Source organism: Ipomoea nil, unplaced genomic scaffold (genome assembly GCF_001879475.1).
Source record: "Ipomoea nil cultivar Tokyo-kokei standard unplaced genomic scaffold, Asagao_1.1 scaffold1129, whole genome shotgun sequence".
Classification (NCBI taxonomy): domain Eukaryota; kingdom Viridiplantae; phylum Streptophyta; class Magnoliopsida; order Solanales; family Convolvulaceae; genus Ipomoea; species Ipomoea nil.
This window is the reverse complement of record NW_017617557.1, coordinates 557,177-628,634: the sequence shown is the minus strand read 5'-3', so window position 1 is coordinate 628,634 and position 71,458 is coordinate 557,177. Positions and strand designations below refer to the sequence as shown.

General features: G+C 35.2%; 5 protein-coding genes and 1 long non-coding RNA gene across 10 annotated transcripts; 4 read left to right on the top strand and 2 right to left on the bottom strand.

Moving 5' to 3' along the window:
- Window positions 1–2,492: 2,492 nt before the first annotated feature.
- Window positions 2,493–3,240, bottom strand: LOC109183514. Its single transcript, XR_002054560.1, has 2 exons — window positions 2,970–3,240; window positions 2,493–2,623 (listed from the first exon to the last, which is right to left on the bottom strand). It is a non-coding gene; the product is annotated as an uncharacterized LOC109183514 (long non-coding RNA).
- A 10,737-nt stretch (window positions 3,241–13,977) lies between these two features.
- Window positions 13,978–43,016, top strand: LOC109183536 (protein ACCELERATED CELL DEATH 6-like). Of its 3 annotated transcripts, XM_019333639.1 has the most exons (9): window positions 13,978–14,381; window positions 14,412–14,811; window positions 15,481–15,555; window positions 17,638–17,727; window positions 20,408–20,452; window positions 36,509–36,604; window positions 37,172–37,258; window positions 41,694–42,247; window positions 42,354–43,016. In XM_019333639.1, the coding sequence occupies exons 1-9, from the start codon at window positions 13,995–13,997 to the stop codon at window positions 42,906–42,908; spliced, it is 2,289 nt and encodes a 762-aa protein (XP_019189184.1). In that variant the 5' UTR covers window positions 13,978–13,994; the 3' UTR covers window positions 42,909–43,016. The 3 variants fall into 3 exon arrangements, with proteins under 3 accessions (XP_019189184.1, XP_019189183.1, XP_019189185.1); XM_019333638.1 differs by having other exon boundaries at window positions 13,978–14,811; XM_019333640.1 differs by lacking the exon at window positions 15,481–15,555 and having other exon boundaries at window positions 13,978–14,811.
- Window positions 43,017–51,566: 8,550 nt separating this feature from the next.
- LOC109183538 (GTP-binding nuclear protein Ran-B1-like) lies at window positions 51,567–52,650 on the top strand. Of its 2 annotated transcripts, none has more exons than XR_002054568.1 (3): window positions 51,567–52,156; window positions 52,305–52,374; window positions 52,476–52,650. XR_002054568.1 is itself a non-coding variant. In XM_019333642.1 (3 exons), the coding sequence occupies exons 1-3, from the start codon at window positions 52,042–52,044 to the stop codon at window positions 52,565–52,567; spliced, it is 228 nt and encodes a 75-aa protein (XP_019189187.1). In that variant the 5' UTR covers window positions 51,567–52,041; the 3' UTR covers window positions 52,568–52,650. The 2 variants fall into 2 exon arrangements, 1 of the variants encoding a protein (XP_019189187.1); XM_019333642.1 differs by having other exon boundaries at window positions 51,567–52,107.
- Window positions 52,651–53,318: 668 nt separating this feature from the next.
- Window positions 53,319–57,848, top strand: LOC109183537 (PGR5-like protein 1A, chloroplastic). Its single transcript, XM_019333641.1, has 11 exons — window positions 53,319–53,682; window positions 54,240–54,358; window positions 54,461–54,557; window positions 54,629–54,729; window positions 55,219–55,275; window positions 55,375–55,451; window positions 55,530–55,581; window positions 55,682–55,792; window positions 56,550–56,647; window positions 56,785–56,859; window positions 57,622–57,848. The coding sequence occupies exons 1-10, from the start codon at window positions 53,487–53,489 to the stop codon at window positions 56,852–56,854; spliced, it is 978 nt and encodes a 325-aa protein (XP_019189186.1). The 5' UTR covers window positions 53,319–53,486; the 3' UTR covers window positions 56,855–56,859; window positions 57,622–57,848.
- Window positions 57,849–59,966: 2,118 nt separating this feature from the next.
- On the top strand, window positions 59,967–63,321 carry LOC109183517 (expansin-A18-like). The gene is made up of 3 exons (XM_019333616.1): window positions 59,967–60,150; window positions 61,042–61,357; window positions 62,893–63,321. The coding sequence occupies exons 1-3, from the start codon at window positions 59,967–59,969 to the stop codon at window positions 63,203–63,205; spliced, it is 813 nt and encodes a 270-aa protein (XP_019189161.1). The 3' UTR covers window positions 63,206–63,321.
- A 3,492-nt stretch (window positions 63,322–66,813) lies between these two features.
- Window positions 66,814–69,766, bottom strand: LOC109183467 (protein STAY-GREEN, chloroplastic-like). 2 transcript variants are annotated; one of them, XM_019333565.1, is made up of 4 exons: window positions 69,358–69,765; window positions 69,061–69,234; window positions 68,409–68,576; window positions 66,814–67,313 (listed from the first exon to the last, which is right to left on the bottom strand). In XM_019333565.1, the coding sequence occupies exons 1-4, from the start codon at window positions 69,475–69,477 to the stop codon at window positions 66,930–66,932; spliced, it is 846 nt and encodes a 281-aa protein (XP_019189110.1). In that variant the 5' UTR covers window positions 69,478–69,765; the 3' UTR covers window positions 66,814–66,929. The 2 variants fall into 2 exon arrangements, with proteins under 2 accessions (XP_019189110.1, XP_019189111.1); XM_019333566.1 differs by lacking the exon at window positions 68,409–68,576 and having other exon boundaries at window positions 69,358–69,766.
- Window positions 69,767–71,458: the final 1,692 nt, after the last annotated feature.

Here is a 71,458-nt window from a genome sequence, read left to right as displayed (position 1 = left end):
GCTTACATGGATGATAGATAACAAAGAGAGAGAAAATTGGGAAGCAACTGCAATGGCCGAGAGAATGGCAGCATGGTAGGACCCAGCAGGAAAAGAGCCAAACGTGACAGCCACGAGTGCACCCAGCGGGCGCGTGCAGTGCGGCGCGCCTGACTATGATTATTATATTCTTTTTTTTTCTCTCCCTTCCCACATTCTCTTTCCTAATCACTCTTACATTCTCCCCTTAATATCCCCAACTGATAATGTTGCTCTAATACCACCCCCTAAAGCTTAAGGTTCTTTAGAGAGAACATTGGGCTTGTTCCTTAGAAGATTGATTATAGCAATTGTGAGTGGTTTGGTGCAGATGTCTGCAAGTTTGTCCTTTGTAGAGATGTCATTCACTTGTAGCTCCTTTCATGCACCTTTGTCACGAACAAAGTTATGTTGTAGTTTGTTTCTGCATGCTTAGTTCGAGCACGAAAAATAGGATTTGCACATAGATACGGGCACCAAGATTGTTGCATCAGAGTCGAGGTGGTTTTGCTATGGTGAGTCCAAGTTCACGAATGAGAGTAACTAACCATGTTACTTTTGCTGAGACATCTGCTATGACTTTGTATTATGCTTTTGTTGAAGATCTTGCCACTATCTTTTGCTTACGACAAGCCCAAGAGATCAAATTTTTGTCAATGAAAACAGTAAAACGACTAGTGGATTTTCGATCATCAAAACACCCTGTTCAATAAGAGTTCGAGAAAAACATGGATATCATTAGAGACTGATTTTATAAAATGCAGTCCATAGTCTAAAGTCCTTTTGACATACCTTAGAACTCATTTGAGTGTCACCCAGTGCTCACTGTTTGGAGAGTGCATGAACTGACAAACTTTGTTTATTGCAAAGGAGAGATCGGAACGAGTAATGGTTAAGTACTGAAGCACTCCAACAAGGTTGCGGTACTGTGTAGGATTTTCATATGGTAGAGTTGTGGGATAATAGTGGAGTAGGGGGATGTTATTCAATCCATAATTCACACACATACACTCAACCTTTTAAACTCACAATCTACAAACAATTTTTTTCAAAAAAGGCAAGTAAAAGACTTTTGCTATGCACTAAGTGCGCAAATTTTCAAAACACTAAAAATTAATTAAAGTCTATTCAACACCCCCTCCTTTCTCGACTTTAACTTGGTCGGACCAATAAAGATACATGAGATCAATGCAGAAAAGTCAACATGGACTGCTACACTATTTGGAAAAACTCAACTTGTATTGAAAAGTTAGTAGGAAACCACTTTTATAAGTAAAGCAACACAAAATGGGAATAGCCTTTGGACACAACTATTACCCTAAAAATTTTGGAGGAGTGTCAATGAGTAATTTCAAAAGAATTTGAATTTAAGCAGAGACTATCAATCAAGTATAAATAAATACTCCTTCTAGCTTAGAGGTGTTAATGACAACATTGAGAGCAAACTGAGCAATATTCAAGCATCTCAAACTTTCAAAGCAAAGCTAGATAACCTCTAAACTTATCTTGAATCATCTAGATTAATTCATTGAGTCCAACTTCGTCTAACATCCTTATCTTTGAAGAAAAACACAAAACCACATGCAACTGTAGTTGTTCAATTTGAGGCAAAGTAACTCCTCAATGGAGGTTGGTGATTGATCTTTGCATTGAATTGAAGAGCCAAGTAGTAAAGAGCAAAGGGACTTAGTGGAAAATCTTTGCTGCGAAAGAAAGAGCTAAATAGTGGAGCAGTTCGTGAAAGAGCTACATCACTTGTATAACAAGTGAACATGGACAACAAAGGCTAGACCTTTGCAAGGAGCCCAGGTTGCTCCTGGGACTGCCGCTGATGAGACTCGATCCCTGGTCATTCTTTCCAAGCTTTCACCTCTATAACCAGTTGAGCTGCCCATGCAGGCCAATCATTTAGTTTCTTACTAATCCATACCGTACACACACATATACACTTTTGGGCATCAAACTCTAAAACTTAATATAAGCTGCTATCTTTCACAAAAAGGCAAGCAAAAGACTTTCATTACAAACTAATAATTTATAAAGTATATTATCTTACTCTAAAAGTTTCATTATCCTAAGACATAAAGTACATTATTCTAACTCATAATATACATTATTCTAACTCATAAAATTCAATGACGTTGTTTTGGACTGTAGTCTACACAGTTCTGTGGACTGTATTTGCCCTAGTGGCATCTCTGACATCCTTGGTTAAGGCTATTCTGCTGTTAGTCTACTAATTTGAAGGACTTAATTTGACAATCATTTATTTCTTCTTACAATTATAAGCTGCAATAATTTATAGTACACAATAATAACTTGGGCATCAAGATGTACCGCAATCAATCAAAGTTCTTTTTATTAATAAAAGATGCAGCATAACCATACATACATACATACATAAATATACGCACACATACTCATATGTGTATGTATATATGTATGATATTAAGTGGAAATCAAGATTAAAAAGAAAAAAAAAAGGTGATATGGAAGAAATTTCAACTATTCCAATTCATGATGGACTCCTGCACTTTTCTGCCATTCCTCTCCAGCAGCCAAAAACATAAAAAGCTTTCTGCAACCCTCCTGCACTTCTTTATTCCTAAATGCATAAAAGAAACAAAAAACAAATTAAAAAAGGTTTTTCTGTTAAACCACACAAAGTACACAAAATATTTTTTTTTGGTTAGACCACAAGGTGTCCAAAGTAGGATCTAAGCTGGCCCATATCATACTTAGACTAATCTCCTTATCACCGCGCCGACCCAATTAAAGGACAAAGTGCTGACCATATTAGCTTTTCATACGAAAGAGGGTTTTAAACTCTCGACGACATCTCTAAAGAAATGATAGTGTACGGCCAGGCCACTCATGTCAACCAAGCCGTTTAAAGTACAAATAATATTCATTAATGGCAACACCAAACAGCAAACTGGTGAAAAACTAACCTTTCATTTAACCTTTGGGTTGAGCTGCGGCTAGCTTTTTCTTTCTTCTGCCTGCAAGATTAGGGTTCATCTTCTGTTGCATGCTTCTGGCTAGCTTCAATTAGGGTTTAGGAGGCCAGAAAAAGCCATATAGCTGCCATGAAAGCTTGTGATTTTTCATGGTTGATGGGGAGGAATGGAAGAGAAGTGCAGGACTCCATCCTAAAATGGAAAAGTTGAGGAAATTATTATTGTTTCCATATTATTATTTCCTTTATTTTGGTCTTGTAGTGATGATATGATCTTCGTGTTCTGTATTTATAACACTTAGGAATTGTAGTTGGCAGTCCACGAGAATTCAACCTAACCACGAGATCCTTGACCAGACCACCGTGGGTCCATGTTCGTACACATGTATCATTCATTTTATGATACACGTCGCCATATGTCAACATCATAGCATTTTTAATAGGAAATATCATTTCAACGTTTTTTTCTCTTTATTCATAGGATAATATTAAATTGTTACAATTTTTTTTTTCTTAAAAAAAGTTAATCATTTCACTAATATATAACTACTAATATAAAAGATTGCAAAATCTTATATGATATACAAAAGAATACTAATAGAAAATTCAAAATAACCACCGTTGATTCATTTATTTATCCTGTATGTAAAATATTTATTGTGCATTCATTAAATATATTAGAACTAATACAAATTTACAATTCATTTCATCTTCTAGAATCAACCTGCTTAGGTTACAGGCAAAATCAACATCAACTTTCACAACAAAAATATTTGTATATAAGATGTAGTCACTATTTAAAAAAAAATTATGCACAAAGTGGAAAACAATTTAACTCGAAGGTTAATATCAATTCAATAAAAAAAAAAAAAACACACACACACACGCACACAAAATCAAGTACTACACTCATTCCCACTAATTCTAAAAATATGACCTTGAAAATGAACATGTGCAAAATGGATGTCGAAATTATTGATGAAACTGGACACGTTGCAGCATCAATATTCGGACTACCTATAGAGTTATATATTGTTGTTACTATCAAGTAAACAAGTTATGAAATAGAACAAGAGGTATTAATCATGAACCTTATACAAATATAATAAATATTAATATTTTATTCAATACTTCCACATGAAACATGTAGGGGAACAAACTACCATACCACTGCAAAATATCAACAAGCGCTTGCAAGATCAAGAGTTCATAGTACAACTAAGATCCCAGTCATATACACAAGGAAAATCCATAGCTTCAATTCCTACACCATGATCCCATTGCATGACGTTGTCATCTATGCTACCAACAGTAACCCAATTGCAAATAACACACTGCTAACAAAAAGGAAGAGGACAAATAGTGAAGACTAAGACAATGACAATGTTACTCAAAAGAGAATTAAGAATACTTAGAAAAATTCAAACCAAAAGTAATACTTATTTAGACTATCATTTTTAGACCAAGTATTTAGACTATCGATTTTACAAAATTACAAACATTTATGTTAGTGACAATTATAATGAATTTCCTATATTATATTGCATTCATATAGTTTGAGTTACATATTTAAATAAACAAATTCAATATTCAATTACCTATGTATGAACTTCTCATATATAATATTTGATATACTTTCAAATATTTATTTAAATATAAACATTGGACATTAACTCATTCGCGCAATGTGCATGTAAAACTAGTAATAAAATTATATAAAAGGCAATGATGATAAAATTCTTCTCCCAAAAGGTTGAATACCAAACCCCAAGGGACCTCCACACCCCAGATAGACAGAACATTTGGGAGGATGTAAATCATAGTGACTCAATGGCTCAGCAGACAGGACCAAATGCGGGTGCGTACAAGGGATAAAATTCTAATTGGACTAGAAAGTGTGTTGCACACAAAATGTGAAATTCCATTGCCCCTAGGGCCCTATACCCTAACTTGACAGAGTAGTGGAGAGGTAAATCACGATGACTTAATGTCTCATTAGGTGAGAGGACCAGTGCCAGGTAGAAAATGTCTTAATATAATAAGATGGAGGATTACTTTGTACATTATTATTATTATTATTATTATTTTTGAAAACATTACTTTGTACATTATGATTTCTCTCTTATACACTTACAATTTCTTTTCATTTTTTCTTTGTTTTTTTTCTTTCTCCTCCAAGTTATTAACGTCTTAAATGGTATTGATTTTTGGAAGGTCTTAAATGATATTGTTAAATATATTAATATGTACACTATGCCTCTTTCTTGCACACTTACAAATCCTTTTTCATTTTACATTTTTGATCTCTTTATACATGCATTATATATTGATATTTCTTTTAGCCGTTTTTTTCTTTATATATATATATATATATATATATATATATATATATATATATATATATATATATATTTGATATTTCTTTTAGCCGTTTTTTTCTTTATATATATATATATATATATATATATATATATATATATATATATATATATATATATATATATATTATCTTTTTTCCCATAATAGTTATAAAATCTTGATTATATAATTTACCATCATATTTTTATCATACATTATACGTGTTTGTAACTAGACAAATTAACCAAACTAACTTTGTTTTGCAAATAATATTTTTTCTCTTTTGTAATAATGCACTTCAATTAAGTAGAGATATCAATCTTAGTTCAAAATTAATGGGTTGGCTCGATAAGACAGAAAAATTATATAGAGTTAGGGCCAAGAAATTTTAGCCCGATAAGCCTAATCACCCAAGCAGCGGGCTAGCCCGATAGTTCGAGTCACTTAAGACTATTCTTCTTCCAAAAGGCTGAACCCCAACCCTAAGGGCCCCCCACACCCTGACCCGACAGAACATTTGGGAGGATGTAAATCATGGTAACTCAACTGAACATGAACCACAAAGGCTAGACCGGTGCTCATTGTACACAAGGAACCCTCCTCACTTTGAGAGGTTGTTCCCACACTTAAGACTATTCTTTGTTTCACAAGTGATGTAGAACAAAATATACAATATTTTATATGTAAGCTCATATTTAGTATTTTTTTTAAAATTAAATTTGTAAATAAAATTCTAATAAATATATTATGAAATAAATTAAAATATTTTAATGAAAATAAATAATAATAAATTTATTATAATTATTATATTATATTGTAAATATATCAATTATTTTTATCTAGAATTTGAAAATGGAGGTTTAGATTGATTGCATGATGTTTAAGTTTATATTTATTAATGTAATGTTAGTTTATTAAAATTAAAAATTTATAATGTTAATTTGATAATGTCCAAAGTTTTAATTAAGCCTCCGGATAAGCCCAACAGTGGTTTTGGGGTCAAGACCAAGAATTTTGAAACTCGACTAAAAAAATATCTATAAACTTGAATTGATAAGCCCAACAAGACTAGCTTGAAACATAACGAGTTGACACCAATGGCATCACTACAATTAAGTTGGCAAATTATGCTGTGCATCGGTATGCACCAAGCATGGTGCATACGGATACAAAAACGACGTCGTTTTTATAAAACGCGCGTCTCCCCTTATAAAAAAAAAAATTAGGTTTGAAACTATAATTCCATAATCGATGAACTATAATTCCATAATCGATGAACTATAATTCCATAATTGATAAACTATAATTCCATAATCTAATCTATGAACTAAAATTTTCGGAATGAATGAACTAAAATTCCAGAATCTATGAACTAAAATTTCAGAATCAATGAACTATAATTCCAGAATCGATGAACTATAGTTCCATAATCGATGAACTATAATTCCATAATCCATGAACTAAAATTCCATAATGAATGAACAAAATAATGTTGTTACTAGGAATCGAACCTGAATTTTTTTTTTTAAAGGGGAGACGCGCGTTTTTAATAAAACGACGTCGTTTTTGCATCTGTATGCACCATGCATGGTGCATACAGATGCACAACATAACTATTCAATTAAGTTCCCCAATCGTTTCAATCACAAGAATATTGTGGATGGCTCACATTGATCAAGTTTAGTGTTTTGTTTTAATTTGGTCATTCTATTGTTTTGTTCAGTCTCCTTTTGAATAGGTGTTATTAGTCTCTTTCTTGTTATTAGTTATGATGTATCTTTGGTATTTAGTTGTTATACTCTTGTATAAATAGTGTTCATTATTTTATTAATAAACACAACAAATTACTTCTCTACATGGTATCAAGAGCTTTTTTTTTTTTTTTTTTTTTTTTTTTTTTTTTTTTTTACTCGTTATCTTGATGACCCAAAAGAGTAGCGGCAGGTGTGATGAGTTTGGTGGCAATAGATATTAGGATGGTGGTGATGGTATTTTTTCTTGGCAATTGTGGCATTTGTCTGGGGGTTGGCTCGTGGCGGACAAGCTAAGGGTGGTGGTTGGAGGCATGGAAGATGGGAGATAACATCGAAAGAGGATGGAAAATGGTACTGATGAGGTGTCCACGGAGTTAATTCAATTGGTTTAATAGATCACTCTAAAGTTTTACTCTAACGATAGTGTGGAGATTCAATTTTTAATTGGAATTTGAGAATCATTGGGAGACTTTAACGGATTACAAGCTAGGAGTGAGAATTTGGGACAACAAATGACTCACACTTCTTGGACAAAAGTTTCGGTGACTTAAGATTACTTTGGTATAAGTTAGTAAATGGCATTGAGGCAAATGGGAGTGATTATAATGGAAGATAGCTAGTGGCCTAGTGTTGATAGTGGATGAAGTTGTAGGTGGAAGGTTACAGGTTTGGTTACAAGCATATATAAATATATAATGCATGACATCAAATATATATGGTAGATGGCGTTGGTTGTGAGAAGATCAACGATGGTGGATAGGGGCGACTATAGTTGGATTTGGAACTTGTGATTTTTCTGGATTTAGTCATAAACGACTTTATTAGATCTTCAATTAAGTCATTAGCTGTTAGAATCAAGGTCTAAATAGAGAAAAATCACTATAATCGATGATTAAATTAGACAAAATTAGTATAGTCGAAGATTAATTTGGGTAAAATTACTATAATCGATGATTAAATTGGGAAGAAAAATTACTATAATCGAGGATTAAATTGGGAAAAATTAGTATAGTCGAAGACTAATTTGGGTAAAATTACTATAATCAATGACTAAATTGGGGAGAAAAATCACTATAATTCGAGGATTAAATTGGACAAATTTAGTATAGTTGAAGACTAATTTGAATAAAATTACTGTAATGGATAACTAAATTGGGTATTAATACAAGTGAAATTACCAAGCTATCTCAATAGAAGATTCAATTGAGTAAAATTATCAAAAGCCATCAATTTGTGTCAACTGGTTCAAATCAAAATGTGATCATCACTACGCAAATTATGCCGTGGAATCGTGTTCACCGAGAATGGTGAACACAAGTCAAAACGACGTCGTTTTTAGGCAAAAAAAAAAAAAAAAAATTCACGGATGTGGAGTTAACGGCGCGTTACTGATCAAATTATGAATTTTCTGTTATGAGATTATGAATTTTCATAAAATTCATAATCTCATAACAGAAAATTCATAATCGCATAACAGAAAATTCATAATCTCACAACAGAAAATTCATAATCTCATAACAGAAAATTCATAATCTTATAACAGAAAATTCATAATCTCATGGTTCCAAAGTGAATGTGTAGGCATGGTTCCAAAGTGAATGTGCAGGCATAGATTCATAATTTATGAATGTCCGTGATTTCGGACGGGAATATGTAGGCATGGTTCCAAAGTGAATGTGCATGCATGAATTCATAATTTATGAATGTCCGAAATTATGAATGTAATGAAAATTCATAATCTCATAACAGAAAATTCATAATCGCATAACAGAAAATTCATAATCTCATAACTGAAAATTCATAATCTTATAACAGAAAATTCATAATCCCATGGTTTCAAAGTGAATGTGTAGGCATGGTTCCAAAGTGAATGTGTAGGCAGTCACGTAATTAAAAAAAAAAAAAAAAAAAAAAAAAAAAAAAAAAAAAAAAAGATAACGGTGTACTAACACCGTTGGAACCGTGTTCACCATGAATGGTGAACACGGTTCCATAACGTCTGTCATCACTAATGATGGGCTTGTATGTGATTATATTATTTGTTCAATGTATTTTGGGCTATTTGTACCAATTATCTTGATTTGGCTTTTTATTACATAATAATAATAACTTTCGACAATCTATATGCTAAGGAGAAGGGACATTAAAGACACTTCGTATAAGCAAGTTCAAGAATTCAAAAGCTCAATTGCCATTTATCAAGTTCAAAGAGACTTCAAGAGCATCAAGATTTACTCAGATCATTTCAAGTCTTTTAGTTGAAAATTCAACCTTTGTGTTGAACTTTTGTATCGAGGAAGAGTAATAGTATTTGTCTGAGAAAATATGTTGATCAGTGATGACTTTATGATCAAAACACTTGCTCTTTCATTGTAATTGTACTTAAAGCGATTATAGTAATTCTTTCTAGACATTAACATTTGTATCACTATAAAATATCTTGTGGCATTTACATTTTTAATATTTTATTATATAATGTATATACTCTCTCATATTTATTAATTTTAACAAAATTCCTTTGAAAAACATATTTTCTGCTACACAATCTTTTAATCTTAACTATCAAGTTAAGAAGTCAATATTGCCTTTTGGATGTGTTGAAAACTTAATTAACTTAATTAGTTAGGTACAAATTCTAATTGTTTAATTTCTTTGAGAAGTTTTTAAAACTCTATTCAATAATCCCCCCTCTTCCTGTCCCTCCTCCCTCTTCCCTCCTCTCTCTCTAGATTTTTTACTCAGTTTAAATGGGACCAACAAGTAATGACTTTTATTAAGTAAATTTATTTACCTAAAGTAATGACTTTTAGTGCCTCTCGTTCATTAGCCTTGAAAAAAAAGTAAACTATCGTCAGCAAAAAAGAGGTGAGTGATGGCCGGGGTTCCCCGCGCCACCCTCACACCATGTATGTCACCCCGGGCTTCAGCCTGTTGCAGAAGGATAGATAAACCTTCTGCACAGATAATGAAAAGGTAAGGAGATAACGGGTCTCCTTGTCGTATACCCCTGGTAGGGCGTACACAACCCACGACCTCCCCGTTTACCATAATTGAGTACTTCACAGAAGTGGCACATAACATAATTATCTCCACCCACTGACGTTCCAACCCCAACGCCCGCAACATGCCCTCCAAAAAGGGCCATTCCATTCTATCGTACGCCTTAGCCATATCTAGCTTTAGCGCTGCCCACCCTTGTGTCCCCCCGGTTTTCCTCCGTAGATAGTGACCTATCTCCCCGGCCACAATGATATTATCCGTGAGTAAACGTTCAGGAACAAACGCACTCTGTGATTGGGAAACAACCTGCGCTAGACACCCCTTCAGTCTATTGGCAAGCATTTTGGCTAACACCTTATAAACCACATTGCACAACGCAATTGGCCGTAGGTCCGACACTTTCTCCGGCACAGGCTTTTTAGGAATTAAAACAATATTATAAGCATTCATTCCGGTGGAAAGTGCTCGTGTTCCACACAATGTAACACGAACACGGACAAGTCATGCCCAAGGACCGGCCAAAAATGCTGGAAGAAGGCCGGTGACATACCGTCCGGCCCTGGCGCCTTTTCCGGTTTCATATCAAACAAGGCAGACTTAACATCTGCCATTGTAAACGGTTGTGACAGGGAGACTTTCATCTCGTCTGTCAGCGTTCCCGGACCCGGTCAAACAGATTAGCATTTCGTGGACCAGAACAGAAAATATGTTCAAAATACCTGATTATCTCTGAGTGCATAGCCGTGCCTTCAGCCCAAACGCCATTCTGGTCCTTAACGCGGTTTAATAAATTGCATTTTCGGCGAGCCGTAGCCGATTTGTGGAAATATTTCGTGTTGGCATCTCCATGCTTTAACCAAAGCTACTTTGAACGCTGTTTCCAAAAAATCTCCTCCGCTTTCAACAACGCCTCCAACTCCCTCTCCGCTGCTAAAAAAGTGGTCACCGCTTGAGGCGTACGGTTCTCTTTCAGCTTGGCCAGTGTGTGCCGAAGCTGTCTGCTACGAACACCAAACTGTCGATGATAATCCCCACCCCATTTTGATAGCGGTCTCCACAAATAGCTAGACGGTCTTGGAAATTCATGCCACTCAATAAACGACATGCATCATTCACCACTTTCGCATAGCCGGGCTGTAGGAGCCACGCCGGTTCGAACCTGAACTTTCGCAAAACTGTCCGTACGGGCTCTGTATGGAGGTCAACTAGAATAGCACAATGATCGGATGAATTTGTATATATATTTTTAACCTCCGCCCCATCATGCATCTCTAACCACTCTACCGTTGCTGCTGCTCTGTTCAACCTTTCTTCCACCCACGAATCCGTTCCACGGCCTTTCACCCACGTGAAACGAACCCCCGTCATCCCCATATCAGCCAGACCGCATTCCCCCAACACATCATTGAAACCTTCGATAAGCGCCGATGGATGGCCATGGGCACCTCTCTTTTCCGAAAAACAAGCGATATCGTTGAAGTCTCCCACGACAATCCAAGGGAGAGAAGAATTTCCCTTAAGTTGCCGTAAGAGGTCCCACGTAACCTGCCTCCTACTCCTATCTGATTCCCCGTAGAACCCTGTCAATCTCCATATCGGGCGCCCTGGAATAGATATCTCCATATCTATGTGATTATTGGAGTAACTAATCAGAGACGCCACATTCATCTCTCCAGAAAAACGCCAAGCCCCCTCCGAGGCCTACTCTTTCCACACAAATTTTACCTTTAAAACCTAACTGTACACGCACCTGCTCCATTCGAAATTCAGTCGCCTTTGTCTCCATTAAGAAGACGAATTGGGGCCGTTCCTTGGACACAATGCCCAAGAGTTCTTGAACTGACCGGGTACCCCCCAAACCCCGGCAGTTCCAGCTAAGGAGACTCATTTGGCTCGGCGAGCTTGGTCTGCCAGACTCGCCAATTCCTTAACTTTCAAGCTATCAGCCATCAACACATCATCCCCAGTTGTACCATTTGATTCCCAGTGTCTTCTCGGCGCCGTTTCAGATCCCCATGTACACCCTCTGTTTCTGCCATTAACACTAATGCTGCCGGGGCAGGTTCATCCGAAGAGGTGGCCGTCATTCCTGCCGGGTTCGACGGAGACAATAGCCATTTCGCCCCCATCGGTTTCACCTGTCGTCTGGGACTTGCGCGCAACCAAGCCCCGTATGGGAAGTCCTCGGGAAGAATACCCTTCTCATAAGCAGTCTTACAAAACTTTTCAGAGTGTCCCAATAGACCACAGCAGTAGCAAAACGTACTCAGGCGCTCGTATTTAAAATTAATCCACTGCATCGTGCCATCACGTCTTATCAATTTCATATGTCTCTTGATCGGCGATGACACACACATCCGCACTCGGATCCTATAGAAGCTTTTCCAACCCCGCCGAAATTGAGTGGATCAGCCATTATGAACGACCCGATGTAATCCCCAATTTTGTTGATGAATTCCGGGGAGGCATACATCGCAGGCAGTCCATGGATTTGGACCCAGAAAGGGACCGACTCAAGCACCACGTCCTCCGGTCAATCGCCCGGCGGTACCTGCGCACAGATCAACAGGTGGTTTTCGAATGACCAAGGCCCATCATCCATAACTCACTGAAGATCCTTCGGATGAGGGAATTGGAAGAAGAAGAGGTCCTCTGCTAGCGCCACTGCGTACATGCCCATTACCGGCCTCCACACCGTAGCCAGAGTATGTTGCATATGCTCAAATCGGATCTGACGGTCAGTGAGCAGTCGGCCAACCAGATTGTGATGGATTGTCTCATCAGGGACCGATCGCGTTTCGGGGGCCTCCAGACCACCACCATCCTCCTCGATTAGAGCCAGATCGGCACATCGCTTCTCTAATTGGTGAACGTCCATGCGGAGATGCGATGGATTCCACACCAGGGCACAGTAGATAACAAACAAGAATAGAATCGCCATCGACAAACACAGAATTAAGAAGCCCTAGAGAGCCTTGGGAGATTACTCCCTTCGATCACGATCGAAGGAGATGTCCACTACCGAAAGAATGATCGGAAACACGATCAAAGAAAATGGATTTTACGGAGCACTTTCACCTTCGTTCTATAGAATGTTTGATTTGTGAAAATTTTATAATTATTAGTTTTTCATATAAAATAACCTAAAAAGGCATCAGTATAGTATAATATTGATTTATAACTTAAATTATTTTAAAGTTTTAAATATAAATTTAAAATAATTTAAATTTATAAATTAATTGTTATTATTATTATTATTATTATTATTATTATTATTATTATTATTATTATTATAGCTTTTTTTTTTTTGCATTATATTATTGTGTTACTCCACTCAATTTGATTAAGAGTATCTTTGGAAACCCGAAAAATGATTTCTCGGAATCATTTTTTGGGTTTTCAGTGTTTGGTAAATGACAAAAATTAGAATCAATGAAAATTGATTCCAGTCAAAGGAAAAATACAGATCATTTTTTTTTTTTTTTTGCAAAATGACTACTCATTTTTTTTGGAGGATGCATTTTTCAGAGTTTAACTTGCGCAACCTTATCCATCTCCTCCTGTGACGGTTTCCAAATGAAAATCTACACTGATTTTTGTCGAGAACTAGATTAACAGAAACCAATTTTTCTGGTTTCAAAGGGAGACCAGATATTTCTTGTTTCGGTTGGAAACCAGTAAAACTGATTTCCATTTCTGACAGAAATCAATTTTTTTTTTTATGAAAACATTGTAATAACACTAATTTTTTTTTAATATAATTCTACTCATTTTTTTATATATATAATTGAACCAAATACACCAGAATAGTTTTTGAAATGCAACTAAACACTTAAAAACAATTCAAAAAAAAAATCTTATTTTTCATAATTCATTTTACTAGTTTTTAAATATATCCTAAATTCATGGTGAGCAACTTTCTTTGTAATTGTGGGGTCAACGCACTAAATGAGAATAAAATGGATAAGATTGAAAGCAGTGGCTGGCGCTGGCTGTTCCAAAGTACCAATTTATTCCCATTCTTTGATACAGAACTAGCTAGCAAGCAACAGTACTGGGAGAAGAAATATTTCATTATGCATCCGGTTATGGTCATTCATCATATGAACCCGGTTCTATACAACGCAGTGGTGAAAGGTAATGTTGAAGATTACCATGAGGCCTTACGGCAGATGCCGGAAGAAGTTATCCGATTTCAAGTTACGCCCAAGGGCAATACTGTACTGCACGTTGCGGCGATCCATGGTCACATAGATTTGGTGGAACAGATCCTAGAAGAAGAAGTACAGGATGTTGATGATGCAGCCATGTCATCGTGGTCCCTGTTGTTTGTCAGGAACAACAGATATGAAAGTGCGCTACACTGTGCAGCAGAGAAGGGCTATGACGGCGTAGTCTCTGTGATGTTCAACGCCATTAAGAAGCGTGAAGATGTCGAATCTAAAGGTGGTCGAGTGAGGGAGATGATAGAGATGAGGGATAGTGTGAAAGACACGGCTTTGCACAAGGCCGTGCGAATGGGGTATTTAAAGGTGGTGAAATTATTAGTTGAAGAGGACCCTAAATTTGTGTATCTTGCCAATGATGCTGAGGAAACGCCTATTTATATAGCAGCAGAGTCGCAATTTAACGATTGTTTGAAAGAAATGCTCAACACATGTAAAAAGCCTACTTATAGTGGACCATGGCGGCGAAATGCCCTTCACGGAGCAATATTATCAGGTACGTCATACGTGCTAATTGCTCAGTACTAAACTAAAGGGTATTTGGTTCGCTCTAATTTTTTTTTTCTTTCAAGAAATTAAAATTTCTATGCTTTGATTGGTATATTTATTTTTTTTCAAGTGAGGAAAATATTTTCTTTAATTTAGTCTATCTTCTTTTATAGGCTACTTAAATTGTATTTTTCGTCCATAAGTTATAAGGTAATTGTAAACTTTGTCTATAATTGTTGATCATGCTTAATTTTCATTTCTAAGTTATCATTGTCATTGCAATTTTTGTCATTTTATTAATTTTTTCTACTCCCTTTTCGTCCCTAAGCTGTACTAATGTTGTAAATTTCGTCCCTAACTTTTTGTCAGTAAAATGATGAAAAGTATAACACCAATGATAGCTTAGAGACGAAAAGTGAATGCACCCAACAATTAAAGATAAAATTTTACTATTATCTTATAAGGATGAAAAATGCAATTTTTCCTTTTAAAAATATAAAATGATGCTATTAAGTATTTATTTTGTACATAAATATGCACATATTATTTATATACAATCTATTTGTATACATCTAAAATATTATCTTTCTTTTTTTTTTCAAAAAAAAAATTATCTGAAAAATAATCCCCATTATAGAATTTTAAACAAAAATTAAATTCCGTACACGATGTCCAGGTATATCTGATGGTCCACTATCAAAAGCGGAAAGATCCCGACTAAATTATGATTATACTGACATGGATAAAACAGGTCAGATTTAGGTTGTGTTATAGGTTGTAGATTTCTTATTATGAGATTTAATTTGATACTCCCTGTCTCTCTGTCCCATTTTATCTGTCATATTTACTATTAATTGATCAAACTAATTATTTTTTTTTGTTTATTTTTTATTTATTTTTAAATTTAATTTTTTGTGTTTAATTGTACTTTTTAGTGTAGTTTCTAAATATATAAATTTTGTATACTAATACTAAACTTAAAATTATGAAAAATTTGATTAAAAATAACTTCAGTCAAGCATCGTTAACCGAACCAGACACATAAAATGGGACGGAGGTAGTACTAAATTTTATTATTTGATTCAATATTTTGTCAAAAAATTGTGTGAAATCGTCTCATCATGAAATGGATTGGGTCAAGATGAAAATGTAATACTTCCTCCGTCCTATTTTACATGTCTTACTCTTTTTTTTTTGGGTAACACTTGTGTGACGGGTCTCAATCCGTGAGACGGGCGACTCTTGGATTAATGGGTCGGACCCGTCTAACAGATTGAGACCCGTGAGACGGTGTCACACAAGTTTTTGCCTTCCTTTTTAATTTGTCCCAAAATAGAGTCGATCATCTTTCCAGAATTGAACATAATTATCATTCTACATTTCCTAATTTACTTTTTAATTTTTCAAATTTCTAGACCATTATTGAATAAGTACAATTGTACAAAGTACAATTGACATATACTTTTGAGGAGGGAAATTGAAAAGTTAGTAACATTTGTTTTGTTGCATTAAAAATCGTGCAAAAAGCAAATGCGAGAAGCAATTAAAGATACTAATTAGGAATAAAGTATTTATTACTTATATGAGTAAATGTAATACTTTTTAAGGAAAATATAATAATTTTACATTAAAATGCAAAATGTTACATTTTTCATAAAAAAATTTACAATTTTCCTTATGAATAACAAACACTTTATTCCTAATTAATATTAAATTTGAACACATAAATATGACTTTTACGCATATAAGTATGACATTCGCATGTTGATCCGACCCGCCCAACGCGTATCAGGAATAAGGATCTGTAAGACAGTCTCACACAAATGTGACTCAATCTTTTATTAGTAATTATAAATCACACTACTCTAGCTTTTCATTTCCTATATACTTTTAAACAATGAAATAAAAATGAATTAAAGAAAAACAAGTCATTGTCAATGCATTAAATATGAAACTTTAATATGGAAATATGTATATATACACATACATATATTGTGTATATATATGTTATATATATTTTTATATATTTATTTATTTTAATTAATAATCTAATTAATTAATTATTTATTTATTTATTTATTTAAATCTAATTTCTATTTATTATCAAACGAGACTTCTCATACTTAAACCTATTAGTATTACTAAATATTTGATTCTAATTATTATTTGATTTATTTCTATTCTAATATTTGGATCAAACGCACCTTAGTCGTATTATGCGTACGAAATATTAAACTGGCAACTACCATCTAATCTAAGAAATTATATAAATGTCAATTTTGTTAAATGATGATGGGAAAAAAAAAATGTTAATATAATACATTAAAATAGTTGCCTGTATTTTGTTTTATAAAAAAAATAATAAGTTTTGTGTGGGACTGTTTCATCGTAAGACTTGTAATAATTTTTAATTAAAATGTAATAAATTCAATGAATGTATAGAAAAGTATCACATTTTAATTAAAAAGTATTACACATTTTAGGGGAGACCGTCTCATACAATATTTAATCTACTTTTAATATTTTCTTTCAATTTACCTTTACCCATTACCCTTATTCATATTTTCAGTTACTTTTAATATAAATAAAAATATAATAGGTCTTTCTTATCCTATGTAATTATTTGCAATAATTCTGAGAATAATCTTAGTTTGTTTTCTTTACACTTTTCTCATCACCTTTTTAGTTAGTTATTTTCCATATACTATGGAAGAAAATCACACCAATAATAAGTCCCCATTAAGAGCAGCCTAATATTCATCATGCAGAATTTAAATATAATGATCAATCATAATGTAATTCTAATAAAAATGAGTTTTCCTATATGATACAGCTATTTATGACGGCACAATATCACCAGTGGGAAGATTGATTTGGGCTGTGCTGAATGCTCTCAGGACTCTCAGGACTCCATGCTTAAGTGGTAAATTCGCAACTAAAATACGAGTAACTCTTGATTTTTTCTACTAATATTTACACTTCTTATGTGGTTTCATTTGTGTGGACCATAACTTGTATATTATAAAATAATGTATATTTAGTACAAAAATAATGTATATTCAACACAAAAATAATGTACATTATATTCAGAGGATGTACATTATTTTTGTACTGAGTATACATTATATTGTATAATATACATTGAGTATAAAAATAACGTATATTTAGTATATTAAAAATATACTTTTTGTTATGGTCCACACATAACACTGTGTGGACCATGGTCCACACAATAATTTGCCTCATTCAGTAGGCATCTACGAATAGGTTAATCCACCACTAATTAAAAAGAATATTTAGTAACTAATTAGATAATATCATATCATAAGGGATGAATTGATTGGAAAAATTAAGAGTATCTAACATTAATACTCTATATTATATTTATTTATACTTTTTTTTACTTTATATGACACCATCTCACGTGAAATGTATAATTTTTTTATAACAAAAATATAATAATTTCTATGAATCAATGGAAAAGTATTATATTTTTATTAAAATGTATTACACGTCTTATGTAAAGCAATCTTATACAAAAATTTGTGTATAACGCATATATGACGTAAAATGTTCTAAATCTGTTATTGTCCTTAAAAAAAAAAAATGCATCTTCAATTTTAAAAAAAAAAAAAGATTTTTGATAATGAAAGAAATCCATAGTCATTATTTGAAAGTGTGCATAGGATAAAACTTGTTTATGTGTAAAAATGTTTTCTTTTTTTTCTTCTTTCTATAATATGTGAACGCATATGGGGAGCGCTTTAATCCGCCGGTCAAAGTTCTTAAGAATTCCGTATACTATATAGTTTTTTGCAATTTATTCCATGTACTTCTAAAATTAGCATAAGTTATTAGGACTATCTATAATATCATTAACATAGTTAAAATTAACCGTAAACTGATCACTTGACATTAACGTCATCACTACCATGTCAACATGATATGGTGCATTATCATCTAAGTCAGATTTTATTTTAGAGTTAATACTTAAAGTGGTCATTAACTATAGTGGTTTTTTTCAATTTTATTCTAAACGATTTTGGTGATCTAATATAGTTACAGACTTTTGTGTTTTTGTTTAATGTAGTCTTTCGTTTGTTATTCAGTCAATTTGGTATTAAATAGAGGGACAATTTAATAATTTTAATATTGGTTTCTCTTTTAATATATTTATAATTTATAATTATAATGATTAAATAATCACCCATCTTTTACGAATTGTCCTAGTAATCAGTAAATATTGAAATTATTGGGACAATTCGTAATCTGTAAAGAGTTCTATCGAAATTACTGGGACAATTCATAAAAGAGGAGTGATTTATTTAATCATTATAAATAAATTAATAGAGAGACCAATATTGATATTACTGAATTGTCCATCTATTATTTAACACTAATTTGACGAAATAACAAACGGATCGGATGACTACATTAAGAAAAAACACAAAAGTCTGAGACTACATTACGTCATCAAAGTCGTTTAGGACGAAATTGAAAAAACCACTACAGTCGAGGATCATTTTGGGTATTAACTCTTTTATTTTATTAATTTAATTAATCACTAATATATTAATATCAAAATTTACAAAACTAAAATATTTAATGTCTTCAAGTAGATTCAAACTCTTAATCTCTTGTAAAAATATTATCATTCCACTTTACCTTGCTATGGCCTATGCAAGTATGAAGTATGCAACCATTTTAGGATGAGAGTTGTATGGAATTTTATTTTATTTAACAAAAAATAAAAGTTCCATACACTTTACAGTAACAACATTTAAAATTCTTAAAAGTGATACTGATAGAAAAGATTAATGAATTTTATTTATATTTAACAAAAAAGTCCCATACACATTACAATAAACTTAAATTTTTAAAAGTTATATTGATAGAAAGAATTAATGAATTTTATTTATATTTAACAAAAAAGTTTCATACACATCACAATAAACTTAAATTTAAAAATTTTAAAATTTATATTGATAGAAAAAAACGTTTTAAATTTAAATCTATTTGTACTAGTTAACATATTTAAATTTTTGTTTTATAAAATACGTTTTTTGTCAATCTTAATTTAATAATGCACGAAATTTATTATTCACCTCTCTTAATTAAGTTAAAGAAATAACACTTGATTAATAAATATGGAAAAGAAAATTTATAGCTGAGTGAATCTAGGGTTAAAATCAAAGTATAACCCTGAACAAATCATTGAATCTAACTTGTCATTCGTCTATCGTAGTCTCATAAATAATTGGAAGAACAAGAGAGGAAAGATCGTAATGTACGTAAGTAATAATTTTTTTTTTTAAAAGTACAAAACACAAAATAAAAACATAAAAAAAAATTACTATACTCTTTTTCTCTTGTCATGACTATCCTATTACAATTTTAAAGCTTGGAGATATAGGAAAAATGAAATTTGTGTTCAAGTTTGACTTATGATTTTTGTACAATTTGTTGACTATTTTAAAGTTGATTGATTTTACATAAATATTTATAAATTTATATACAAACTTTCTATGTAATTAACATTGTGCAAAAAATTTGGTATTAATTGGCTGTTCTTAAAGTCCATAATAAGTTTTTGTACATGATAGATTTCCGTGGCGGTGGAAATCCGAGTCAAGTGCTGCGGATACCTGGTAATATCTATTGCTAAAACTTTATTTATTTTTTTTTTTTTTTTGAGAGGAAATACTGAAAATTTCATTAATATAAAAGTTTGATACATGGAGGAATAAAAGATAACCAACAAAGAGGATTAGTCTGAGAACCAATAACTCTAGTTAACGTATGAGCAAAAACATTCACTGATCTCGGGATATAATTAAAGGACACTGATTCAAAGTGTTGGCACTCACTCAACATACATCCTGCGTAAGAGAGATCGATCCTATGAAGTACCATTGAGCAACCTGCAAACAGTCTGATAGTCCGAGAAGATAGCCAACTTTAAAAAACACATCTCCTTAATCCAAAAAAGGGCTTCCTTAACTTCAAGAGCCTCGGCTAAGTGAACATCATTCAAACACCGAATACGACCATTCTTAGCCGGCACCTGGTAATATCTATTGCTAAAACTTTATATAAACTAGGGATGACAACGGGGCGGGGCGGGGGCGGGGAGTATACTCCCCGTCCCCGTCCCCGCTACCCCGTCCCCATCCCCGTCCCCGTCCCCGTCCCCGGCGGGGAATTGGAAATATTCCCCATCCCCGTCCCCGTGGAGAATTAGGCGGGGACGGGGATTCCCCGCTCCTGTCAACTTTTAGTCAAAATGTTAAATAATTTTAAATTTTAATAATAATAATTTTAAAATATAAGTTCTAATTGTAAATTAAAATATTAACTATATAGTACTGCCTGTAAAAATTAAAATATTAACTATATATATAATTTATTTATATATATAATTAACTATATTTACTGGCAGTATTGCACTTATGTAATTAACTATATATATATATATATATATATATATATATATATATATATATATATATATATATAGTTATATATATTCGGGGACGGGGCGGGGCGGGGAGGGGTATCCCCGTCCCCGTCCCCATCCCCGGCGGGGAATCACAAATGTTCCCCGCCCCCGTCCCCGTTCCCCGAAAATCTTCCCCATCCCCGTCTCTTTCGGGGCGGGGATCGGGGATCCCTATCGGGGACGGGGCACATTGTCATCCCTAATTTAAACTAAACATAGTTAAGACTTCAAGTTGATGGCAGAAAAGTCGGTATCTTCCTTCTAGATTTTTTGGCTAGCCCTTTCCTTGTTCTAAGTAACAAGTGTTGGTGATAATAAACCAAAATCGATTTAATATTGCAAAATAATATTTATATACACACACACAAGTATATAAAATATTATTCGATATTTGTCCGAAATATATATATATATATATATATATATATATATATATATATATATATATATATATATATATATATATGAAAAAAATATACCAATATATATTGACCAAAAATTGGAACCAATAATCCTCATATTATAAGTCCAATCCAACGAATATATCAAAAGAGGGAGAACAGATTTTTGCTTAAAAGCATAATCCAAAACAAGAAAAGGAAGAGAATGAAGAAAGAAGAGAGTACGAGTTAGGCGAGGTGCCTTTCTTTGCTTAAAATCTAATTTGCCACCTCCCAAAAGTGCTAGGAGCGTTGTGGCTTCCCAGGATAAAACGTACAACGGTTCGACGTTTGGGCACCCAAACGAGCGAACAAGAGATTAATTCCTGTAACGGAGACCGAAGTGCTGTTCAGCCATAGCGCGCAACTCTTGTGTTCAATCGTTATGCTATGGACCCGTGTCCAGCATGCATGCTGGACACAGGTAACAGTGCCGTTAGGCACTGTTATCTCCTTTTTTTTTTTTTTTTTTAAATTTCAGACCGCTTCGTTATAGGAGTATATGTTCATAACTTTATTACTATATGTTAATAAATGTACATTCATAACTCCATAACTGTACGTTCATAACTCTATAACTGTACATTCATAACTCCATAACTGTACATTCATAACTCCATAACTGTACATTCATAACTCCATAATTGTACATTCATAATTTTCGAAGCTCTATGTTCACAATTTTAGAGCTCTGTGTTCATAATTTTATCACTATATGTTCATAATTGTAAGTTCATAATGTCAGAGCTCTTTGTTCATAATTCGATCAATTACTGTACATTCATAATTCCATAACTGTAGATTCATAATCTCATAACTGTAGATTCATAACTCCATAACTGTAGATTCATAACTCCATAATTGTACATTCATAATCTTCGAAGCTCTATATTCACAATTTTAAAGCTCCATTGGTCATAATTTTATCACTATATGTTCATAATTGTAAGTTCATAATGTTAGAGCTCTGTGTTCATAATTTCATAATTGCATAACTGTACATTCATAACGGCATAACTGTACATTCATAATCCAAAAAAAAAATAACGCCGTTAACGGCAAAACACGCGCGATTTTTTTTTTTTTAACTAAATGACGCGTTTTTTTTTTTTTGAAAAAAACTTAGCCCGATATTCGTACCCGCGCACACAAGCTCGAGCTTGAATCAAACCTTTTTGATCTCGTTTCTAGTTGGAATTTGATTTGCACCCCCCCCCCCCCCCTCCCCGCGCGAGAGAGCCTCTATGCTATACAATTCTACAAGCTCCAAAAGAGCCCTTGTATAAAAGGGGGGTGAAATCCTCTTTCCAAACCAATGTGGGACAAAGCTCACTTTTTCATTCATTTTTCCAACTCAATGGGTCTACTTTGAGAATCAATATCTCATTCACCCATTATCCGTTTTGAGTGTACAATATATCAATCTCTTCGTCTCACTACGAAGAACCCGAATCCACTTTGACCCGACCCAAATCGGAAGTGAACCCCACTGATAATCGTACCACAATATAGCCACTTAATATGCCATTTTATGTCATTTTAAGCTATTTTTTCCAACAAGTTTGTTGTTCTTTCCTCCTGGCCGTTTCTTCCCTCAGTTCTGTTCGATTCCCATTTCGTCCTTTGCTTCATGGCCTACCAACACGGTGAATCCTCAAGCGTTAAATCTCCGACGTCAGGTCCCACCCCCCATGAACCTACTTTTATTCATTCCACGGAGTCCACTAAGGAGGTGGAAGCTGCCTACACGGCACTTGAGATCACTGACGAGGACCTCAACCTGATGCTGGTGGTGTGGTATGGTGTGGTGTGGTGTCCTAGAAAAGGTATGGCGGTGAAGGAATTTGGCCATGATATCTTTTTGTTCCAGTTTTTTTCAAGAAATAGATATGCAGAGGATACTCGATGATGGGGCCATGGGCCTATGAGCAGAGCCTACTCCTTCTTGTGAAGATGCAACAAGATATATCGCCCTTGGGAATGCCTCTTGATAAGGCAAATTTTTGGATACAAGTTCACGATCTTCCGTTGGGTTTTTTCTCGAAGAAAATGGCGAGAGCCATTGGGAATTTCATTGGTAGTTTCGTTTGCATTGATGATAGTATTTTTGATGGGTGGTGGAAGACCTTTCTCAGGATTAGAGTAACGGTGGACATCACAAAACCTATGATGAGTGTGATGAGAATCAAGCGTAGTGGGAGAGATTGGTCATGGATTTCGTTCCGCTATGAGTGCCTTCTAGATTTCTGCTTCATTTGTGGTATCATTGGTTATATGGAAAAGTTCTGCCCTAAGTTGTTTGAGAGATTCTGTTTAATAGGGGGAAAATCATATCACTACTACAGAAATACATTACAACCTCTCCATTTTAATATCAATTTTTTATAAACTTGACGTTAAAATATTTTTATAATTTTTTATTTTTTACAAAATACGATTGTATCAAACAACCGACGTCGTAACTTATTTAAATTAAAAAAAAAAAGAAATTAAAATCCTATACAACGTCGGCTAACAAAAGAGTCAGAAGTCGTATTGGATTTTAATTTCTTTTTTTTTTTTAATTTAAATAAATTACAACATCGGTTATAGGTAAAACTGACGTCGTAATATATGGTGATTAGATTCGAGCCGCAAATCGGCGTGCTCTGCCAATGTTGGGCCGTCGTTGGTTGGTGTTGGATTAGGGACGTCACAACGAGACAACAGAGATTGGGTTACTTGGGCCTGTTCTCTGTAGATAATGTGGGTCATCGGGGTGGTTTAGCTATATTATGGAAAGAAGGGACTAAGGTTGAAATTAAAACTTATTTAGTGAATCACATTGACATGGTGATTTGAGCTCCGACGAGGAGAAATCGAGGTTCACTGGTTACTATGGATGTCCAGAGAAGCATATGCGCTTGGAATTTTTTAGGCTTCTGAAGTAGTTAGCTGTCAATAATCCACTCCCTTGGGCGACTTCAACGATATTCTCCATCATGGGGAAAAGCGAGGGGGCAACCCTCAATCTAGAAGACTCATTGATGGGTTTCGAGAAGCTGTCGAATTTTGTGGTTTAAAGGATTTTAACTTCGAGGGTTATCAATTCAATTGAGAGAGATCGAAGGGTACTTCAAATTGGGTCGAAGTTAAACTGGACAGAATCCTTACATCGGATGCATGGTGTGATCTTTTTCCTCAGGCAAAGGAAAGCTCGATTATTGCTCCTAAGAGTGATCAACTTCCACTTCATCTTGAGATTTTAGCTAGTATCGTTGTTCATTCCAAAGCCAAATTCTGTGTCAAAAATCAATGGCTAAGAGATACTACTAGAAGAGAAATTATGATTCAAAGTTGGTTAAGATCATGTGGGCAACACCTCATGAATAGGGTGGGTAGATGCGGAAAGGCAATTTGTGTAACACCCCCGATTTTTCAACATTTTTAAAACTTAATTTCAAAGGTAAACATCTAATTATCAAGATAAACAACAGCATAAACTTAATTAAAATCAGAGAGATGTTATGCCACACCCATAAACCATGGGTGCACAGGCTAAAGACTATCACAAAGCATTGAACAGTAAAAATCTAGGCACACAGGCCTCTAGTCTAGGATCACAGGCCAACAAAAGATAAACGTCTAGCATGGGATCTATATAATCTAAGGTCCACATCTAGCGCGCTCGGCATCTACTCAAAACCTGTAAAATCAAAGGATAACACTCGGTCAGCGAATAATGCTGGTAACCATCAATACGCGTTAAATAACATATTATAGATAGATATAATCAAAACCATTTGAAACGGGAATACAATATATATCAATTCAAAACCAAGGAAGGAAGTCAACATCAAAGACTCATCAATCACTCTCAATAAAAACGAGGATCATCAACCTCACAACAAAGACAAGACCACAACCAACACAGACAACACAACTCAAGATGCATCCTACCATTCACAAGGTAGAACACATCAAGACATGCTCATAAGCAAGGAAATTCATAACCACATAGTGACAACTACGTGTCACAAGTTTCATAGTTCCAACCTTATGCCCTGTTCCAACCTTATGGCTACCCTAGGCCTTATCACAGTTCCAACCGTTACCTCCTAGTGCCACCGTGTATTTCTGAGTCCAACCTTTTGCCTCCGGGGACCGTCGCCCCCCCCCCCCCTCCCCACCTACACCACCCATATTACCGCCGAACTCTCAGTACACGAGGGTACCATTAATTTCATATCACAAAACCGCCAAACTCGTGAGCAAAGCTCAAGTAACAAACCACCAATCTCAATCATAGTCACACAAGGTCATCATCATTACCAAGAAGACTAAGGCTCAACAATAGCCTCAATCAAGTATCAACAAAGGGTACAACGATTTGCATACGATCACATCATAGGAATCAATCAAGAGATCACAATAAAGACATGAGACCATACTCAACAACAAAGGATTACAATCCAACACCAAATGATTGTTAACACAAGTTCCAATCTCAATACAAAGGAACAAACCACACATACTAGCATATCAACATCAAACTAGCATGCTTGTCAAACGGATAAACCAAAGTTAGTTCCAAAGAACATTCAAGACTCACATTAGCCCAACGAATCACAAAGTTGGACCCTTAGCAGGATTCAAGACACCAAATCTTACCGTGGATTCCTAACACAGCGTTCTAGACATACGAAACATCAAGGAGACTAACAAATAGCCCAATAAATCAACAACGGGAGGTCAAATCATCAATACCGAGAAGAAAAGGATCACGGGGAACAAATCTCCGACATCAACCAACAACGTACCCTGCGGGTGGCGCCACGGGTGGGCCTCCACCCGTGGTTCCGCCCGCGGGTACACACCCGAGGTGAACCACGTTCCCCGCGGGTGGGGCGACGGGTAGGCCCCTGCCCGCCGTTCCGCCCGCGGGGTACACTACTGTACTCCAAAATTTCCCTTCGGGGAAAATCAACAACAAGGCCAAGTTCAAGTCCAAAACACCCAAAATCTCACACACAACAAAGATATGACTTGAACCCAAGAAATAGCCAAGCAATGGCACTCAAGAACCCTAAAAACAAACTCTAAACATGCATCATCACAAGATCATGCATCAAATCTCACAAATCATAACAAGAACATCAAATAGAAGCCAATAATCATTATTATCAAGTGAAAATAGGTTTTGTATAGCATGGGTTACCTTTGTAGCCTAACAACTTCCTCTTTTCACCCTTAATAGCCTTTTTCCTAGAGCTCCTCCTCCACACCAACTTCTTACACAAACCAAAACACAAAAATATCCTAACTTTAGATAAAGACACCTAAAAGATGGTTAAAAACACCAAAAAGCTAAGGATCTTACCCTTTCCTATGCTCAAGAAGGAGAAAGTAGGAATATTGGTAGAAAATCTTGCAAGGCTTAGGAGTCCACTTTCTTGCTTGGAGAATAAGCTAAACTATTTTAGAGAGAAGCTAGAGTTTTTGAGTCTTAGGTTCAAAGGATGAATGAAATGAGAATGTCTTTCTAGGTTAGCTTGAACCACAATTCATAGGTGAAAAGACATGTTTACCCTTACTAATGTTGGAAAGACAAGGGAACAATGGCACAACTCAAGAAGCACAAGGTAGACCCTTTTGACTTAAGTGACTAGTCAAAATCTAGTCCATCGACTATCAATTTCAGGATTTTTAGAAATGGATTAGCACGAAAACTTGGATTAATTCTTTAATTAATCCTTGATTAGTGTTTAGACTTACGGGGTGCCACAATTTGGAAGCGAGGTAAATCCTTTGCTAGGGATTTAAATAGAAGAATTTTGTATTGGAGAAATTGCATGGGGAACACTAAATTCAGATGAGACCTCAAGGGATTATTCTATTCAAAGAGGTGCAGGCACAGTACATCTGTATTCTTCACCAACAAAATGAATATTGGAGTCAACGAGCAAAACATTTCTGGCTCAAGGAGAGGGATACTAACTCAACATTTTTTCACAACACCGTTAGGAGACGAAGGCAGAACATTCGCATCTCCAGATTGCGCAATGAGGATGGCAATTGGGTCGAAAGAGGTACTAACCTAGACTCTTTGGTTACTTCATATTTTGGCAAACTCCTTAGTCCTGTTGGGGGAAGTATGGATCAAATTCTTGATAGTATTGTGTTTAAAGTTTCGGATGAACAAAATGTTGTGTTGGGTAGGAGGGTAGTATTTCAGGAGGTTAATGATGCCCTATTTGACATGAAGCCTGAAAAATCCCCTGGTCCAATTAGGTTGAGTCTTGGTTTCTTTAAAAAAAATTGGGATATATTATGTCTAGAGCCGTTAATATTTTGCAATGATTGTTTCACTTCTGGGAAACTGCTGGGTGGGCTTAATCTTACTCACATTGTCCTTATACCTAAAAAAATCTAAACTTGAGATTATGGAGGATTTGCGTCCTATTGCCCTTTGCAATATTCTTTACAAGCTATTTTTGAATGTTCTGGCTAACCGTATAAAACCCTTGCTCAATTGTTTTGTCTCTAAATCCCAAACTGCTTTTATCTTGGGAAGATTGATCATAATTTTATGGTTGCCTATGAAATTAATCATTACTTGAAAAGGACAAGGCAGGGGAAAGTAGGGTTTGCTAGATCCAAACTTGACCTGAGCAAAGCTTATGACAAGGTTAGGTGGGAGTCTTGAGGGGTGTACTTATCAGGCTTCGTTTTTCTAGGCATGTGGTGCAGCTTATCTGGGAGTTGGTATCTTCAGTTGAATATAGGATCCTTCTTGGGGGGGGGGGGGGGGGGGTTGGTGCTATTTTTCCTGGGAGTGGTCTGCATCAAAGGGGATCCAATCTTACCCTATTTATTTATTATCATTCTAGAAGTCTTTCGCAGTGTTATTCACAGTAAAACCAGGGAGGGGTTGATTCATGGTGTGTCTATTTCTAGGGGTGCCCCTGTGATTTCAAACATCTTCTTTGTGGATGATTGCTATATTTTCTGTAGAGCTTCTCTGGCTAAAGGTTGTATTCTAAAAAACATTATTGAGAGTTTTGCTGAGGCTTCTGGGCAGATTGTTAACAAGAATAAATCCACCATTTCTTTTAGTAAAAATGTTTCTAGGGATGTTAGAGGGGCTGTGAGTGAGGTGTTGGGCATGAGGGAGGGGAATTTGAGTGGTAACTATCTTGGTTTGCCTTCCTTACTTGGTAGAAACAAAGAGGAAATCATTGGCTTCATTAAAAAGAAGGTTGTGGGTAGAATAAAAAATTGGACTGCCAAATTTCTTTCTAGAGCTGGTAGGGAGGTTCTCTTGAAATATGTCAATCAAGTCATCCCAACTTATGCTATGAACGTTTTCCTTATCTCAGTGGATTTGGGGTGGGAGATTGAGAGGATCATGAATGGATATTGGCGGGGTTGTGAGGGTGAGAGAAGTAGGGCTATTAGGTGGAAAAGGTGGGAAGCGTTGTGTATTCCAAAATAGTGGGGAGGAATGGGTTTCAGAAGGATTCGTAAATTTAATATTGCACTATTTGGTAAACAAGCTTGGAGGCTTGTACAATATCCTAATTCTCTTTTGGCTAGAGCCTATAAAGCCAGATACTAGAGACACCTTCTTTGATGCAAAAATTGGGTGGAATCCATCTTCCGTTTGGCATAGCATTCTTGAATCCCAGAGTGTCTTTAGAAGTTGGATTAGACGGAGAGTGGGAGATGTTACTTCAATTAAGGTCTGGGAAGAACCTTGGTTGCCTAATAATGTTTCTCCTTTCATTCAAACTCCAATGACGGATTATCTTAGAGAGGCAAAGGTGGAAAATCTTCTTAACATGGAGAAAACAGTATGGGATGTAGTCTTATTGGATGGTCTGTTTATTCAGGATGATGTGGAGCTAATCAAGTCCTATTGTTGAATGTAAAACAAGCTAACAAAATTATTTGGACGGAGGAGGAGAAAGGAGACTACTCAGTTAGAAGCAGCTGTTATAGGAAGCTTCAAGGATGTTTGCAGTTATAGCAAGCTCTTTTCTGGACTAACATGTGGAAAAAGAGAATACCTCCTAGGATCAAGTCTTTTTTCTTGCAGTTGTGTTCCACACCACTGCCAACTCCTAATCATTTAAGGGCTAAGCGGGTCTAGGTCTTTCCAATCTGTCAACTGTGCACTATTAAAGATGAATCAGCTTTTCACCTATTTGTAAGATGCCCACTGGCCAGAGACTGCTGGGAAAGCGTAGGAGAAGTTGATTATTGGGGCAGTCTGTCGCTTTTTTAGTGGTTGGAATTGCATTTTAAGTCACTTTCTGATAATGATCTTTGCCTGCTAATCTCTATCTATTGGAAGCTCTGGGAGGCCAGGAATGAGAAAATATGGAACCACCTTTTCATTCCAACGAATGTTGTTGTTAGAGGTGCATAGACTTTCCTTCCTGAGTGGAAGACTGTCAACTTTGAAGAGAGGCAACCTTCGAGTTGGTTTGTACAAACTGTAACCTGGATAAAACCTCCTACAGGATGGAAAAAATTTAATGTTGATGTAGCGTTGGACTTTACCCACAGAAAAATGGGTTTTGGCGTTGTGCTCAGGGATTCGAATGGGGTCTTTATCGCTGCCAGGGATGTTCCATGGTTTGGTATCTTCAAGTTGGATGAAGCAGAAGCTGTGGGCGTTAAGGAGGCGTTGAAGTGGTTGAAGGAGCTTAATGAGGATTGCGTTGAGGTGGAGTCAGATTCTATGAGAGTTATCAAATGGCATCCATAACAACAATTCGATGACGTCTTTTGATCTCATTACTAATGATATTAGGAAATTAGCTAGAGATTTTTCTATTCTTACTTTTTATTTGTCAAAAGGGCGAACATGGTCGCCCACTCTCTAGCCCGGGGGGCCTTGTCCAAGTCTAGCGTGTGGCTTTTTTCTGATCCGTCTCTTTTTCTTTTTCCTGTTTTGGGTGACTCTATTTAAGTTAATATGAGTTTACCGTTTAAAAAATAATAATTTATTAAAGATTTTAGCAATACATATATTTTTTTTAATTTATATTTGATTGATCTATATACTAAGTACTGTTGGAAAAAATAGCATAAAATGACATTGTAAGTGCTATTTTATGGTACAAATATATATGTGGCCCACTTTCAATTTGTGTCGGGACAAAGTGAATTCGGGGTCTTCGTGTTGATCGTATATATAATATATAAACATAAATGTGTAATCCAACTATCAGCTTAGGCTTTTAGTTGAGATTGATCACACACTTCAATTTGGTATCAAAACAACTTGATGCCAAAGTTCATGGATCCGAGTCACCCGATAAATAAAGAGACTATTGTCCACGTGTTGTTGGGAGCCCATCAAAAATTTATCGACCGATAGACGTGAGGGGGCGTGTTGAGCATATAATATATAAACATAATTGTGTAATCAAACATGGGTCACATGCTTCAATTCTTCGTAGTAAGATGAAGATATTGATATATTGTATGCTTAAACAGACAATCGGTGAATGAGAAATTGATTCTTAAAGTAGATCCATTTGAGTTGGAGAATAGAGGTGGAAAGACTTGAAACAAACACTTGCCCACATTGAAAAAGGAAGGAGATTTGCACAACTATATATACAAGAGCCTTTTAGAATGATGTTGAATTGTATAGCATAGAGACTCTCTTTCGTGCACAGGGAGTGCAAATCAAATACCAGAAATAAGGTTTAAAAAAAAGAGTGTTTCTCTCGACTAGAAGTCTAGAACTAAACCTTTACCTCTCGCTTTTTGTTGTTGTCACGTTGGAAATAATCTATTATAGGATTATATTCCTAACAAGTACTTTCATAAGTATGATTTATAACGTCACTCATACGACAACTACTATATAGCGCGATGATATCTCTGGTTCCATTCTAATGGATGATCATAGAATAGAACCCTAGTGGTGGAGGCATTGATTCTTTGAGCTAAAAAAGATTGCATAAAATACAAAATAGATATTACCTTGTAAAGAATCATGAGTATTCAAAAAAAAAAAAATACTATCACTCATACAATATCATTTAAGGGTATTTGGTTCAAGTTATACAAGATAACAAATTTATATTTGCTTTGAAATATAAGATTCTAATGTTTGCTTCAGGTTATGTAATTTTCCTAGGGAATGTCACATAAACTCCACATAAAGGTTTTAGCTATTGGAAGGGAATGTAAGATACCCGACAATTAGGGGTAGAAATAGGTCGAATCGAGCTGGGCTTTGGAAAATTAGGCCTGGGCCTGCTATTGAAATTTAAAGCCGAGGCCTAGGGCCTGGGCCTGTATGTAGGCTTTTTATCAGGCTCAAGTCTGAGCATACAGTTGGCCTGGCTTAGCCTGAAGCCTTTTTAAAAGCCTATTTAATATATAAGCTATTAAAAAGTTTTCAAAGTAGGTCCTAAATAGGCTTTGAGCCTATTTAAATAGGCTTTGAACCTATTTAGCCTTTTTAGATGGGTTGATACATTCTCTAACGGTACACATATTAGATTAAAATGCAAGTAAAGACAAAACAAGATTTCCTACAATATTAGCCTAAACTTACCAACTCAATAATCTTTGCTAGACATGAACAAAGACCATTTAGATTCCAAAAAACATAAATTATACTTAAACAAGAAATGGGTTTCGAAATTCATTAATTACAATAAAAAACACAAATGGGTTCCGAGATTCAATAAACAGATTCCATGTCATTTAAGATTTCTAGAGAAAAATGATAATCAAAGATGCAACAAATGAAAAAGAGACCTCTAACTACCTTGCGGTTTGCAGCAAATGATATTCAAAGATGTAACAAATGATATTCAAATGATTAGGGTTATGCAATTGGAGCCTAAAGGTTATATATATATATATATATATATATATATATATATATATATATATATATATATATATATATATATATATATATATACACGTGGTGAAAGGTTCCAGTGCGGTTTGGTGTTTCCCGTGCGGTTGTGCAGTTGATTAATGTGCGTGAGCTTTGTACTTAATGTGCGTGAGTCTTGTGCTTAATGTGCCTGAACTTTGTACTTCATGTGCGTGAGCGTGTAAAGTTAATGTGCATGAGTTTAATACTTAATGTGCCTTAGTCTTGTGTTTAATATGCTTGAGATTTGTACTTAATGTGCGTGAGTGTGTAATGTTAATGTGTTCCTGTTGCTCCTGTACATATACGTCTTCGTCTTCGTCTTCTCTTCCTCTCTTTTCCCTTAATCCTCTCTTCCTCTCTTTTCCCTTAATCCTCTCTTCCTCTCTCTCTGTTCTTCTTCATATATGTCTTCGTCAACTCTTCCTATTCCCTTAATCCTATCTTCCCCTCTCTCTGTTTTTCATCATATACGTCTTCGTCTTCTCTTCCTATTCCCTTAATCCTCTCTTCCCCTCTCTCTGTTCTTCATCATATATGTCTTCGTCTTCGTCTGAGTTTTGTGTTTACTATGTGTGAGTTTGTAGTCTGAATGTATTTTGTTTATAGCTTCCTTGTGCGATTGTGTTAAAAGTCACGCATATTAAGCACAAACCTCTCGCACATTGAACACAATACTCAGGCACATTAAGTACAAAACTCACGCACATTAAGCACAAGACTCACGCACATTAAGTATAAAACTCACGCACATTAATCAACCGCATAACCGCACGGGAAGCCACAAATGCACCTGATCCCTTCCCTATACACGTGTGTGTGTGTATATATATATATATATATATATATACACACACACATACCAGGCTTGTAGGCTCGTAAGTCATACCTTTACATATAAGTTTGGGCCTATTTAATTAAATAGGCTTCTAAATAGGCCTAGGCATAGCCTTTTTACTAAACAGGCCAGGCTAGGCGAGGCCGTAGGCCCCTAGGACTACCAGGGATCTGTTTATCAAAGTAGTGCAATAAGCCCCTTCACAGCACACTCCTGACACAATAATACAGAAGAAGTGCAACCACCAGTAGTCTACAAGCCCATGTTTCTCTCTCCAACAATTGAAGCAAATTGGGATGGCATATCCAAGAGGCAAATCCTATGTGAAAATAATATTGATGTGGAAAAGTTCAGGACAAATTGCTCGATTGTTCACTGCTCGAGGGCACAAATCTTATTCGATCAGTGACTCAGATGAAACCATTTGCACCCACTATCATCAAGGAGTTTTATTTGAATCTTCTTACTGAGGTGAATAAAACTGACTCCCCTGTGTATGACAGGATTTCACTGAGAAACAACTGGTATCACTTTAATGCAAGGAAAATCAACATGCTTCTTGGAATTTCTAACGACATAGAGGAAGTTGATATCTGCCCCAACGTCATGACCAAATGACTCACTGGAGGGATGGTATCTTACTGGCCCACAGAAACAAATGTTTTATCAGTCAAGAACCTCACCATAAATTTTGCAATTCTTCATAAATTGGCACCAACAAATTGGCTTGTTGCAGAGCATGGAGGAGATCTAAACTTGCAAATGGCTGAAATCGTCTATAAAGATGGGTGCGGTATACCTTTTAACTGCCATATCCATGCCTGATCTACCAACTGCTGAGTAGCCAACTCTTTAGAGCACATTCTTATGAGGCATTGGAGCACCCAAAGATGAGACAAATTAAAAACAGTTTTTTGGCTCCACCATACATTATGGATATCACCCCTTAAACTGATCTTCTTGTTGACCAATCAACACAACCTCCATTCCAAGATGTAGTTCCTCAAACACAGACCAATCAAGCTACAACCTATATGCTGAAACAGAGCATTTCATAGCTTAGCAAAGTGATTGAAATCCTTGTGAGAAAGAGGAACATTGATATGAAGCTTTTGGAGGACCTTACCCCGAGACAAGCAACTGAAGAAAGCAATTCTCAATAGCAAGATGACCAATCCTTTGCTTGCCACTGATCTTAATATTGACCCGTGCTTAGCCCAGCCTATAAATCTTATGGCTACAGATTCATAAGTTTCTGGCACTGAGGGCGAGCACACATTAAAATTTAAACTCCTGGCTACTTGGTTATTGCCGAACTAGCTTCACTAGTTTTTTGCCCCCTGTTACTTAGACAATGGCTATTTCAAGCCCTGGTTGATGTACCTCAGAAAATTTGGTTTTAAATTCCGTTTCTGTTATTCTGCATTTGTTCTAATCTGCTCCAAGTTCACTTAGGATGAAATTATTATAGTTTATTTTTTTGTGTGAACTTTGGACCATTAGGTTGTCTTCGACATTAGAAGTCTTAACCAAAAGCCAGTATGATGTTATGTTTTCTCTTAGGTTTAATCGGCCTCCTAGGTTTAAATTTTTATGAACAACTGCATTGCCATAAACTCAAACAAAGGGGGAGATTGTTAATAAAATGCGTCATTAAGAAAAAGTATTTCTACAAAGCAAAATATCATTTCTCTCCTCCAAGTTGCTTTCGATTTATGGATCAATTCAGTAGTTCAGGATCTAGTTATTGATGTCATCTCTAAGATTGTATTTAGATTAGATTGAGTCTATGCTTACCATTAGACTTAGTTCAGAGCTCGGATATTTATTGGAAGACGCAAGATTGAAGACCTGGAGTGAACAAGTCAAGAATACTAGTTTAGAAAGAAGTCCAAGGCTGTTAGTCAGCTAGAGCTAACTAAAGATGATAAACTATAAATGCCCCTCATTTACATTCAGATCAGATTGATGATTTCCAAGATTTCACATAGCAAATCCAGTTATATTAAGGGTATATTCATGGAGTTTAAACGGAGCAACTTGGTGAATTGACAATTCATATGAAGATGATTTTGACGCTTGAAGATTATGGCTGAGAACCACAATTGTATACTCGGGAGAGCTGTAGTTGAGGTGGAGTCTCAACTTGTAAGATTGGGAGATCTTGCACCACCTCTTTAAGAAACTTCGACGCGATAGAAAGACTGGGGATCAACTGTGGAGTTCAGAGTGTTTGCTCTGAGTCGATTGTTTAATAAACATATTCAATTGATTATTAATGAATAGATGGGCAAACCATATTGTCGCCCCCCCCCCCCCCCCCCCCCCCCGCCAAGATGTAGGAATGGCTATTCCAATTGGGTTACCAAACTTGTTGTGTTCTTGTGCATGTTTACCTATTTCTTGCTTACTTCTATTCTTATTAATTTCCATCTGCATTACGTTTAGAACTAGTTCACGTCCTGTATTTCGTATCCTAGCTACGCGTTTTGTAATCTGGTTATTAACACTTTAAGTCTATATTGAGTTACCCTTTGAGTACAACTTTAGTTATAAAATATAAAAGTCTATTATCCCCTTTAAAACTTTTAGCTTGCTCATGATAAACATTTTTGTATGTTGAGACATGTTTGGAAAAGTGCACAACTATTTTTTTTTAAGAGTTAATACCTCCAATGGTCCTCCGAGTATTAGTGATTTACTAGCTGTGGTTATCCGAATTTTAAATAACCTCCAATGGTCTTCCATGTTTTAAAAAATAACCATCCTTGGTCCTAATTCTTAAAAAAAAAAAAAAAAAAAAAAAAAAAAAAAACATGAGTTTTTAATGTGAAATAGAACTTATACACATGTAGGGTCTATAAGATTTATAAATTTGTATATATTCATTTGTAATTTAAGAATTAGCTATGGTTATTTAAATGCGTGCAAACTTATATGCAACATTTTATTTGCTTTTAACATTATCTAGAAACATATATAATGTGTTTGTTTTCAAAAAATATATATATAATGTGTTTTTGTACATGACAGGAATGTCAAGTCATTATACCAAGCAACTAACCCATTGGGCAGTAGAGTGGTTGCATTCCAAGTTCATTTTGAGATCATATGACGTGGATAGAAGAGGTAATATCAACAGTAAAAGGCTAAAAGCCTTATTATAACAAGAATATATACTGCTATAGTTTTCCCTGTCAAAATACTATTTTATAATGATCACCTCCAAACGTGATATACACAAAAGCTCGTGTGAAGTTGTTTTAAATTTTGGTTCATGAAAAATTTTTCAAAAAAATAAGTATAAGTGGGAACAAAATGGGTTTGTGTTGTTGCAAGGAAAATTAAACAAACACAACATTCTGAGAGCAAGTTCAGCATGTGTACGCTTTATAATTCTTTATATTTACTAGATAATTATCTAAAAATGTCTATTTCAAAACAAAAAATGGTACATGTTTTACTAACACAACTTGAGAAAAAATTACAAATATATTTTATGACTCTATATTTTCAAAATACAACATTTTTATATATTTTATTGGAAAATATTCCTATTTATTAATTATTTATAAATTGATCAACTTTGCATACACACGTACAAATTTATTTAAAGAATTTTGTATGCATCTAACATTTTGGAATTACAATGATTATATATATTACAAATATGATAACAAGTTTTGTACATGATAGATAAGGTTGACCACAGGGGAATATTATGGTGGAGAAGATTGATGCTGAATTTAAAGTCTGGATATGAACGTGATGCGGAAGCAACAGGTATTATCAATTTTAAAAAATAAAATTTAATATAACAATGCTTGCAGTAATAAACTCGTAACTAATTTGGTGAAGGGAGCTTTCTACCTAAATTAGTCTGGTAGTTATCAGTTATGTTTGTATATATAACAATCGCTAATAGCACTTTTTATTTCACCCAATAAATTATAAGGGAATAGTATGCTTGTTATATCATAGAAAACAAAATAGTTAAGGAAAAGAATAGGATGTTGTTGGTCCCAGGCAAGTCAATAAGTCTAGGAGGGGATCGGGATTCGGGATGGGGGGGGGGGTGGTGGGAGAAGAAGAGGGAGCTGAGGGGGTGAATAGAATTTTTAAGACTTTTTTGAAATTGCTCTACGTGAGCTTAATTGAACTTAGAAAATCAAAACTAGAAAATAGGTTTTCTTGCACCAGAATTCTTGAAGCTTGCCAATTAAAAGCGATGTCACTTGGTTTTGATAAATTTTAATTATTTGTGTAGATCAGAATATGGGGTTAGTTTATAAGTAGAAGTAATGAAAATGAGAGAGAGATATATTTTTTTATATTGATTTGAAAAACTTTTCTACTCCACTATTCTCTTTAAACACCAATGAGGATTATTCCACTAAGTATTTGTTTACATAAATACAAAGTGGTACGAAGCCTCCGCCTTCCACCCGTTGACAGTCCTTGAGACAATCACTAGCTGACGGTAAATATGTTATCGGAAATATAATATTAGAATAACGGATTGTTGTATTGCAAGTGTTTGAGTACAAAATAGTGAGCGTGTGTCTTAGTACAAAATATTGAACGTGTCCTCCCTGGCTGATGAGAGGTCCTACTTATATCAAGTTCCTAACGATAACATCATAATGAGGCATAATGAGGAGCTGAGCATTCATTCCTCTCTCTCTTCAATGGTGGTGTAGTAAATGTATCATAGTAACGTTTCCACCCGTTGGTATTCTATCTGTTGGAGTTATGTTCGTTGGGTTTCCACGCGGTGCCGGGTCAGGTGTTGTTGACAACCCGGGTCGGGTGCTGGCACCATTACTCTGTCACCAGCCCCCCTACTCTCGAGTCAGCGAATGTAACTGAGCTGGCTTGGGAGAAAAACTCCATCAAAGGTCCTCCCTTTTTCATTTTTCATTTTTTTTAAACAAAGCCCCGGAGGTTGGCCGAGGCGGGCTTCAACCAATGTTGGCCGAGGCAGCCTTGGACAATTCTGGCTGAAGCGTGGGCCTCGGCTGATGTTGGCGAGGCGTGCGCCTCAGCCGACGATGTTTGGCCGAGACAGCCTCGACCGATTTCGGATGAGGCGTCGCCTCAGCCTTCGGCCTCGGCCGATGTTAGCCGAGGCATGCACCTCGACCGATGTTGGCCGATGCATGCACCTCGACCGATGTTTAGCCGAGGCGTGCGCCTCGGGCGATTTCGGATGAAGCGTCGCCTCAACCTTCGGCCTCGGCGGGCTCGACCGATGTTGGCCGAGGTGGGCTCGGCCAATATTGGCCGATGCATGCACCTCGACCGATGTTTGGTCGAGGTGTGCGCCTCGGCCGATGTTTGGCCGAGGCAGCCTCGGCCAATTTCGTATGAGGCGTCGCCTTAGCCTTCTTCTCCATTTTTTTTCCTTCTAACCAAGGTCACGGAGTCGCGATCTCGACTTAGGGCTCGACCAGTTTTGGCCGAGGCAAACCTTGGCCAATTTGGCGTGGCCGAGGTGGACGCGACCAATTTTAATTTTTTTTTTTTTTTTTTGTGTTTGTTCGTAACTTACTTCGACAGGCCGTATGCTCGATCAAAGGGCGGCTCTTCCGTAGAGTAGTGAGCGAGGTTATACCTCGTACTATTCCTTAGGGGATAGCGTTTTCATAACCAAACTTTGATTTTGACCAAGAAACGCCCTCCCGTCGGGTAGCTGGCTGGACCGGATCCAGTGCCGGGCCTTAGGGAGTAGAGTGTGGTAATTAATAATTTTTTTCTCAATTTTTCTTTGTATTCTTTTGACTAGGGTCGACTCATCAGGGTGTCGGCGTGGGGCCAGCTAATCAAAGTGCTGGCGCGCGACCGACTCATCCAGGTAGCAGTGTGGGGCCAGCTCTTCAAAGTTTTGGCCGCCGACAGGCTCATCAAAGTGCCGGCTTGTGGCTGGCTCATCCAAGTGCCGGCGGGCGGCCGGTTCATCAAAGTGTCGGCGCGGGACCGACTCATCAAAGTGCCGGCGCGCGGTCGGCTCATCAAAGTGCCGGCGCGCGACCGACTCATCCAAGTTGCAGCGGCGGGTCAGCTCTTCAAAGTGCCGGCCCGCGACCGACTCATTCAGGTGGCTGCGCGGGGCTAGCTCTTCAAAGTGTCGGGGCGCGGTTGGCTCATCCAAGTGCCGACGCGCGGCCGGCTCATCCAAGTGCCGGCGCGGGGTCAACTCATCAAAGTGCCGGCTCATTCAAGTGCCGGCGCGCGGCCGGCTCAATCAAGTGCTGGTGCGCGATCGGCTCATCAAAGTGTCGGCGCGTGGGCCGGGTCATCAGCTTCGCCCCTCTTCTCCGTGGGTGATCTCTCTGCTCCTCTGATTTCATGTTGGCGAGGGCCCCTCGGCTTGAGATCCCAATCTTTTCCGTGCGGACGCCCTTTGTCCCAACCGTTTGAGGGCAGACTGGGAGGGTCCTGGTCGTCGTCTGGCCGGTCCACTTCTTTGGGCGCCCTCCTCTAGGGCCTCTGTCCTAGTGTGTTGTCCTGTGTCCCTCGTCGCACGGGTTGTATCTTATCGTTGCTGGGTTTCTTCCCTTCGTGGGGATTCCACTTCTATTTCCTGTGGCCGCGGCGGGTGCACTTGGCCCTGCAATCCCGCCACTGCCTGGGTTAGTGCCGTCGCCGCTTGTTGGATGGCTTCGGCGGTCGCCTGGAGGTTCATGATTTGGTTTGTTCCTCCATTATTGAGTTGTTCTCGGAGGTCCCTGGCCCTCCCGTTATTGAGTTGTTCTCGGAGGTCCCCTCCACGATTGTTGGTGAGTTAGTCTCGAAAATCACCTGATGCGTTGCCGTTGTTCAAGTTGCGGGAACCGTGGGAGCTGCCGGACACCTTTCTTTCAATCTTGTCGTTGAAAGAGAAAGTTGTGTGTGTAGTCGCCTGCTTGAGTGTTGGACTCAGGCTCTCAACGAGAGCACCAATGACGGTAAATATGTTAGAATAATAGATTGTTGTATTGCAAGTGTTTGAGTACAAAATATGTCTTAGTACAGAATATTAAACGTGTCCTTGGTGACAGAGTAATGGTGCCAGCACCCGACCTGGGTTGTCAACAGCACCTGACCCGGCACCGCGTGGAAACCCAACAGACAAAATACCAACGGGTGGAAACATTACTATGAGACATTTACTACACCACCATTGAAGAGAGAGAGGAATGAATGCTCAGCGCCTCATTATGCATCATTATGATGTTACCGTTAAGAACTTGATATAAGTAGGACCTCTCCTCAGCCAGGGAGGACACGATCACTATTTTGTACTCAAACACTTGCAATACAACAATCCGTTATTCTAATATTATATTTTTGGTAACATTTTTACCGTCACTAGCCTTCGTCAAGTTGTCTTTCACTGCCGGATCAGAACTTGCGTATGGTTAGTCACAAAGTCGCCTTGCTAGGTTGATCTTTCAACTTCGTTAATAACCGAACACTATAAATCTCTCTCTCTCTCTCTCTCTCTCTCTCTCTCTCTCTTATTTATGCATTACATTGCATACCCAAACCCTTTGGGACCAACAAAAGTTTTATAGAGTGGTAATAGAATAAAATGTGTGTGAGAGGGTATTCTCACACCGGAAATTGTCTCACAGACTGGATCGGAAAGGGGTTAAATAGTAGGTCATTAAGCACAAGAGTGTAGAGTGTTTGGAAGCTAGTTCAAAGAGTGAGTTGCAAGATCTGAAGGAACAACTTAGTACCATGTGCAATGACAAAGCCATTAACAAATGTAATTAACAATCAATAATAAGAAAATGTAAAAATATTACATTTTTCATAAAAAGTATGACATTTTCCCTTTTTTCAGTAATGTTGAAATTTGTTTGTTACTTATAATCGAAAATGTAATACTTTAAAATCAAAATGTAAAAGTATTACATTCTAATTAAAAGTATTACAGTTTTCCATATAAGAAATAAGCAATTTATTCCTGATTTACATTTTTTAAATATAAGTATTACATTTTGATCTTGACCTGACTTGTCTCACAGAATAGGATCCATTAGGTGGCCTCACACAAATTTTTGCCTAAAATAATTCGAGTTATCCTATTAGCTAGCATTCCATTTTTTTTTTTTTGTTTTTTTTTGTTTTTTTTTTTGTTTTTTGTTTTGTTTTGTTTTTTTTTTTTTTTTTTTTTTTTTTTTTTTCTAGTTCTGATGGGGCGTTACTCATAATGTTTATATTGTATCAGTAAATATCTTGGAATGTACAAAATTACTATTGCAAAAGGAGATCTCTTTGTGCGACGAGACTGACGATTTTGGTTTGACGCCACTACACTGTGCTGTAAACCTCTGTGATATTGGAGCTACAACCATGATTCTTGAGGAAAACCTGTCTGCAGCTTATGTTCGCGCGGGCAATGGCAATGAATGGACGACAATATTTCACATTGCAGTTACGGTGGGCAACATTAAAATGTTGAAAAAGATATCAGAAAGCTGCCCAGATTGTTGGGAGATGACTAATAGCAAATTGCAGAATGTATTTCACGAAGCAGTACTGAGCAAGAGGGTGAATGCGTTTGAGTATGTATTGAGATCTCCCCACATCGACAACCTTATTGATGAGAAAGACGAGAATGGCAACACACCACTGCACATGCTTGCCATATCTGATTGCCACCATTTACAGAGGGCTATAAAGCGGCATACACGGAAGCATTTGGTGTTTAATAAACACCAACAAACTCCATTTGATATGGCCTTGGAAGAAAGAGAGGGCTATTTTCTTTTTGATATCTTCGTAAGTGCACTTTAGTTTGGTTCTACATTATTATTTATTTAAAAACATAATACTTTACTTGTTGAATATGCATGCATGCATGCAATAATGCAACATACACGTACAGAGACAAGGCGGAAAACTTGTTTGGAGTGAGAACAAAGTTGGTCCCCGTGGTGGCGATCTCACAAGACATCGGAAAGAGAAGAAGAGTGGTGACAAGGAAATTAATACAATATTAAAGTCAAGTGAAACAAACATCATCGTCGCTACACTAATATTAACTGTAACCTTTGCAGCTGGTTTTACAGTCCCAGGAGGATACGACGGCAATCCTGGGTTAAAACAAGGGAAGCCAATATTGTTACGAAATACAGCTTTTATTGTATTTGTTGTGGCAGATACTATTGCGTTCATATGCTCCATTTTGTCAATATTCCTTTACATTGTGATGGCGAAAGAAGCGTCATCATCTTCCAGGAAGTACAGAACTATCTTGAAGCTTTACAGGGAGGAGACGTCCATGACATATTATGCCACATTTGGAGTTGTAATTGCATTCGTCTCTGGACTGTATGCCACTTTAGCATCTTCAAATGGTGTTGCCACTGCTGTTATAGTCATCAGCCTCGTCATTCCCGTAATGGTTGACTTGGCATTTGGCCTGGATCAAGAGCTTTAACACACAAACTGCATTGCATGTGACCATATTTATACATTATTTAATCATTTATAATATATATACATGTATAAATTGATTTGGGTCAGTAATTTGATTTTTTAAAGAATTGAAAATATGTTGCTTTCAAATTGCCATTCAATTTATTATTGAATATGCTCATATTTTAAATTGTTATTTTGTACAAATTATGTGCTTTATGTGAGTTCATATGCATATTTTGTATTAATAGCATAAATAGTTTTGATTATGCGGACTATAGGCTATGTTTTAGAATTGGACACTCGAAATTAGCCAGACGTAGTATATATAGATTTTTTTTTGAAAAATCTGGATCTTGGCTACTATCACCAAATATGATGCTTTTCGAATTATTTAACATGGGCTATTGATGTTGAGATTTATCTCACATCTATGCAAATTGAAGAAACGATCATTAAGTAGTACATGAGCCATGCAGCCTTCAAAGCTAAAAGCCCTAATTTTTTTTCTCGCCACCATCTAAACCATGACCTGCAACATGAACCTGAAAAGGACCCCTTATGCCTTATAGAAATCCCTAAAGGATAGAACCTTATACTCTAATAGCAGTACATGGCAAAGGATTATGCAACACAAGGTGGCAACAATAACTCTCGAAATCAGAATAAACAGCAAAATGATCTATCTCGACAACCACATTCATACAATCATAATTCTGGCCTAGCAGCAAGTATGCTTCAAGTGTGGGTGTATAAGGCACTGATCACGTGCGTGCCACACCCTGAAGCATTTTGTTGAAACCTAAATGAACATCACAATGATCCAACAAAGTTGCTTTGCCTGAAGCAAATGCTCTTGTTGGTCATATTGATGACCTCATTTTTCTTATGTTCCCTTTTGGATGATCTATATATACAAACCTCTAAAATTCTTCATGTCATTATTGATAAGGTTTCCTTTGTGGGCTCCGATAGAGCTTTATTTTTACTCCATCCATTTTAAAGACATTAAGTCAATTTAGTTTTCATGACAAAACCAGAAATGTTCATGAATTGAAATACCTTATCATAACCTACTTCAATAAAATATCCTTCATCCACTGAGTAGACATGAGTAATAGATGGATATAATCTAGTACCTTATGGATAATGCCCATTTTCCGAATTATCTTATGAACTTTGTCAACTTTTGATAATTATTGTGTGAGATTGGGCATTAAGGTGCAGCATCAATTACCTTATGTCCATAACCAAATGGTTTAGCTAATTAATCGAGTTTAAATTATTGCTAGATCATTATTTTTCAAAATCCAATTTGTCGGATATTTGTTGGGGAAATGCAATATTCATGCTACTACTTTAATTCTAAAAATTTGGCACATTGCATATCATTATTCCCCCCTTACATCTAATACGTGGTTTCATATCAAACAGTCCATTCTATTATATAACCACCATAGTCCATTCTTATTAGTGCAGTCCAATATTTAAAGCCCCTGGGAGAGACGCAATGGATCGAATACGCTGACTGCATGAAGATCGATTCACGGCATTAGGGGGAGATATGATCAAAATTTAAATGGAACACCGAGAAATTTTATGAAATGATCTTCACAGCTTAAATCCACGTACCAAATAGACTGAACTAAAAGTTCATAAAGAGATCAATTATATATAATCTGCAAAATAAATCTATTTCATAAAAGAGTGACTATGTCTCATACACATTCCCTCAATTGGACCTTATATATCTATCGATACTCCCTGTCACTAGAAGTGTGGGAGACAAATCAGTATAAAAGATAGGAATCAACAACAACTAGATCTAGTAAATAATTTTTGTCACTCTTGAAAAATTTAAAGCTCTTGAAAAATCTTAAGAAGTTAAATCTTTAAAACGATCGTCTAGACGGCGAGAAAAAACCCAGTAAAATTATGTTTTGTGTGCATTTTACTGTTGCGGGGTTCTGGTGGAGTTGCGATGCATTTTTCAGTGGTTGGGTCCCTGGTGGAATTGTTATAATGTGGTTTGTGTTTAGTGTACATGTATTTGGCCTGGTTTGTGTATTGTAGAGTGTGGGGGTTCGCGATGGCTGGGGGAAGCAGATGCAGTTTTGGACTGGGGGAAGATAGATAGTGTGCACTTGTTTGTATTGTTTTATGCATTTTAGGTACATGTTTTGTTGATAGGGAGAGGCGGACGAGGGTCGATCTGAGAGGAGATAGATAATATGCACTTGTTTGTAATATTGTGTGCACTTTATGTTGTTGTCTATTGGCATGTTTGTATGGTGGTTTAATGGGGGGGAGGCGGACAGGGGTTGGGGTTGGAGGGAGGCGGATAGGGGTTGGAGTTGGGGGGAGATGGATATTGCATTGAACAGGGAAAAATGTATTTTTAATCCTTTAATTTTGTTTTGTTAGTCATTGTAATCTCTAGCTTTTTACCATTACAATATACACCCCTAACTCTTAAAAAAAGTTGTAATTTTAACTTTCGGAGCAACAAACTATTAAACTCTATTATGGCCCGTTTGGTTCACTGAATCAATTTGGAGGGAATATGAATTCTATTCCATAGGGAATGGAATATGTAAATAGAATAGTAATTGTATTCTGTTGTTTGGTTCGCTGAAGGAATAGACATTGGGGAAAAAGTATGGACGATGTACCACAATTGAGGAGGAAAAATTAAAGGAAGAAAGTTATTATTTCTCTTTTTTTATAGATGAAATGTCAAAATTGAAAAAGTTATAAATAATAAAAATAATAAAATTTTAAAATACGCATGTCCTAAGTAAGCTTTTAATAGAGTTTACCTTTTTGTTGTACACGAGTTAAAACTGTAACATTTTTGAAAAGTTAGGGAGACAATATTATAATGGTAAAAAATCAAGGAGTAAAAATTGAATTTTTTTTCCCTATTTAATATAACGTGATGCAAAAATATATTATCCAAGACTAGTCTAGAAAAGTAGAAATACATTTGTATTTTTCTATTGTTATTACTAGTATTTTTACCTGTGCGATGCACGGAATGAAATTGTTGTAATATATTAAGAATATTTAAATCGATAAAGAGTTAATTTCACCCGAGATCGCTTATCTTTCCTGACAATACCAAATTTAATCCTAGACTATAGTTATTAATTATTACGATTTATTCTATGTTATAATTCTTACGTTAATATTCTTACTATTATTATTAACACTTAATTACTTTTAAATATTATTTTTACCACTTATATTATATTATATTATATTATATTATTATTATTATTATTATTATTATTATTATTATTAGTTTCTTTTCAAGTTTTGTTAGTATATAATGGCCGTGAGGCACACAATAATAATATAACCATAATTAAATATTCTTGTATTCTATTCCGTGAGTCACAATAATAATATAACAATAATTAAATATTCTTCAATTCTAATATTCTTCTAGGATTTCTATTACCATCATTAATTATTCCCAAATTTACCATAATTAAATAATTTGACCAATTATAAAGAGAGATTATCAAACAATGCACGGGACAATTTTTTAATTAAAAAATTAAAAAATTCATTAATAAAACATAAGGTTCTCATAGTTTTTTCTTAGAAACTATTTAATAAAGCATTTGTTTTTAGAAATTGGCGGGCCAAACCGCCTACGGCAGTTTGCGGTGGATAGATCTCGAAAAAATACGCGATTTCAAAAAAACATTTGTCTAAAACGGACAACCGAGTCAAAAGTTATGCCTTGCTAAACTTTTAACACATCACAACTTTAACCCAGAATTATTGTGCGAATGGGAAAGTAGAAATCAATATATTTTATTGGAAAGAGAGATTTTTTAGGAATTGTGCGGGAAGTTAAAATTGCAGGATTTTGTTATTATATATAGTATAGATGTACAAAGGGAATTGTATTACACTATTTTGAAATTTTAGAATAGAACTTTAACCCAGAATTATTGTACGAATGGGAAAATATAAATCAATATATTTTATTGGGAAGAGAGACTTTTTAGGAATTGGGCGGGAAGTTAAAATTCCAGGATTTTGTTATTATATATAGTATAGATAGATGTACAAAGGGAATTGTATTACACTATTTTAAAATTTTAGAATAGAACTTTAACCCAGAATTATTGTATGAATGGGAAAGTAGAAATCAATATATTTTATTGGGAAGAGAGATTTTTTAGGAATTGGGCGGGAAGTTAAAATTTCAGGATTTTGTTATTATATATAACTAGTATTTTCACGCGTGCGATGCACGGAATGGAATTGTTGTAATATATTAAGAATATTTAAATCGATATATAATTATTTAAGAGTTAATTTCAGCAGAGGTCGTTTATCTTTTTTGACAATTCCAAATTTAATCCTAGACTATAGTTATTAATTATTACAATTTATTCTATGTTACAACTCTTACGTTAATATTCTTACTATTATTATTAACACTTAATTACTTTTAGATATTATTATTACCACTTATATTATTATTATTATTATTATTATATTATTATTATTATTATTATTATTATTAGTTTCTTTTCAAGTACTGTTAGTATATAATGGTCGTGAGGCACAATAATAATATAACCATAATTAAATATTCTTGTATTGTATTCCGGAGTTAATGCCATTTTTGGTCCTAGACTTATTGAGACATTGATATTTTTCATCCTCCATAATAAAAATTGCCACTTAGTAGACACTGTTATTGGTCGTTGGACAGTTTTGATCCTCCGTCAATGAAGCCGTTTGTTGACCGTGAATTAGAAGGGTTTTTCTGTCTTTTTTTGTCTTATTCTTCTAATCTTGTTTAGACCAGCGCTGCTGTGACTCCTGTGAGGCGAGATGGCGAGACTTGGCGGCTAAGTAGTAACCGTCGGTAGTGAGTAGCAGCGAGGTTCTTCTCCGGCGAGTTGTGGGTACAGCGGCGAGCATACGAGGCAGTAACTCCTTCCAGCGACTGACCAGTAAGGCAGATCTGGCGGTGCAGCAACAGATCCGGCGAGGTTGGGGCCTTCAACGTTGGTTTTTGGTTCCGGCGAAGCAGAGAGGGCAGCAGGTCGACGAACCCTCCTATGGTAAATAGCAGTTGTAGTTGTAGATGGCGTGATGTAGAATTTGCACCTGTAAGTCCTCCCTTCCATATTGGCCACAAATATCCTTCCCATCTCTCTCTCTCTCTCTGACCACAACTACTTGGTGCACAACCTCAAAAACTCTGTTATTCTACCTGAAATTCATTGAAGTTTCAAGCTGAAAATGTGGAATTCGCCGCTCCCCAAAAATCGCATTGTCTGAGGTGTTGAAATGACCGGTGTTGACTTCCTGGCTGCTGTAGCTTCATTCCCCAACCCGGATGATAAAATTCGGAGCACCAGCTTTGAGGTTCAAGGAGGTGGTAACACTGGCAATGCTTTGATAAAACCCGGATGATAAAATTCGTCTTGGTCTTAATCCAAGGATCATATCTAAGGTTGCTGATGACTCGCATGGCGAAAGAATACTTGATGAGCTTGAAAGGGATGGTATTGATACATCTTTTATGGTGGTGTCCAAAGGAGGAAACTCACCATTCACATATGTCATTGTTGACAACCAAAAAAAAAAAAAAACTCGCACGTGCATTTTCACTCCAGGATATCCACCCATGATATCTGAGGGTCTACATACCCAAATCAAAATTGTCTTCAGCGCTTGGAGTAAATATTGTCTACTTAGATGGAAGGCTGCATGAGACTGCTTTGATTGTAGTGCAGGAGGCAAAGAGTAGGGGCATACCTATTATAGTTGATGCAGAAAGGTTAAGAGAGGGGTTGAGTGATATTCCTGACTTTGCTAGTTATGTTGTATGCTCGACAAAATTTCCACAGGCATGGACTAACGCCCTTTAATTTCTATTCCAACTGCACTTGTTTCCATTATCTTGAGATTGATGTCAAATGTAAAATTTGTGATTGTTAGTTGGGTGAAGATGGTTTCTTAATGTTAGAAAGGACTGAAGCGGATAACCTCAGTTTGAAGAAATGGATGTAGCAGTGACCAATGGATGGAGAAATACAAGGATTAGAACATAAAAAGACAAAAAAAAACCCTTCTAATTCACGGTCAACAAACGACGTCATTGACGGAGGATCAAAACTGTCCAACGATCAATAACAGTGGCTACTAAGTGACAATTTGTATTATGGAGAATGAAAAGTGCCAATGCCCCAATAAGTCTAGGACCAAAAATGGCATTAACTCTTGTATTCCGTGAGTCACAATAATTATATTGTTCAATTCTATATTCTTCTAGGATTTCTATTACCATCATTAATTATTCCCAAATTTACCATAATTAAATAATTTGACCAATTATAAAGAAAGATTATTAAATAATGCACGGGATAATTGTTTAATTAAAAATTTTAAAAATTCATTAATAAAACATAAGGTTCTCATAGATTTTTCTTAGAAACTCTTTAATAAAGTATTTTTTTTTAGAAATTGGTGGGCCAAACCGCCTACGGCAGTTTGCGGTGGATAGATCTCGAAAAAATACGCGATTTCAAAAAAAATATTTCTCCAAAACGGATAACGGAGTCAAAAGTTATGCCTTGCCGAACTTTTGACACTTTACAACTTAAAAAAATAAAATTAAAGGCCGGTTCAGCCGGCGAGGCGGCCTATGAGGAGGCTGATTCCGGCCTTCCTCGCCGCGGCAAGCGACACGATTTTTGTAACACTGATATATAAAATAGATATAGATTAGAATAGGAATAGTATTACACAATTTTATAATATTACAATAAAATTTTAACCCAGAACTATTGTAGAAATCAATATATTTTATTAGGAAGAAAGACATTTTAGGAATTGGGCGGGAAGTTAAAATTTCAGGATTTTGTTTTTATATACAGTATAGATTGTATTACATTATTTTATAATATTAGGCTAGAATTTTAACGCAGAATTACTGTACGAATGGGAAAGTAGAAATCAATATATTTTATTAGGAAGAGAGATTTTTTAGGAATTGGGCGGGAAGTTAAAATTTCAGGATTTTGTTTTTATATATAGTATAGATATAGATATAGATGTACAAAGAGAATTGTATTACATTATTTTAAAATTTTAGAATAGAACTTTAACCCAGAATTATTGTACGAATGAGAAAGTAGAAATCAATATATTTTATTGGGAAGAGAGATTTTTTAGGAATTGGGCGAGAAGTTAAAATTTCAGGATTTTGTTATTATATATAGTATAGATATAGATAGATAGATGTACAAAGGGAATTGTATTACACTATTTTAAATTTTTAGGATAGAACTTTAACCCATAATTATTGTACGAATGGGAAAGTAGAAATCAATATATTTTATTGGGAAGAGAGATTTTTTAGAAATTGGGCGGGAAGTTAAAATTCCAGAATTTTGTAATTATATATAGTATAGATAGATGTACAAAGGGAATTGTATTACACTATTTTAAAATTTTAGAATAGAACTTTAACCCAGAATTATTGTACGAATGGGAAAGTAGAAATCAATATATTTTATTGGAAAGAGAGATTTTTTAGGAATTGGGTGGGAAGTTAAGGGGTCGTTTACTTCATTTCTCTGTTTTTCCATTTCTATTTTTTCATTTCTCCAGTTTTCCATCTCCATTTCTCCATTTCTCCAGTTTTCTAATTTTCATTCCTTATTTCCAGTTTTTCATTTCTATTATAATAATAATAATAATTTCAATACACCAATAAAAACCTTACACTAAATAAATTATAAATGATTACAAAATAACATACGCAATAATAACATGTATAAAAATACAAATGTGATTTTTTGTGTAAATAATAATAATAATAATAATAATAAAAGAAAACGGAAAAAAGAGGAAGACGTAGGGGAATAATAATAATAATAATAATAATAATAATAATAATAATAATAATATTTTCCAATAAAAATCTTACACTAAATAAATTATAAATGATTACAAAATAACATACGCAATAATAACATGTATAAAAATACAAATGTGATTTTTTGTGCAATTAATAATAATAATAATAATAATAATAATAATAATGAAACGGAAAAAAGAGGAAGACGTAGGGGAAAAAAATAAATATAAAATAATAATAATAATAATATAATAATAATAATAATAATAATAATAATAATAATAATAATAATGATGATGATGATAAGAAAGAAGAAAGAAGAAAGAAGTGGAAAAAAAGGGGAAGACGTTGGGGGGAAAAAAAGAAGAAAGAAGTATGGGAAGAGCAGAGGACAGACAAGCGCTGCAGGACCTCATGCACTGTTCATCCATTTTACTGTTCACCTGTATCCATTCCTCCATTTGGAGAAAGCTTTTTATCTATTCTCCAAATTTGTATTAGAAGTGGAAGAATGGAGATAGAGATTGAATTTGGAAGAAGAAATGAGTTTATTATCAGAATGGTCCCTTGACTATTAAGAAATTACCAATTTAATTCTCGATAATTTTTCGTGTCTAATTAAGTCCCTTGACTTTGAAAATATTAATCATTTTAATCTTCCGTTAGATAGGTGTTAAAAGTCTGTTAAATTAGAGGGTATTAATGAAATTTCACATGAGAACCGATTTCTTATATTATTTAATTAGTTAACCCATTTCCATTTTAGAAGACCCATTTACAGATCATCTTTCTCAATTCTCATTGTACCCCCGGCGCATCAACACCTCGGCGCCGCGTAGTACGGCGTCCCGACCACCGCTGACATCCGGCCGCCGTCGCACCCTTCGAACCACTCCGCCGACCGGAAGTTGGCGAGTTTGAGGTTCTCCTGCGCGTCGAACAGCACGTTGTCGGGCTTCATGTCCCGGTGCGCGACGCCGGTACGGTGGCAGCAGCTGATCGCGGACATTAGCTGCCGGAAAACGGCGGTGGCTGCGGGCTCCGACAGCAGCCCCCGCGACACCCTCTCATAGAGGTCGTCGCCTTCGCAGAGCTCGGTGCCTTGAACATCGAAGATCAATTTGACTGTTTTGATATTTATTGGGCATTAGGGTTTGTCAAGCTATTTTGCTCAGGTGTTGGAATTTTAGGTTTGGGTTTAGGGTGTTGAAGAAGTTTGGAGAATTTAGTGTATGGATAAGGATAAATCTTGGCCATGGAGGAGGGAGTTTGTTGCCTCCGCCGCACAAAGCTCACCTGCAACCTCTCTGCCGCCCCATGGGTACTGATCTACTTCGCTTTTGCCTATCCTGCTTCATTTCTTCAATTTCGTACGTGCTCCGTCACTTGATTTGTTCATTGTATTAGGGAATGTATATATGTGTGTGTATTTCCATTATCTGATCCGATTTGATTTATGTTACATTGATTTTTTCTTGTGATTTTTTAGTGGATTTGTGTTTTGTTTGTCGTTTGTAGGCTCTCCCTAATCATCAGACTCTGGATTACCCTAGCTTCAAGCTCGTTATAGTCGGTGATGGAGGAACTGGTGTGTGGAATTTGTATATGATGGGGTTATATGTTTTCTTTGTTGATTTGTGTCTATTTTGTCACTGGTTTAATCTAAATAAATGCTTCTAATTGTTGCAGGAAAAACTACTTTTGTGAAGAGGCATCTCACTGGTGAATTTGAGAAGAGGCATTTGTGTCTAGTGTCTCTGTATAGTATCTTTGTTACATGATTTGTATGTATAGATGGATTAGATGCTGGATGTTCTTGATTGGAATTTGGTTTCTTTTTGTTTGTTTATTTATTTGTTTAAAATGTTCATCTTGGATAAATTTTGCTGGATGACAGCTACAATTGGTGTTAAGGTTCATCCGTTGACCTTCCATACAAACTGTGGAAAGATCTGATTTTACTATTGGGAATCTCATGTGAAATTACATCAATACCCTCTAATTTAACAGACTTCTAACACCTGATCTAACGGAGGACCAAAATAGTTAACATTTTTAAAGTCGAGGGACTTAATTGGGCATAAAAAATTGTCGAGGACCAAATTAGTAATTTTTACAATAGTCGAGGGACCATTTTTGGTAATAAACTCAGAAGAAATTTAGTAAACAATTTCTTCAATTTTTATTTTTTCCACTTCTCAATTCTCCATTTTCTGGAAAATCCTCAATTTCTCCAAGTTAGTAAACGACCCCTAAAATTCCAAGATTTTGTTATTATATATAGTATAGATGTACAAAGGGAATTGTATTACACTATTTTAAAATTTTAAAATAGAACTTTAACCCAGAATTATTATACGAATGGGAAAGTAGAAATTAATATATTTTATTGAGAAGAGAGATTTTTTAAGAATTGGACAAGAAATTAAAATTTAAGGATTTTGTTATTATATATAGTATAGATTATTGCTGAATAAATTCCTTCAAGTCTCAGTAAAGTACGTAATCCAAGATTTTATTGAAATCAGGACAAAACCCATCTTCGAACTCCCTCCTCCACACATTCACCATCTGCCTTATCTCCATTGCCACCTCCACAAAAGGTCATCAAATTTCCATTCCCATTCTCAAAATGCCTTCTTTCTCTATATTTCCGCCACCATTTCTCTCCCACCACCGCCACCGCTATCGCCGCCGCAAATGGCCACTAAACTTGTCTACTCTCTAACCACTCCCCGGTTTCTTCATGCATCGTTTAAAAGACCATTCATTTCTGCGCCTTCCGCTTCTTTGCCTTCTGCGTCTAGGCTCCCGTTGATTTATTTTGCTGGAAGGAAGATCTCCGTTCGCCGGAGGTTTTTGGTTCTATGCCCTAAGGCTACTACCGATCAGCCAGGTAGCAGCTTTTGCTATAAGATCAATAATCTTTTCTTCTTTTTTTTTCTTGGTTTTTACAGTAACATTGATTGGGGAAGAAACGATTGAAAGAAATAGAAAACCCCAATCGATCATAATGTTAATGAGTATAAGAACAATATTTGACATCAATGAATAAGCATTTCGACTTTTTGCTGGAATTAAGTAATCTCCTTGGTTCTATTCTTTGCATAAATAATTAAATTATTGTTGTTCTCGTTTGTATGAAAAGAAGTGAGATAATTTTGTTTTGTAATATGAAGCTGATCATGTGGGGAAACATGAACCGGTAAAGTTCAAAACTTTAGAATTACCAACTTGCAGATTTTCAGGTCAATGATATTCTCTGTACTTCCATTTTCCATATTCCATTTACACCATATGGCATTTGAACTTAAGAAATGGCTAGTGGGGTTATATATATTTTTCCCAAGTTTTAGTTGTTTTTATGGTTTTCTGGTTTAGTTTGGAATTTACTGGATTAGTGATGTCTACAAAGTGAACTTCAGAAATCAGTAAGGTTGGGTTTCGTTTCAGGTCAGGTCCAGGAAGATGAAGTTGAAGTTGACAGTAATGTCTTACCCTATTGCAGCATAGACAGGAAAGAGAAGAAGTCTCTGGGCGAGATGGAACAAGATTTTCTTCAAGCATTACAAGTAAGTACAAGCAAATTAAAGTCTTTATTTCTCTTTAACATATATTTATTCATTTCACTTTGGCATAATTGTTTGGTTTTTATTATCGCCTCAATGCTATAGGCCTTCTATTATGAAGGAAAGGCTATCATGTCAAATGAAGAGTTTGATAACCTCAAGGAAGAGTTAATGTGGGAAGGGAGCAGTGTTGTCATGCTAAGTACGTAAGATTTCTAATGTTTTACCTTCAATATCGTTACATTTTATAACTTCAATTTGTCCAAATTTCAGGTGCTGATGAACAGAGATTTTTGGAAGCTTCTATGGCATATGTTGCAGGGACACCGATTATGTCAGACAAAGAGTTTGACAAACTAAAGATGAAACTTAAGGTACCAGGAGAAGTCAGATTGTGATTAGAAAATCCTAGAAAATAACTTCAAACCCATAAATGCTGAGAAATTTGACATTAGATAGTCTAGAAAAGAAATTTTTAATTGTTGAAGGATTTGAAGAAGAAAATGTTGTAATGTTATTTACACTCTCTTAACAAGCAAATACACATACTACAATATATAGGCAGTAAAGAGAATACTAACAGAGCCAGGGATACTAACAGACACAAGAACCTAAACAGTCACAAGAAATAATAAAAGCTTAATAGTGAAAATAATGAAGCCACATAATGAATCTCAACATTAATGAAAGAGCCATCTCACCAAATCAGTACACATTGAGCATTACAGTCTTTTTTTTTTAATTGTTTAACGAAAGGTGCTCATGTAATGTGAAATTAGAATTTAATCTAGTACTGCGACTTAGGCTATTATTCCTATTACTATTATACTGTTATAGCTTCTCATCGTTTATATTCCTTCTAGATGGATGGTAGTGATATTGTGGTTGAGGGTCCACGTTGCAGTCTTCGCAGTAGGAAGGTTTGTAAGTTATTCTTTCTTAGGCTATGTGCAAATTCTGTAGTGTTGATTCAAGAACTTATTTTCTGGTTCTAACTTGATTGATATGACTTTCTGCAGGTTTACAGTGACCTCTCGGTGGACTATCTGAAGATGTTCTTACTTAATGTTCCTGCTGCTGTTGTAGCGCTGGGATTGTGAGTCTTTGCTGGATTTCTGTTCTACTGATAATAATATGCGTAATTTGAACATTATTTTTTCCTATGCCATGCTAGGTTCTTCTTCCTTGATGACTTGACTGGATTCGAAATCACTTACCTTTTGGAGGTATTTCCAAAGTGCATTTTACTATCGTGTGTATAGTGTATTCGTTCCTCAATTACTGATGCATGACTTGCTTTTATTTCTAAATTTTTTTTATGTGCAGCTTCCAGAGCCATTCAGTTTCATCTTCACGTGGTTTGCGGCTTTGCCTTTCATTCTGTGGCTATCTTTTTCAATCACGGGATTCATTGTCAAAGATTTCCTGATTTTAAAGGTAATATTTTGTCATGGCATTTCTGTTAGCGGTGGGACTTACTTGATGTTTCCTAAAGGGAGTGAATACATGTGTGGAGAGACATCCAGTGCTACAAAAATCCCGTCTAGGCACCGATTAATCGGCGCCTAGGCGCTAGGCGCTGGCCGGCCGCCTAGCGTATCACCATAATCGGTGGTCTAGGCGGTTGACCGCCTAGGCGCTGACCACCTAGGCCTACTAGGCCGCCTAGGTACCAAGTAGGCTGCCTAAGCACTAACCAGGCCACCTAGGCACCGACTAAGTTGCCTAGTCGGCCAATTAAGTATTGTTCCCTTCTTTTTAAAATGGATTATTTCACTCAAAATGACATGTTTTGAGCGAAATAACCCTAAATTGTTCAAACTCTAGATGTTATTAGACGAATATTTAATATTTTAGTATTCACTATTAAAATATTAAATAGTTTATAACACTATCAAGTCTTAAAAAATTAAAAACATTTAAACTAATTTTTTAAAAATAAAAAATACACAGGCGCTTGGCCACCGATTAATCGCAGCCTGGCGCTAGGCGCTCCCGAGCGTCCGAGGAACGCCTAGCAATTTTTTCAACCATGTGTGTATCTCATCTGGACACCCTTGCCAAACCAATTAGGATGAAGATATGAAAACGAAAGGACATCTTAACAGTAGAGCTTAAATTGTATACGAAAACAGTAACTTTAGTTTTTTTTTTTCATCTAGTTCTAGTTAACAAGTTGAAGCTATACTTTCAGGGTCCCTGTCCAAACTGTGGTACGGAAAACACTTCATTTTTTGGTACCATATTGTCAGTATCTAGCGGTGGTTCCAGCAACAACGTCAAATGCACAAAGTAAGTTTTTTTTTTTTTTTTTTGAAAAACACAAAGTAAGTTTTAAATCCCGTGTTGTAATCTTAAGGCCATGCATTTTGTTAGAACAAGAAAAGAGTTTTTAATATTTTGACCCTCGGTCGGTCTATTCTCCTCAGTTGTGGGACAGACATGGTATATGATTCAAGCACGCGTTTGATTACATTGCCTGAAGGAAGTAGTGCATGAGAAAGGTACTTATCCTCCCTACCCCACATTCGTCTCTGAATGATGATCATCTTCAAGTACTCCGTATTAGCAAACACAAAATAGTGTTACATTATATTCTCACTACTGGAAATTATGGAATTTCCGACCACCTGAAAGTGATCTTAAATCAAGTTGATACCAAAAAGTGGTCGGAAATAGCAACAAAGATTTTTCCGGATATCAAAAGTGGTCGGAACAAGGCTTTCGACTTGATTTAAGATCACTTTCAGGTGGTCGGAAATTTCATAATATCCAGTAGTATCTGTATCCTCGTAATGTGGATTTATACGCCGAACCAAGCTCTAATACCATCTTAGAAATGTTACTCAATTGGGCTATAACACAAATGGACAATTTATTCTGTGGACCCAAGTCCACCTTGCAAGGTGGAGCCGGGTCCAAAAATACACAATTTACAAACTGAAGTTCACAATTTATTGTGTATTTGACCCGGGTCCACCTTGCAAGGTGGACCCTGGTCCATGGTATAACTGCTGCCTATAAACCTATACATTCTCTCTTATTTTTCCAATGTGGGATTCTTAACAATGTTCATTGGCTTAACGAATATCAACATATAGTTAGCAGAATTAATATATGTTAATTTGGGGCAAGTACATTTATCTTAAGCCCGGTGCTTGCTATACTTATGATTGTGTAGGTTTTACAGTTGTTGATAAGATATATATGATCAATGAATGGTATTTCTTACGCATTAACGTGCTACACATGATGTTCTTGTGCAGATATCGGGAAAATGGATAGCAGAAGTGCGAGTTGGTCGCATGATATAGCAGATTATGTATTTGGATGAATGTATGAGATGAGAAATAACTGGTGTCTGAGATGTTAGATACTGTTATATGGTTTGTATGTGAATGTGTAGCTATATCATGTATATTCATAACTAAAGAGATGGAAAAATCTCGTAGCTCAAATTTATAAATATAAAAAATCTGGTTTGTACTTATAATCTTCCCTGTAGTTTTTCTGGATTCATGATTGGGATATGATATTTCTTGGTCTTTCTTGATACTTAACAATTATTGGCAGAACAAAGCAAATTTTGACCATTAATTTTACAGCTTTCTATTCCCATCATTTGGTTTAACATTTTAGGTAAAAATGTAATTTTAGTCTCTTAAATCTTAATTGTTCATTGTCAGCGATTTTAGTTCTTAATTTTTTACCATGACAATATTTATCCCTAACTCTTAAAAAAATTGTATTTTTAACCCCTAAAGGAACAAAACTAATTTTATTAAAATTTTACTTGGTGCATGGATATTTCAAAATTTTATTATCTTTGCTATTTTTTATAACATTGTTAGTTTTGGTATTTCATCATTTTTCCTACGTGACTTTGTTAAAATCATATTTTTATTTTACAAATGAAATATCGAGACTAAACAAAGTTATAATTAAAGATGAAATATCAAGACTAAACAAGGTTATAATTAAAGAAGAAACATTACAAAGTACTAAAATACTCTGTACTAAATAAAATTTTAATAAAGTTTAATAGCTTTGTTGTTCAAGAGTTTTAATTGTAACTTTTTTGAAGAGTTACGAATATATATTGCAATGATAAAAACTTAAAGACTAAAACTGCTAACAAAGAATCACTACTGGAAATTATAGAATTTTCGACCACCTGAAAGTGATCTTAAATCAAGTTGATACCAAAAAGTGGTCGGAAATAGCAACAAAGGTTTTTCCGGATACCAAAAGTGGTTGGAACAAGACTTTCGACTTGATTTAAGATCACTTTCAGGTGGTCAAAAATTTCATAATTTCTAGTAGTGAATAATTGAGGGACTAAAATTATATTTTTCCAACTTCTTATTCGAAATGAATAAGGTATTCTTCCAATGGAGAGCATGGTGTTCGATATTCTTCAATGGAATAATGATTTTATTGTAATACTCAAATTGCCTAAATGTTTTTATTTATTATTTATTTAAGGGTTTGGGTAGATTTGCTTTCTTATGTTGGTTGCTATGGAAATATAGAAACGAGAGCTTGTTTAATTTGATCAAAAGAGTTATGACCAAATTAAAGCATTTTAGTATTATTCTTATGTAGTCAATTTGTATAATATATGTACCATTCCAATTTTTATCAATTTAATATTAAGAAAAGTTGCATTTTTGTTCTCTAACTTGCAATAAGTTTAGTCCTTAATAAATTACACATTTGTTCCTAGTTAGTCACAAAAGTGTCCATATTAGCCCTTCATAAGATCAAAATAATCACTTATGAAATTTTCATTTTTGGTCCCTAATATATTTTTGAAGGATGAAAATATATACTTTTGTGGTTGAATTGAAGGATAGGGTGGTTAGTGAATGTGCGTATTGAGTTAGATTGTTTGAATCTCTGTTATGTATGCCATTTCGGATAGATTGTTTGTTTTATCGTATGTTGAGTCAATCAGCGAACCAACTCATCCACACTCTTGTTAAAGCGGTTGTTTCTCAGGGTGACTCATGTTTTTGGGAGGGGATCCCTCCTGCTTTGTTCTTGACTTTATGAATTAATGCATTTTATTTGAATTGGTGTTCGCTTTCAAAAAAAAAAAAAAAAAAAAAGAGGACCAAATTTACAACTCATAATAATTAGGAAAAACTTACCAAATCCTAATAGAGTAATAGTTATTATGGGAGTAGCTTTTTTTTTTCTTTATATATATATATATATATATATATATATATATATTAGAGTATTTTAAGTTTTTGAAGAATGTCGTCCTCTAGTAATTAATCCTTTCAACTAACATTGACTTAGCTTCAATATACAAACTTTTCTATAAACATGTACTCCATGAAAGCCAAATATGGACCAACCTGCCAGCACGTTTCCTCAAATAAACAATAAACATTAATTCATATGATGTTTAGATGGACAAAACTTTTCAAATGAAATTCTAAAATATATGATATAGCCCAAAATGTTCGTGAGGGCACGAAGGCAACGTCTTGTCAGCCTATTACAGGCGCAAACTATATAAAGCTTGCATATTCTAAGTCAATTTAGTGCACCAAAATACCAAATTGTAGAGCATTATATTAGAAAATCCTAAAGACCAGCTATGCCTACTTCCCGCTGGAGACTAAGCTTTGCTTTCTTTATGGTACTGGTGTTGGTTGCCATTGTAGATAAGTCGGTGGCGGTCGGAGCGTATTCTAGTTACCGACCGCCAGTGTCCCGGCCTAGCGCTTGGAAGGTTGCTCATGCCACGTTCTATGGAGATGAAACTGCCTCTGCTACAGCCGGTGTGTATTTCAATACTTTATAATTTATCATTGAGTTAATACTCAAAATGACCATCAACTATAATAATTTTTCTCAATTTATCCTAAACGACTTTGGTGACTTAATATAGTCCAAGACTTTTGTGCTTTTGCTCAATTTAGTCCTCCGTTTGTTATTCCGTCCATTTGGTGTTAAATAGAGGGACAATTCAGTAATTTCAATATCGTCATCTCTTCACTCCTAGACCAGCAATTTCTTTTACGAATTATTCCCAAACTTGCGAATATAAAATTTGATTCGTAGGTCTAGGAGTAATTCGTAAAAGAAAGAGAGATTTCCCACTTCGCAGGGCTGAGAGTAAAGAGAGACCAATATTGAGATTACTGAATTGTCCCTTTATTTAACACCAATTTGACAGAACAACAAACATAACGAAATTGAACAAAAGTACAAAAGTCTGGAACTAAATTAGGTCACTAAAGTTGTTTAGAACGAAATTGAAAAGAATCATTATAGTCGAGCACCATTTTGGTATTAACTCATTTATCATCATATTACACTGGATCTACTCAACAAGACTACAAATTAATACAGTATATATATACCACCCCCCCCCCCCCCCCCCCCCCTTTTTTTTTTTTAGTAATGTTAAAAACCTATAGTTACTATATATACAAGGTGTGCATTGGATAAGTTCCGCCTTGTAACCCTAACCTATCGAAGTAATTAACCAAGATTGATCATAGCTAACAGCTCAAACCAAGAAACTTAATAAGCCGCTCTTAATAAGACGGGATCGAACATGTAACATTGTAGTTACCAAGTCGACATACAGCCTAACCAACTTAATTGGAACTGCCCGGATTAAATGAAGTTAGCACAAGGATTGTGATTTGATTTTGTGATTTCAGGGGGTGCATGTGGATATGGGAATCTGTTCAGCAATGGGTACGGAGCAGACACAGCTGCTTTGAGCACAGTCCTATTTAACAACGGATATGCTTGCGGGCAGTGCTTCCAAATACGGTGCGCTCAATCGCCGTACTGTTACAAAGGCTCGCCTATCGCCACCGTGACCGCAACCAACCTCTGCCCTCCCAACTGGTCAGAGGACGGCAACAACGGCGGCTGGTGCAATCCACCTCGTACTCACTTCGACATGTCCAAACCCGCGTTTATGAAAATCGCCGACTGGAAGGCTGGCATTGTTCCCGTTATGTTCCGAAGGTAATTAATACTATATTGTCTCATTTTACCTGTGCTGTTTACTATTAATAGGTCAGAATAATTTCTTTTTTTTTTTTCTTTGCTATTTAGTTTTTAATTATTTTTAAATTTAAATTTTTGTGTTTTATAGTACTATTAATTTAGTTTCTAAATATATAAATTTTATATACTAATATTATACTTAACGTTATAAAAATTTGAATTTAAAATAACTTCAGTCAAATCTCGTTAATTAATTAAAGCAGACACACAAAATAAGACGAAAAGATCAGAGTAATTAATATGCCTATCACCCATTCAATTTCAACCAAATAATTAATATACTCCCTAATGTATTTTGTAGAGATGACAATTGTGATTAATAAACTCATCAAGAAATCTTAGCTTATTCATCAAAGTGGAGAATTTTAAATTTATTTCTCTAAAATAGACACTTTTTGTCATATCATCATAGTCTTACATTATAATCTACCAATTAAAAGGAACTCCTAAAACATAGAAACCTTTTCAAATTAAAATTCTTAAACTTTTTTTTTTTTTTTTTTGGGATAATCTTGTAGTTTTCATTATATAACTTTTAACGCGCACACAATTCTCCGTGCTGATCAATGTCATGCCTCTTTATATCTGGTACAACCTCAAAGCAAAAGGTAGACTTTGAGTTTGTAGCAGGTATGAAGTTAACATTTTTCCAAGGATAAATATGAAAAAAGTCAAATAAATCTCCCAACTATATATCAAAATGCAATTAGATTTTCTAATTAAAAATATTTCAAATAAAACCTTAAATTTGTTAAAGGAAAATGACCATTTTGGTCCCTCAATTGTCAATATAATCTCTAGTTTTTAATTCCAACTAATTTGATTCTCAAATTGTTTAAAATTTCGTCAATTAAACCTTCAAAGGAACCAAAATAGTGACTTCTCTATATTTAAAATTTCATCAATTTGAGCATCAAAGGGTTTGATTAACGAATTTTAAACAATTTGAAGATCAAATTAGTTGAAATTGAAAACTAAAAGCTACATTAACAATTGGTTGACCAAAATGATGATTCCTCTTTTGCTAAAACAGTGCAATTATCATTTTTAACATGCTAATAAAAGTAACCACTTGAATTTTGCTGGTGGCATTAATATAGCATGTTTAATGAACTATGACCTGATTGGTAAAATACTTAGCCTATCAGTCAATTTTGGTTTATTTGATCACTTTTAGCTGTTTGACTTGGTTAAACAATCAATATGAGTGTTTGATTAATTAATTAGCTTTTTGTAATAACTTAATTAGTGCTCTAAAATGTTAAAAATTCAAAAAACTGTTCAAAATAGCTTTTTCAATCAATTTTTTAAGAAAATCATTTTGTATGTAATCAGCTAACAACTAATTTACCAAACACTTTTCTACAATCAGCTAATGCTATCAACTAGTCAAACCCACTAACCCACTAACCCAATCAGAACTAAGAACCATTTACCAAACACTCCTTATATATGTTGCATGCTAATTAAAATGTTGGGTTTGGTTGGTGTAGAGTTCCATGTGCCAGGAAGGGAGGTCTGAAGTTCAGCATCCAAGGGAACGGGTACTGGCTGTTGGTGTACGTGATGAACGTGGCCGGCGGCGGTGACATCGCCGGAGTGTGGGTGAAGGGAAGCAAGACAGGGTGGATAAGTATGAGCCACAATTGGGGGGCTTCTTACCAAGCATTTTCAGCCCTTGGTGGCCAAACCCTTTCTTTCAAGCTAACTTCCTACACAACACATGAAACTATTGTAGCATACAATGTTGCACCATCAAATTGGAATGCTGGAATGACTTACCAGGCCACCGTCAACTTTCATTAATGGAGGCCGCGCCGGCGATGAATAATGCCAATTATTATCCCTTTTGTTCGCCATCGATATATCATCTTGCCCACAATCTGTTCCATAGAAACCAACTGAATTACCGGCCGGCTTGTGGGGACTTGTTCACCATCTTTTTTATTCAGAGTTATGTAGTACAATTATCAAAATCTAAATTTTTACAAAGAATGTTAAATTGAATCTTATTAGCATTGAGGTGTACGTACTGTTTTTTATGATCTTAATTTATGTTGTGTTTGAGTGGAAACACAATCTTTTTAATTTTTAGATTTTTTTTTTAAATTTTTTTTTAATGAATATGAGAGATGTTAGATTAGTAAATTTAGAATTCCCAAACTACTCATTAAATTCTCCAAGTATCTCATTTAATGGTCTAAAGCCTTCATTATAAAAAAAAAAAAAAAATCGTGTATGATGTCAAAACTTTTCAAATGTATTCGACATGCTTTTTGATGCATATATATATATATGTGTGTCATAAGAAAATCACTTGTTGCTAAATTAAATTTGCAATATACGATGTCGAAATTTTCCAATGTTTATTGGGACGTTAAAAAATGTAAATATATTAAAATATAATACATCTAAAACATATTTGAAAGGAGAAAAAGAATTGAAACGAAAGTAAGACTTTACAATGTTTATTATTTCTTCATGATGATATAAAATGCGTTGTGATACATGCTATTTATAGTATGTAGTAGAAGCAAAACTAGAATTGTGACTTTCTAGCCACCACACCCATTACTTCACTAACAACCACCTCACTCACCCACTTCAAATACCACTACCCCACTAACTTTTTGACTTGGTTTAGTTATAATAATAATGAGTTAATACCATCTGGGATCTTTCGAGTAAGTGATTTTGTCACGTTTAGTCTTAAATTTTCAAATTGACCACATGTGGTTCTTTAACTTTCAAATTGTTACTATCCGTGGTCCAAGTTAACCATCCATCATCCTTCAACTATCAAATTTTAATCAGTCATGGTCCTTCCAGGATGACCACAACTGGTTAAATTTTGAAAGTTGAAAGACCATGGGTGGTTAACTTGGATCATGGATGGTAACAATTTAGAATTTGAAGAAACACATGTGGTCAATTTAAAAGTTTAGGACTAAACGTGACAAAATCACTCTACTCAGAGGACCCCATATGACGCATTAACTCTAATAATAATATTATTATAACATTGTCTCTCTTAAACCAAGTCGAAAATTTAACCATTTCAATTGTATTCTTCCATTTGAGAAATGATTTTTGTCTTCAACGACTTCATAAAGATATCTACAACTTGACATTCACTCGAGCAATACTCAATGTTGATTTCTTTTTTAGCAGTCAACTCTATGATTTTGTGATACTTGATATCAATGCATTTGCTGCTACCATGAAATACAAGATTTTGGATAACAAAATTGCAAACTTGTTGTCACAAAAAATATTTGTAGGTGCTTCCTACTTGTGTTGGAAAAACTCTAAAATTCTCCTCACCCAAATTGCTTGAGTAGCACAATTTGTTGCTGCAGTGTATTCTGCCTCTGCTGTTGAAAGTGCTACAATCTGCTGCTTCTTTGAACACTAAGAAAATATAGCAGAACAAAGATAGAAAGCGTATCTAGATGTACTTTTTATGGTCTCAACATCTCTAGTCCAATAACTGTCTATTTATCCAACAAGTTTCACAACTTCATTAGTAGAGTACATAAAATTAAATTCAATCAATACTCGTACCTTTGACATATCTCAGAATTCTCTTTGCTGTGTGATTCTTTTGGTTCCTCCATGAATCTGCTAAGTATTCCAACTCAAAAAAAGAAATATCTGGTCTTGTAGCCACCATATATTGGCCATAAACTCTCAGTTAAGCTTTTATAAGTTGTAACATTCACATTCTTACCACACTCATCTTTGGACACCCTTCAACTTTTCAGCTATATACCGAAGTTGTAACTAGTTTGGAGTTTTCCATTTTGAACTTTTTCAAAATATCAATAGCATATTTCTTTTGTGATATAAGAATTCCACCATCTATTTGGACAACTTCAAGACCAGAAAAGCAACACATAAGGCTCATATTAGTCATTTCAAATCTCTTAATGAGTGCCTCATTGAATTATGAGATTAGTTCCAAGTTGTTTTCAATAAAAATCAAATCATCAAAATATATATAGATTATAATATCTCTAGGATCTGTGCATTTGACCTATAGCGTATGCTCATGAGCACATCTCATAAAATCATTGTCAATAAAATAAGAGTCAATGCAATTATACCATACTCTAGGCACCATGTTTTAAGCCATATGAAGCTTTTCTTAATATGTAAATTTTATTTTCCTCTTCTTTCTTCACAAACTCGATCTGTAAGTTGCTTGACATATATTTATTCTTCAAAAAAGCAGACTTGACATCCATTTAATGCAATTTCCAATTATTTTGAGCAGCAAGAGAAATAACCATTCAAACTGTATCAAGTCTACTTACTAGAGAAGAAACCTCAAAATAATCAATATATGATTTCTACTTGTAACACTTTTCTACTAACGATTCCTTAAACGATCAATTTCTCTATTTGACTTGTATTTCATTCTGTAAACGCACTTTACTCCAATTGGCTTCTTTTTGGGAGGTAATTCTATTAACTTTCATGTATCATTTTTTTCAATGACATGAATCTCCTCATTCATCGCCTTAAGCCATCCAAATAATTCTTTTTATTAGATGATTTTTAATTAAATATTATAATATTGAACATCCAAATAAATATAAAATTTATAGACTACTTTGAACTTATATATAATGAGTGATGCTAGAGACCCTTATATTGTTTCCCTCTAATCCAATTCCTCATGACATGATAACATCTAATTGATAACTAAATTTTATTTTTAATAAGTGGTTGCCCAACCAATTCATAGCACCAAATAAATGTAAGTCACACCAGAGAAAAAATATTAGAGGTAAAATTTAGGGGGAAGAAAGTATTTTCCATATATAATGCGGTTAAATTTTACCTACCCATTTTTTTTTTGGTATCAACCACACATTGTGGTCCGGGTCTTTCTCTATCCGTTTAACGGTCCAAGTCCACCCGGTTTGCTGGTTATCCCAAAATTCTCCCCGACAAAGAGAGCTCATTTGCCACTTGAACTACCCTGTTGGGTTTTTACCTACCTTTTTAGTAGTAGGGATTGATTTTATTTATTTATTTATTTTTATTTTTTTTAAAAAAAGTAGGGATTGAATTCGGTTCACTTCTAAGTCGAGATTTTTTTAAAAAAACAAAAGAAAAAGAAAAAAGAGTGAATAACTGATTTGGTCCATTGACTATAGCGAAATTATTTATTTGGTCATCAACTACCATCCTTATCAAATTAAGTCCTCAACTTTAAAAATTTTATATAATTTCATCCTCTAGTCAATTTGAGTCGTAGGATGACAACGGAAGACAAATTTTGTTAAGATTTTCAAAATGAAGACTTAATTTGGTAAGGATGATAGTCGATGACCAAATCGTTAATTTCGCTATAATTAAGTGATCAAATCGGTCATTAGCTCAAAGAGAAAAATGTAATAGGTGAATGACACTGGACACGAATTGGAATTAAAATTAAAATGAATAAATTTTATTTATTTTTATATACTTGAGTTTACCACGCAAGATGGGCTAATACAATTCGCCTGGTAATCTCAAAATATTATCTGAATTTAATGGGGTCGTTGGTTCCAAGAGGCCCCAAAGGAGCACGCGACGAATAAGACGACGCCGTCCAAGGAATGGAAGTTGTGGACGGAAAGCAACAGCTACACGTGTCGTGACACGGCTGTGGTATTTCCCAGTTGCTTAGCAAACTTCTCTTCTCGGTGTGGGTCCCAATCCCGCCTGATGTGCCGCCATCAGCGGCGATGGACGGCTGTGGAGGTGGAGGAGGAGGAGACGCAGCTTCCTTGAGTGGGCCCCAGCACTCTACCCTGTTGAACTCTTGGATGATGGAGTGGAAGTAAACCCAAACCAAAGATTCTTGGAGCTCTGGGTGATTCTTCAATAGGTTCCCATCTCCATGGACAAAAGCCTTCAGAACCTGAGAACACGTATCAAAAAAAAGTTTCAGATTTCGCCAAAACCTGGTTCTGATACCTGCTGTTAAGATCAAACGTTTATCACTATGCTAAATGTTATAGTTAAAAACGTAACTGTTGAGCATATATCCATTAATGTGCAATCTAACTATGAGCTTAGACTTTTAGTTGAGATGGAGCACATGCTTCAAAGTATGAGAGCCAGACCAAAGGTCATGGAACCCACCGCACACGTGAGGGAGCGTGTTAAGCATATAACCATTAATGTACAATCCAACTATGAACTTAGACTTTTAGTTGAGATGGAACACATGCTTCAATTGTAACTTTATTTTCTTATAGATTGTCATTCCACTGGTCTCAGTGGGTGAGTTTAACACAATGCCTTTTGTGAAAAAGAAAAGAAAAGAGTGTATTTTAATTATATCAATTTGGTGTAAGAAAACAAAAAAGCCAGGTGAAAAAAAATATTTGTATTTTTCTGTATGGTAAAACGACAAGAATGGCAAATGAATAGAGCAGGAGGCCATATTTTTGTCCCCAGGCTTTTTTGGTAGTATTTCTTTATGGTAAAACACTAAATGCCAATAATGGCAATGAAACCATTTCTTTATGGTAATATTCCACTATCGGGTTAGATTCTGTGATATTCTCTTAAAAATAGTTATATAGAGGTGTCAAAATGAGCATAAGAAGTTTGGCGGAAAAAAAAATTCTTATAGAGTAAAATTTATTTCCATTATCGTTTTCATTTTCAAAATGTATTTTTGGAATTTATGATATTTTATGAGATTTAATTTATATGTAAAATTTATTCATAACTAATTAATTATCTAATTGTAAAATTGTGAATTATGGATTATATATATTTACATGTGTGTTAATTAGTTTATGATTGATATTAAATTATGAAATTCATATTACAAATTAATTTATGATTTATAATGTGTAATATATAAATATTCTTATTATTGCTAAATTCATCTTTTATATGTAATAGTACCTTTCAAGTGATTTTTCAATATATATATTTTTTGGATACTAGCACTAAATTAAATATTACAAAAAATATATATATACTGAGAAACTTATATTACCACAGGGAGTTCTTTGCAGAAGATGTAGAATCGAAGTTTAGCGCACAAGTTAAGCAAGAAATGGCCTCCACTGATGTGGCAATGAACATGAAGTGACATTTTCCCTTTCACTTTCTTCCACTCTGCGACCACTTCATCTCTCTGCAGCCTATTATACCATCCCTGCAACTGCAAACAAAGAATGTTAAAGAAGAGATATTGTTATTAGGATCAAACACTTGCCACTACACCAAAAGTTATAGTTCAAAGCGAAGGTGTAATTTTATTTTCTTATATACTCTCACCACATTTTCGAAAGAAAGATGCTAGACTTAGCTCTTCACTAGTTTTACACAATAATCGCCTAGCGATCACATTTCCTAGGGTTAGGATACTGAATTTGGCCATTTATCAGCCTCAGCCCAATAATCTCTTAGCAGGCTTAACGACCACATTTCTCGAGAGTTAGGGTGTTGAATTTGGCCGTTCATCAACCTCAGCCCAACAATCCCCTAACTATCACATTTTCGAGAGACAGGAGGTTGGACTTGATCCTTCACCAGCCTCGATCCAACAATCTCCTTAACCACCGATTATTTGACTTGACTTTTTACCGGCCTCTGCCCAACAAATATCCGCTATATGAAGTGAAGTATGGGAGTGATTAGATTACCTGGGAACTGTTAATGGTTTGAGAGATGGCCAGAGTGATCTTAGAGGTGATATCACTGTGTGTAAGAGTGTAAGTTCTTGGGAGCTTCCCAGGGTGCTTCTCCTCGTCAACTCCCAGAAACAAAACCTTCAGCTTTGATGCTTCAAATATTGATGGCCCAAACAGCCTTGCCACCTAAACATCAACCCAAACCACAAAAAAAAAAAAAAAAAAAAAAAAAAGAAGAAGAAATTATACCCATTTCTTCCACAAACCCATAACAGTATTTCATTAAAAACACAAGAAGAAGAAATTTACAGGGATAAATGAGCGATTCTTGCTCGATCTTTCTCTGAACACAAACTGAGATCCTTTCTTCTCAGGAGCTATTATTAATGGCTTTGTTGGAAGCAAGAGAGAAGCCCCCAAAGTGCCCATTATATTGATCTCCCTCAGAACTCAGAAGTCTTCAAAGCAGATGAACCTTAGTCCTTAGATATGAAAGTGTCGGAGAAGTATTATTTTTTTGAAAGAAGGAAATGCCGACTTTTTGCTGCAGTTTGGTCTGTGATCTTCCCTTTTCTAAGTGTTTGAGTTATACTTTTCCTTTAATGTGGCTTGCGTGGAGTGTGGATCTGAAGTTGGTGTAACTTTGAAGATTGGTTTTTCTCAAAGATGCAGTGTCGGAAGGGAATTCAAGTTGTGTTTGGAATTTGAAAAAATATTAATGTATGTTATTAGTTTATATGGAAGTTTATTATATGCGCTGGCCTGGGACCAGAACAAATGATCCAATATATAACGTGTACAATACTTGAGCACATGCCTAAAGGCTAAAACAGGAAAAAGTCTCCACGTACTCGCGACACAAAGATACACCTACTCCCACCAATAATCCAATAGTAAAAAACAACGTGGAAATTGCACTTGGGGAGTACTGGCCTACTGGGACAACAACGGCAAATTACAGGTATGTGGAGCACGGTCTAAAAATATTGTCGTGAATATTATGAGTAAAAATAATGTATATTATGTGTTAGAATAATGTATATTCATTACTGGAAATTATGAAATTTTCGACCACCTCAAAGTAATCTTAAATCAAGTCGGAAGTCTTGTTTCGATCACTTTTGATATTTGGAAAAACCTCTATTGCTATTTCCGACCACTTTTTGCTTTCAACTTGATTTAGATCACTTTCAGGTGGTCGAAAATTCCATAATTTCCAGCAGTAATTACGTGTTAGAATAATATACATTATATGTTAGAATAATGGAACATTTGAAATAATATAATGTTCATTATACTTTAGAATAATATACATTATGTTTTAGAATAAAGTACATTATGAATTATAAAAATTTATGTTGTATCTGGACGCGCAAAAAAATAAAATTGAACAAAATGACGTTAATTTTTTGATCATGGTCTACATAGCTGTGTGGACTAGATCGAAGCAATACCTATTGTACCACAACTTATTGTGTAGCCGGCTTAAGTTAGTTGCGTAAAAAAGCTCTTTTATTGGAATTATAAGTACTGTTTGACTATAATGTTTGTGTTGCGAAAGTGAAGTCTGTTCATGAACGATGTAATATTTGCCAAGACATGTTTGTATATATGTGTCTATTTTTGTTTGATCATTAATTTCACCATTTAAGATTATTGTTCTTCCTTTTTTAGTTAAATATTTGAAATTAATTGAATGATTGACTCTTTTGACTGAATTATCAAGGTTGTACTTATTAAAATGATTTTTTAGAAATAGAAAATTTGAGGAAAAAAAAAAGGGATGGGAGAATGAAACACTCTAGAAATAAAAATTAGAGAAATAAAATAGAAAATTAAGTAATTGCACACATCCAAAAACAATATATATATATATATATATATATATATATATATATATATATATATATATATATAATAAAAGAGTAATGCTAGACTCCCCTCCTATAATTTATCTCTTTGAAAAAAAAAAAAAGAAAGGGTCAATTTCATAAATGTATAAACTTTGAAAGTTTGTATATTTATAAAGTTGACTCGTCTATTTCTTTCTCTTTTTTTTTTGCCTTATTTTTTAGTCATAGATCACTCAAGATAGATGATTCAAATTACGGTGTGTTTGGAAACTCGAAAAATAATTTTTGAAAATCATTTTTCGAGTTCACAGTGTTTGGAAAAAGGTGAAAACTGATTTCCGGTAAGAGGGTTAATAGCTTTGTTTTTCTGGAAAATGAATGACTTCCCTTTTTTTTTTTTTAGGGAAGTAATTTTTCGCATCCAACTGTTTCTTTTTCCTGGCTTCTTCTGAAAATGCTTCCTGACTTTCTTCAGATAATGCTTCATCGGCTTTCTTCTGCCATCCTTCGTTTTCTAACTTGACTGGTTTTCGCTGGGAACCAGTCCAAACTAGACT

What these genes read in the sequence shown, in the direction of transcription:
- LOC109183536 (XM_019333638.1), top strand. Translation starts at nt 13,995, where the DNA reads ATGGTGAGCAACTTTCTTTGTAATTGTGGGGTCAACGCACTAAATGAG. An exon ending in ATATGACGTGGATAGAAGAG is followed by an intron (nt 36,605 to 37,171) that starts GTAATATCAACA and finishes TGTACATGATAG; the next exon opens with ATAAGGTTGACCACAGGGGA. An exon ending in ATTTTCTTTTTGATATCTTC is followed by an intron (nt 42,248 to 42,353) that starts GTAAGTGCACTT and finishes ATACACGTACAG; the next exon opens with AGACAAGGCGGAAAACTTGT.
- LOC109183538 (XM_019333642.1), top strand. Translation starts at nt 52,042, where the DNA reads ATGGAGGAGGGAGTTTGTTGCCTCCGCCGCACAAAGCTCACCTGCAAC. An exon ending in ACCTCTCTGCCGCCCCATGG is followed by an intron (nt 52,108 to 52,304) that starts GTACTGATCTAC and finishes TGTCGTTTGTAG; the next exon opens with GCTCTCCCTAATCATCAGAC. An exon ending in AGTCGGTGATGGAGGAACTG is followed by an intron (nt 52,375 to 52,475) that starts GTGTGTGGAATT and finishes TAATTGTTGCAG; the next exon opens with GAAAAACTACTTTTGTGAAG.
- LOC109183537 (XM_019333641.1), top strand. Translation starts at nt 53,487, where the DNA reads ATGGCCACTAAACTTGTCTACTCTCTAACCACTCCCCGGTTTCTTCAT. An exon ending in GGCTACTACCGATCAGCCAG is followed by an intron (nt 53,683 to 54,239) that starts GTAGCAGCTTTT and finishes GTTTCGTTTCAG; the next exon opens with GTCAGGTCCAGGAAGATGAA. An exon ending in AACTAAAGATGAAACTTAAG is followed by an intron (nt 54,730 to 55,218) that starts GTACCAGGAGAA and finishes TATTCCTTCTAG; the next exon opens with ATGGATGGTAGTGATATTGT.
- LOC109183467 (XM_019333565.1), bottom strand. Translation starts at nt 69,477, where the DNA reads ATGGGCACTTTGGGGGCTTCTCTCTTGCTTCCAACAAAGCCATTAATA. An exon ending in AAACCATTAACAGTTCCCAG is followed by an intron (nt 68,577 to 69,060) that starts GTAATCTAATCA and finishes CTTTGTTTGCAG; the next exon opens with TTGCAGGGATGGTATAATAG. An exon ending in TCTGCAAAGAACTCCCTGTG is followed by an intron (nt 67,314 to 68,408) that starts GTAATATAAGTT and finishes ACGTGTTCTCAG; the next exon opens with GTTCTGAAGGCTTTTGTCCA.
- LOC109183517 (XM_019333616.1), top strand. Translation starts at nt 59,967, where the DNA reads ATGCCTACTTCCCGCTGGAGACTAAGCTTTGCTTTCTTTATGGTACTG. An exon ending in AACTGCCTCTGCTACAGCCG is followed by an intron (nt 60,151 to 61,041) that starts GTGTGTATTTCA and finishes TTGTGATTTCAG; the next exon opens with GGGGTGCATGTGGATATGGG. An exon ending in GTTCCCGTTATGTTCCGAAG is followed by an intron (nt 61,358 to 62,892) that starts GTAATTAATACT and finishes TGGTTGGTGTAG; the next exon opens with AGTTCCATGTGCCAGGAAGG.